At 34.8% G+C, this 72,089-nt stretch overlaps 1 protein-coding gene and 1 pseudogene across 1 annotated transcript; both read right to left on the bottom strand.

Moving 5' to 3' along the window:
• Window positions 1-8,339: 8,339 nt before the first annotated feature.
• On the bottom strand, window positions 8,340-10,076 carry LOC129877332 (WRKY DNA-binding transcription factor 70-like). Its single transcript, XM_055952828.1, has 3 exons — window positions 9,792-10,076; window positions 9,006-9,110; window positions 8,340-8,914 (listed from the first exon to the last, which is right to left on the bottom strand). Exons 1-3 carry the CDS (start codon window positions 10,055-10,057, stop codon window positions 8,410-8,412), a joined length of 876 nt encoding a protein of 291 aa, XP_055808803.1. The 5' UTR covers window positions 10,058-10,076; the 3' UTR covers window positions 8,340-8,409.
• Window positions 10,077-42,886: 32,810 nt separating this feature from the next.
• On the bottom strand, window positions 42,887-44,592 carry LOC129875609 (uncharacterized mitochondrial protein AtMg00810-like; annotated as a pseudogene).
• Window positions 44,593-72,089: the final 27,497 nt, after the last annotated feature.

A 72,089-nucleotide genomic window follows, 5' to 3' on the forward strand; every position in this document is an offset into this window, starting at 1 on the left:
ACTAATCTCAAGTTCAACTATATTTAGCAATATCACAACTCAATATCTTCCACATGCTATAATTTCATACAAGTATCCTCTTAAGGGACCTACAAACAATCAATTTTGTGTCGGAATGTGACACCCAATTCAAATATATTGTGTCGGAACATGACAACCGATCCAAATATCTATTGGAATGTGACACCTGATCTAAATATATAGTGTCAGTGTCACGCCCTGGGAGGGTACCCTAGACGTAACCAGCACCCGAAGGCCATTTCTGACCTCCGAGCGAACCACCTGGTCTAGTCACTCATTCATTCATTCACATTCTCTTAGCGAAACTCAATTAATGAAATACTTTTCATATTATAAGGGCCGAAGGCTAAACATTTACAACCCAATAAGAATAGTAAATTAAGACTCCTCAAGATAACAGTTTAATCCTCCCCACACTCCAGTCTATGAAGCCTCTATTCAAGTCTAAAAGGTGCCAATGACAATCCCATGGCTACCAACAATCTAAATAAAAGAAGAGACAACAAAACTGTACAAGAAGGCCCAATATCCTCCGGGAACTAAGAGGACTCACCGACTGGCTGGAAGTGTATGTGGATCTTCAACGGAGCGTCGGTTGATGATCTCTAGTACCTATCTCTGCATCATGAAATGATGCAGGCCCCATGGTGAGACACAATCTAAGGGACCTATCCTTCTTCAGCTTCTCCTTCAACTCCTTCAACTCAACCGGAGCCATTCTATATGGAGGAATTGAGATAGGCTGGGTATCAGGAAGAACATCAATCCCGAAGTCGATCTCCCTATCAGGAGGGACTCCAGGCAGATCTTCAGGAAAGATATCTGGAAACTCATTGACAATCGGAACCGACTCAAGGGACGGAGACTCAATGTTGTCATCTTTCACTCGGACAAGGTGATAAACACACCCTTTTGAGATTAGCTTCCTGGACCTAAGGTATGAAATAAACTTACCCTTAGGCGCAATAGGACTACCCTTCCACTCTATGACAGCCTCATTCGGGAATTTGAATATGACAATCTGTGTCCTACAATCAATAGAGGCATAATAGACATAAAGCCAGTCCATGCCAAGGATCACGTCGAAATCAACCATATCTAACTCAACCAAGTCAGCCAAGGTATCCTTGTGATGAATTGACATAGTGCAATCTCTATAGACTCTCTCAGTTAGGACAGAATCACCGACAGAAGTGGCCACACAAAAGGGCTCAAGAAGATGTTCGGGAGTTTTATTGAACTTACTAGCCACATAGGGAGTCACAAAAGATAAGGTAGCACCTGGATCCATCAACACATAACAATCAAAAGAAGAGACTCGAATCATACCCGTCACGACGTTTGGAGAGTTCTCCTGATCTTGGCGACTACCCATGGCATATAGGCGGTTGGTACCTCGGCTGGTGCCTGAAGTAGTGCCCCTATGATTACCTCTAGCCGGCGGTGCGGTGACAGAATGCTGAGCTCTATTTTCCCCTGTTGGACACTCCCTCTGAAAATGGCCCATTTGGCCACATTTATAACAACCAACCCTTCCCGCTCTGCATTCTCCAAAGTGGAGCCTACCACACTTACTGCATGATGGCTTCTCCCTCGCACCTTGACTTGCACTGACCTGGGATTGAGAACCCTGGGGTCTGAAATTCTGACGACTTTGTCCCTGCCTATCATACCTGTTCTGCGGCATCGGTGCACTGGCGGTAGATGAGGCATAGTTGGAAGGCCTCTTCTGGAAGAAGGACCTGCTGCCCTTGCTTTGCCTCTACTGATTCTCATGCCCAGATGACCTTGCCTTTTTGCTCAGGTGCTCTTCTTTGTCTTTTCTTTTCTCCTCCTCTACCTGTTGAGCATACACCATTAATCTGGAAAGATCCATATCCGAGATCAATAATGCTGCCTTGCACTCCTTCTTCACATGCCTTCCTAATCCGGAGACGAACTTCCTCATCTTTGTCCTCACATCAGGAATCATTTCTGGAGCATACCTGGACAGATGGATGAACTTTAGGCCATACTCCTTAACCGATATACCTTTCTATTTCAGATTAACAAATTCCTCCACCTTCGCTTCCCTCAATTCTCGGGGAAAGAAGTGGTCAAGGAAGGCTCCCTCAAACTCGTCCCATCTAGCAGGTTCAGCATCCTCACCCCTACTCTGTTCCCATTGGTTATACCAAATGTTTGCCACCTCTTTGAGTTGATAAGACACCAACTCGACCCCCTCGATTTCCGTAGCATGCATAGCTTTCAGAATCTTCCACATTTCATCAATAAAGTTCTAGGGGTCTTCATCAACCTTAGAACCCGTAAATGCCGGTGGATTCATCCTCAGAAAGTCTCTAATTCTAATGGCAACAGATGGCTCCTGGGAACTAGAGCTGAGAGTCGGCGAACTTTGGTTACCATTTCGGGCAGCCATTAGTTGCCTGAGCATTGCAATTGCCCCTCGAAATTCAGCCTCTGATGTGGGTGCAGGTGGGGTAGATGGCACTTAGGGTGCCTCCGCATATCTCACGGGTCGGCCTCTAGCCCTTGTTGGGCGGGCCTCTGACTGTGGCATCCCTGCATTATCAACATTCCTCTAACTAGCAGTACGTTTTAGAGGCATTATCTGTAATGTATAAACGCACGAATTAGAAGGGAAGTTTCATAGAGTTTAACTCCATCGCACGAATTCAGAGTATGAAAGAAGTGAAACAATTCCTAATGTCCTATAGCCTCCTGCTTATAAGTGTGGTGCACAACACACCCATAAGCAAGACTCTACTAGACACGGCTTCATAGACTCCCTAGGACACTTGAACTCTGTGCTCTGATACCATATTTGTCACGCTCCGGGAGGGTACCCTAGACGTAACCGACACCCGAAGGCCATTTCTGACCTCCGAGCGAACCACCTGATCCAGTCACTCATTCATTCATTCACATTCTCTTAGCGAAACTCAATTAATGAAATACTTTTCATACTATAAGGGCCGAAGGCTAAACATTTACAACCCAACAAGAATAGTAAATTAAGACTCCTCAAGATAACAGTTTAATCCTCCCCACACTCCAGTCTACGAATCCTCTATTTAAGTCTAAAAGGTGTCAATGACAAGCCCATGGCTACCAACAATCTAAATAAAAGAAGAGACAACAAAACTGTACAAGAAGGCCCAATATCCTCCGGGAACTAAGAGGACTCACCGACTGGCTGGAAGTGTATGTGGATCTTCAACGGAGCGTCGGTTGATGATCTCTAGTACCTATCTCTGCATCATGAAACGATGCAGGCCAAATGGCGTCAGTACATGGAATGTACGAGTATGTAAAATGGCCGGATGAAACCACATTAAGAAAACATCAATATCAACTCAGGACCTCAACTCATACATGTATACATCACAACTCACTCAATGTCCTAAGTCCAACAAGAATAGTTTAGACAGGACTAACTCATAAGCCACTTAACTCAACTGACTCAGAGCACTAACAAGGCCTAAATGGGAGTTTCTCTTAACCGACAACCATCACCTATGAGCAGGTGATAGTACAACAATCCAACGTTGTTGCCACGTCCGTCCATACCTTGCCAGGGTATGAACGCCTCTCTAATCATGAGTACCATCGATTAGTCAAGTCTTATCATTTCAGGACAATACAAATGGGAAACATCCGACTTTAACAGTTTGATCCCACGGAAAGCATCCAACTTTAACGGTTCCAATCCCTCGGGAAGCATCCGACTTTAACGATTCCATCCCTACCTACGTTGGCGGCGTAGTTTCTGGGGTTCGAGTATGGACTATACTCTCACCCGCTTCGGTGCTCGATACTCCTCCCATGACTCTATGCTCATAAGACTCCTCAAATCATCTCAAACAAGCCCTCACGGCTAGTTTCATGTGGTACAATACCACCTCATCAACTCGGTTCTCATTTGCAATTCAATTGAGGCACAATGACAAGTCTCATTTAGGACCTTGTCCACTTGCCAATTCCTTCCTCATATCAACTCAATCAAGCCTCCTCTATATGAACATTTATGACATCTCCTCAAGATTTAACACAACTCGATGACTTCAACTCTACCATTCAAATAGAATAGCGCATTTAAGGAAATTGACTTAAACAACATATTCACATGGCTAAAGAGGTCAACAAAACATAACAATAATTCATCTTCATCAATTCATACTAATCATGAAGGAATTTAAGGTCTTCTTGGCTCAACAACATCAACACATATAGCATTATATAAATACGAGACAAAGTTCATATAGACATACACCATACCAAGAACTCTATTTTTCATGAATATCTAACCTCAAGCAAGAATAGGGCACATGGGTGAACTTAGCCCATGTTTTGGATAGCCTTACATACCTTGTTTGAAGACTTTGAAGAAACCTTGATGTTGGGTCTTCAATGGGGGACTCAAATCTTGAAGCTCTTGGACTCTTTTTGTTGGAAATGGAGAAGATGAAGAAGAGAGAGAGAGAGAGAAGCTCCTAGGGCTTTTTAGAGAGAGAGTGGGGGCTGAAGAAAATGGTCCCAAAATGTACAAGGCTTGTGTATATATAATTTGGGACAATCCCCAAATTGCCCTTCCTCCAAATTCTGAAAATTAGGCCAAAACGCCCTTGGCGCGATAGTGGCGCGTCGCGCCCTTACAGCGCCAAGGCCAATTATGCCTAAAACCTGCACAACTTTTAGTGGCGCGTCGCGCCAGGGACCAAACTACTGAGGCATGTTTCTGGCGCGATAGTGGCGCGTCGCGCCCTTACAGCACCAAGCCCATTGTTCTGAATTCTGGGAATTTGGCCTGAAAAACCCTGCACAATATTTAGTGGCGCATCGCGCCAAGGACCAAACTACTGAGGCATGTTTCTGGCGCGATAGTGGCGCGTCGCTCCCTTACAGCGTCAAGGCCATTTCCCTAGTAGTTGCAACCCAGGCCAAAAATGAAATTCCTGTCGTGCTAGTTCATCTTCGGATCGTCATATCTTTTGACTCCGAACTCCAAAATTTACGTTCTTGGTGGCGTTGGAAAGAAGACTCGACGACCTTTAATTTGATAGGTCGTGGGCCACCCAGATTGACGTCTTTCAAAAGATAAGGTCGTTAAAATTCGACCCTTACATGAACTCGTCCTAAACTTAGCCACGACGGATCTTTTGGACTTAGCTCGGTCCTAGGGGTCCTCAATGACCCCATATCACCTCCAATGCTCTTAAATTCCTCAGGGACTCATCTTAACTCAAACACATACTTCGAAATAAATACGATGGGCCCCACACGTGCACAAAGAAGGCCCGAATCTTAGGGAAAATTTTAAGGGGTGTTACAGTCAGAATGTGACATCCGATCCAAATATCTGTCAGAATGTAACACCCGATCCAAGCATACCACAATCACAAATGCATTCAGTATTTACAGTATTTATATCACCAAGAACAAATTCATCATAAAATAGGCCAGCAAGTTATCATTTCACACATAATCTTGCATGTTTCCCTATTCATATACACACATACAAATCATGAAGCAATTTAACAAGTATATAGACACATACGGGAAACTTGACCATCACCTACCTCAAATTCACGTTTTAACAACCTGACAATGTAAGAGCCTTCCCTTTAGGGGTTCGTTCTTCTCATTCTTGGTCTAGAAGATAGTAAATACATATAAAGGATCAACACAATGGCCTAATTATCATGAAATATAGCACAATTCACACCCTAGGCCAAACCCCTGATCATAACCCCACCCTAGGGCTATTTTTCACCATTATATTTTTGTTCAAACCCTCCCCCAATGATTACCAACCATACCTTCTAGGTTCTAGGAATCAAAATATGAATTTAGGGAGTAAAATCCTTACCTTAAGCGTGGAAATCCGTGGGAAATTAATAGAATTTTCCCTAGGTCACCTGTTGAAGTTTTAGAAATTGATTTTGCAGAAAAAGACCATTCCTGGGTTTTTCACGACTGCCCCGCTCTGGCGGGATCCATCCCTCTCTGGCAGAACCGCTCTGGAGGGAGAAATCCTATTCTGGCGAATTGCACAGAAACAGAGAACTCGGAGTTTGAGCTTCATGCCCCCATTTCACAACACACCCCTTCCCAAGTTGTACTAAAATATACCCTTCACGCCAAATCTAATTCCGAGAGTTTTACTCACCCGAATGCGATTTCGCAAATCCGTAAATGCTACGTATCGTCTTGGCTATCAGTCTATCCAATTAAATTAGAGATTCTCTCTCCCACCATTCACGTGGTCACCCTAGACTTCGCCTGACTCAAAATTCGTCCAAGTCTGGCCTAGGTTAAGTTTTTCTGAAGTTACTATCCAAAGTTTTTTGGCCCGAAATCCTTCCCCATTGGCCTATTCCTAATGATGAAGTCAAGTCGTTACAGATTACTAATTAATTATCCAAATTTAATGAAAGGTGAGAAATTTTCTATATAATGGAGTAAATTCTTACTCAATTGGCACATCAAGTCTCCCAACATGAATCCCTTGTTAGTGAAGATCATTTTCTTTTTATGTATCATCCCTTATAAGATTACAATTGCGTGCTTTGAACAATATACATATCATTTGCACGTTTTTAATAATCTTCCTCCAGATTCACAACAACTAAAACGTCATTGTCAATCTGGTAACAAAGATCTAGGTATTCAATACCTTCCGGTGAGAAAGGACTTTAGCTGGAAATTTTGTTGGGATGTTGATACTTTATATTTTTTTCACTTTTGATGGACTCCATATGATAAAACAATTGATGTATGGAATGATTTAGATCATTGCGTCCATGATGGAGCAAAATTTGTTCCAGATGATACTTTAATGTGTGTATGGCAATTACAGAAAAAGGGTATCTACTTAGGTACTATTAATTCAACTGGACAACTTCATATTAGCAGATATACGCAATGTTAGTGAGAAATTAATATTAATGTTTGTGTTTAATTTCTCTAAGTAAAATTATGTATTTGGAATAAATGATGATTTTGTTTCAGTAAACTTAGTGGAGTACTATTATCTATTATCTATTATCAATTATCAATTATCAATTATCTTTCTCATCATGCTTGTATTTATTTTCTCTAATCTTAACAAATTAGAAAAACGTACTAATAAAATATAAAATATAAAAAGGAGGAGGAGATTATTAATTATAATATAATGATGGTGTAATTTCCATTTTAATTATGACGTGGCATAATAAATAAATAGAGCTTGGAATTAAATATTTATTAATTATTCATTAACCAAACAAAAAACCTTAATTTAATTAAATGGTTAACAAGACTTAAAAGTGACCATCACATATAACTTTTTATTACATAATCAGGGTAGATTTATTAATATTTTCATTTAATTTTTTTAAAAAAAATTATTTGCTGTGCAAAATATTCTCCTTTCTGAAACGAGCGTTAACAAAACGTTACCCACGGCAGATGATGTTTATCATATGTTGTCACCTTAATATTGTCATCATACATGTACTACCTGCCAAAAATAATGTCAACTTCTGTTTAGCAATAATTAAAATTGATTGCTTTTTAATTAGTCATAATTAGTGCAAGTTGTATACTATCCCCATCCATAAAATATAGATTTCAAAGGCCATCCATTTTACCAAATGTTGCTATATATACACATGAATGTAGATGTGTTCTAATAGAAAATAGTTTTTATACACGTGCGTTGAGCGCGTATTCAATGTTAATAAGTAAAATTTGTTTTTAAAACTGCATCAATATTATATTAAAAAAATGTTTAAGTTATAACATAAAAATTTAAATTCATGAATCTTACGTTACCAACAAATAGATAATAAATGTTAATTCTATATAGCTAACTTAACAAAGGAAAAAATGCATCTTCAATTATCAATCAATATATTCAACTTAAAAATTATTTTCAAATTTCTAACTTCATTACTTTAAAACAACAAATGATCATGCATTTTTTAAACAATAATATCCTTATCTTCTTATGGTGATGATGATGATGAAATTTTAATTCTATAAGATGATTGGATTAATTAAATGGAACTTGGAAGCAACATTGTTTAGCATATCCTACTTTCTTGTTCACACTATTCTTAAATCTCTAAATTCCACATGGAAGCAAGTTGACCTATAAAATAAAATAATTTTTGTTTATTTGTTTGGTTTAGTCTTTTTTTTTCCTTTAAATAATTTTGAGTTAGATTGAAATGCAATAAAAAGTGGGATTATCGTTGTTATTCAAAATATGGAAGGAGTATTGTTTTTCAATCGTTAAAGGTCAAGGAGGGTAAGTGAAAGTTACTCCGTCAAAGCATGTAACTTCAACATAATATAACACAAATTGTGTACATAACAACTTTTTGGAGAAAAATCAATTGTTCAAAAGTCAAAAGATATTAAATCCTCAAAATTAATAGAGCCCAACATCATATCCATCTCCATCTCCAAACTACAATTAGCAGTACAAGAAAAGTCTTTGGTCCCATGATCGGATGACCCTGATGACAATGCTGCTCTAATCGGACCATCATCAGACGGTTGACAATAACTGGACCACCTTAATGGTTGACTTTGATCGACATTAGAGCAGAAGCAATTTGAAGAGCTCTCCCCTTTATGAGTCTCTTGTTTATAAGTTGAATGAAATGAGTGAACATAAGGTTGGTGATAATTATTTGTGTTGGAATTGAAACTCAATAACACTGAAGAATCCCTATGATTTGTTGAAGAATCAAAGAGTATTTGGGAAATTGAAGGATAAATTTTGCATGTGTGATGACCTTGGTATGTGGTACGAAACCTTGGTGGATTTTCTTGGATTCTTTGCACTTGTTTAGTTGCTTCACATCCTTGATCAAATTTATAGGTACATCTATAATAGTTCCTGCATATATCAATCATACAATTATATATAGGTGTCAATCACAATATTAATGTAATTAATTGAATGGCTTTATTGGGAAAAAAAATTAAACCTTGGATGTGGGGAATTGAGGATTTCTTTCTGGCCATATTTTCTCCAAACATGGCCATCATCCACCAAACTTGAGGCTTCTTTTATGGTTGTTGCTGAAATTTTTCTGTACAAAATATTTGTCAAGGATTTATTAGTGACACATACATATTTATACCACCAAATATTGAACTCCATGAGACTTACCAATGTTCAAGAAAATCCAAAGGGAAGCTTTATTGGTCCAATCATTAGTAAATTAATACTAATAATTGGAATGGTTTTAATCAGCATGGATTTAAGGGGAAAAAATTGAAGATTTTTGAAATGTGTGGTCTAAGACATGTCATAGTATATGTGTGGTTGTAAAACTTTTGAAACTTGTAGCATTAAATCTGTCATAATATTTGTTTGATTATAGAAATTTCTTAATAATGGTAAAATCTGAAGTATAAAGTTGATTGTATACAAATTTAGGAGTGTGTCATCACTACTAGAAAAATCTGGTTATTTTGTCTGAACCAACTCACACGCTTCTTCGACTAATTCCACATAATATCTACCACTAGCTAGCAATAGGTATCAAATATCAGATAAATTTGTCCACAAAGCTAGTGAATGAAGTGGGTTGACCGAGAAAAAATCTAAATTTCTAGATGAAAACCTTGTCGAAAATCTCAAATTTTGGATAGATTTCCAAGGGAAACGCCCATCGACTGTTTTATTATAGTGCTTTCTTTTGCAATAGACTAACAATAAAGGGTGTGACGGTAATAATATTAGCTACAACACAAACATTGATTCTCACCTTCTCTTGTTGCATCTTTCTTGATTGACATCTTTTAGTGATGAAGTGTTGAAAGTACCAATTGAGTACTTCTGACAAGGAGAAACTTGATGTAATATTGAGAGTGTCTTGGAAAAAGAAGTCATAATTTTCCCCACCAAATCCTCAGCCAACATAACATTTTTATGTTTCTTGATCAACTCTCTTAGCTCATTTGTGAATTTCTTACCACAATTCAACTCTTCTATTAACCTTTTCATATCAACTACTGATGAATTTATTTCCATACCATATACTTGAAGTATTATAAATACATATGTGTATATATAGCAAGAAGTCAACAAGTGTGAGAGCCTTATATATAATGAGTGGGTTGTTCAGATATTGATTAGATGTTCAAAGATGACTTTTTGTTTTTAATTCATGTCCCCCCCGCCCCTTTCAATAGTTGTATTAACGAGGTGTTTGATCAAGCTTTTGAAAGAAAATAAGTGTTTCTGAATAGTAGCAAAAGCTATTTTTCAAAAGCTAAAAAAAAAAAAAAAAATTCTCTAAAAGCACATTTCAGAAAAATATACTTAAAAGCATTTTTACAAAATTCGATCAAACACTAACTGCTCAAAAGTGTTTTTAAAATTTATTGGTCAATCACAAATTATTGCACACCAAAATTACTTTTTTAAAAAAAAGAATTTTAAAAAATAAGCTAATTTTAGAAGATTTGCTAAACAATTTATAAGTTGAACGATTTCATTAATATTAAAATAAAATAAAATAAAAAGTTTACTATACAATTTTGCTACCTTGAATGAGAATTTCAAGAAAGTTACTCCATGATTAATGGCCAGATAAAAATAATTAACGTGGTCACATATATAGTTAGTGACGTTTGTAATATGTCGTCACCCTAATATCGTCATCCTCGTGCCTCCTGCAAGAATTAATTTTATTAAATGGTAATTATATTGTTGTAGATAAAATAATTTAATTACTTCTCAGTCAGTGTTCACACATGAAAATTAATGTTAATATGTTTGACTTATTTATGTTAAGCTTTTGGCGAAGTTGAGTGAGAAGTAATTAAGTTGATAATCAATAGACAATCGTCATGAGTGTTCACACATGCATATTAATGTCAAACACTGACTTCTTCGTGAGGAAGTTTTTGGATGGGGTATTATTGATGCGGAATTCAATTTTATGAGTTTTGAATTATAAAATAATATAATTTTAAGTGTTAATAATTGTGTTCAAATTTATCTATTTATTTATTTATATTATATCAAAAATATTAAGGTCTTTGATAATTTTGATTGAATTGTTTTTTCTTTATTAAAAGACTTTATTTTAGACAATATCGTATTTTCACTATTTTTCTCAAAAATAATTGTCATTTAATTATTATTTTAAGATATAAAAACTTCAAATATTTAATACTTTAAAATTGACTGATATTTAATATTTTACTTCTTAAGTTCATTTTTTGAACTATGTTAAACAATTATGACTTTAAATTCAATTACAATTGGTGAATGGAATATTCCATCCTAAGAAGATTATTATTATTATTACTATATATTAACGTGTAGTTATATTATTAATTATGGGAAACAATAAATGAACTTTGTTATTTATTCAAACAAGGAATGTATTAAATTTATAAATTCTTAATTGATTTTAAATCTTAAATATAAAAAAATTGTTATTTTAAATATCCTAGGATAATGAGGCATTAGTTTGTGGAGCCGCACTTTTGAGTTCCTTTTATGCTTGGGAGTTGGGAGGGGAGCCTCTTTTTTCTTTTAATTGTTATTATTACTTATTAAACGTTGGGGTTTAAAAGGCTTCTACTTTTTTTTGTTCTTATTTTGATTTAAGTCATCATCTTGCATTCGTTATTATTATTTTTTTATTTTTTTAAATTTCAGATAGATATATTTCAACCATTTCATCACAATTCAAATTAATTTGCAGTTTATGAATTTGTCAATATGATCCAGAGATTCAATGCCAAATTTGCCGAATATTTTGATATTCTACATATGATGAAGACTAAAATAAATAAATATTTTATTAGGTATATCCAACAACAACATATAGTAACAGAACAATACTATAATAAAATAATATAATAATCGACGTACAAAAAATAATAAAAAAATTTCAACAACCCTTCAAAATAAACTAAATCGTGAAGAATTAACGACAAATAAAAATTTGAAGTTATACGCTTCATTTACTTTTGAAACCATCAACTCTCAGATTTATCAATTGTCACAAAATTATTGAAAATTATCCAATCACGATTATTTAAAGAAGAAACAAACTCCTTTGTCATTGGATTAAGGTTGAGGTTATTCAAAATGTGATCAACAATTTTTACATTTGATATTCTAATTTTTCATTTGAGACTTAAGTACAGTTGAGACACATTGTTGAAATTTCTCAAAATTTGAATACTTTTTTATTCCAAAATTAAACTTCACCATGTCATATGTATTTTATATGTACAAATGTGTTCGAGTCTTTTAATCTAACTTTAGATAAACACCAATTTTAGAATTTATGTTACACAACTAACCTCCATCTTCATGTCTCTACGTAACACTTACATTCACTTGAAACCAATAAGTAAATCTCATCGTCTCTCTTTAGAAACAGACAAACAAAACCCTTTAATAGCATTTATGAACCCCTTTAGATTATATCTTTAGACCACACTCCTTTGATATTTATCCACCTAGCAACTTTTTGGTTAGGACATCTAGAATTAGTTAATCCTCAAATGATCAAGTAGTGATTGCTAACCAAATTCAAAATGTATTTTTGCTCCTCAATTATCAACGAAAATGACTGTTAAATTAGGGGGAAAAGTATTGGAATAAGAGTTTCTAAAGTTGGTAAAGGTTAAAACATATGCTCCAATACTCTACGTTGATTATTATTGTCAAAATCCTTTTGATATATCTTAAATATTTGATTAATTTAATGTAAACTTTTAAAATATTAGGTGAAGGTCTAATATTATAAACATGAAAATTGAAAATGAGAACATAACACTTAAGTACACACTTGTATTATTGAAACAACAACTTTAAGTTTCTCTGTCACGATCTAAAATCGAGTGTGAAGGCACTTATCTTATCCCATCAGGACAAGTCAATCTAAACTCAACATATGCGGAAAATAATGCGGAAGAAATCAAAAGATGATATAAACAAAAGCGAAAGTCTTTAGTAATCTCAAACAACCCCCGAAATCAGGTTGTCACGTGTCAAGCCTGTACTAAATACATAATGTCACAATAAATACAAGTCTCAAATGCGTTTGTGTCTCAAATAGAACAAAGCATAACATAAGGGATAAGGGAGATCGTCAAACGTCAATCGGCTACCTCTCAAAATCACCTTGAAGCCTCGGATGAAAAGGAAAGACTCAAACTCATGGTCCGGGATGGGAACCTACACAAGTGTAGAAGCAAAGAGTGAGTACCAAACAACATGGTACTCAACAAGTCAACTAGTGAAAATAGGCAAATCTAATAAAATTTGAGAACTACTTTCATTCCAACTGAGCCTCCATAAATACAACATGCACGGAACATCAGTCCAACCTATATTTCACAATACATAGTTTAAATATGTTCCACAATCACAAATAAGTCACCAGAAAACAAAAGTCACAAGTTTCACCCGAATCAAACACATAAGTCAAACACACACATAAATATGCAAGGATGCTTATACACAAATTATAATCGAGCATCAGTCACAATTTTCGCAAATGACCCTGGAATCACACTCTCGTCGAAAATGACTTTGGCATCACACTATCGCCTTAAAAGTCCTCGGCATCACACTCTCACCGGAAATGACCTCGGCATCACACTCTCGCCGGAAAATACCTCAACATCACACTCTCGCCAAAAATGACCTCGGTAACACACTCTCGTCGGAAAAGACCTCGATATCACACTCTCACTGGAAATAACCTCAGCAACACAATCTTGCCGAAAATGGCCTCGACAACACAATCTCACCGAAAATGACCTTAGCATCACAACATGTACATCTTATCACAGTGTTAAAGAACCAACTGCAATCGGCATGTTCACATAATAATGAAGAATGACAAGCTCAAGAAGTTCACAATCACAATAAAACTATCAAAGCCTTTCATCAAATACACATCCATATCGAAATCAAGGCATTTACACTTTCACATCACAAGATTAGCACACATTGCCTTTTTGTTAACCCTATCTTTTAACTTAGGTTAATTCATGTAAGAAAACAACCCACAACCTCTTTCCCATTACTCCCCAACACACACAAGAAAGGAAATTCGGGAATTCTACAAGATTTAACGGAGTTTTAAAAGTCCACTTGCCTCAATTAATCTAATAATCACTTCGAAAGTTGACCTATTGTAATGCTTGTGAATAATCAAATCTGTTCAAATACATAATCTTCATAAGAATACCAATCTAAGGACACCTCTATTGCTATATGTCTAGCCTAGACTAAAAAAACTCACCTTAATTTATAATCAATTCCTAAATATCAAGTTTTAGGATTAAGTATTAATTCCTCCTAATATCATAACTCTAATGGTCTTCATATAATACAACACACCAAATTTTAAATTACACATATCAATATATATTAAAACTTGAATCGTAATATGATAACCATAAGAAAAATTTCAACGCAAAACCATATTAGTCCATCAGTAACCTACGACTATGAATCAAATTATCAATACGGGGAACACATACCCGCCCCTTAGTCCTTAGGACACCTTCCTCATTAATCACAACCTCTTTGGCCTCTCATTGCAAGATCATATCACGAATTCGTCTTAGCTTCTCATCATCAAACTTCTTTCCTTTAATCTCGTAAAGAAAAGAAGATCTTGCCTCCACACAGGCCAAGAATCATCCTTACTCAGTTACTTCCAGCTTCATAAAGTCATCTATCATAGTTCAAACAATCAAAAATAACATAAAAACCCAACATCTTCCACATATCACTGCTTATCACTCAAATTAAAATCCAAACTTCGTAAAAGTCACTAATAAACCCTTAGTAAATTTGTCCAGAAACAATTTGGATTGCATTATCATATTTGAACTTGTAACACCCCGGATTTTTTTCCACCAAAACTCGAGTCATTCTTCATGTGCGTGTAGGATTGAACTCGGTGACTCTTAGTTGTATATATGAGTTAGTATCAATTCTTAAGTATTTTAAGTGTATTAGATGTGATTTAGGGTCATAAGGTATCCATAAAACCAAGCCAAGTTCAAAGAATTCCTCTCGGCTAAGTTTCCGAATGAGTCTGTATAAGAGTCAACTTCAAATGACCATATCTCCTACAATATAATGAATTGGGTGTTCCATCACCTATAATATTAAAGGTCTTTGAGTCTTCTTTCCAACGCCACCAAAATTGTATTTTTCTCAGTTTGGAGTCAAAAGCTATGCTTGGTTGAACAGAGGGGTCCACGACAGGTCCACGTCGCGGACCTGAAGTGAACTTTGACGAATTTTTCCAGATTTCATTTTTGTGGACCAGAAAGGTGCGCGACACGTCCTCTTCACGGACCTGTCGCGGACTTTTCTCGATTTCCAGATTTTGGAGGGGTATTTTGGAAAAATTACTTAATACCTATATATACAACTTGGACGCGTTTTGGATCATATTTTTCAGTCTTTTACCTCTCCAAAGAACCCTAATCTTCATCCCCTTATCTCTCAAATTATCTCTAATAAAATTCTCTCAAACTCAAGGATTCAAGCTTCCCATTGAAAATCTAACATCAAGATTTCTTCAAAATCTACTTTAAGGTATGTAAGGATAACCTAAATAATGGATTGAGTTCTTCCATATGCCCCATAGATATGTTGGATGAAGATTGTGAAAGGATTGAACCTTCTATGAAGGTTTTCTTGAATTTTTCCTAAACTATAGAATATTTTTATATACTATTAATTGATTGATGATTTTCATGACTTGAATTATTAAATAATTATATTTCATATTTATTTCATAAACCGTAGCTACATATTGACTACAAATGAATTTTTGTCTATAAATTCATATATATTGATGGTGTTCTTGAGTTGAGTTTTGTTGAGAGTATGAATTCATGTATTCATTCACATGAACGCAAGATAAGATTTCCTTTTTGTCATAATTGTCTTGACGTTGAGATTGATGGTTTTGTGTGTATATGTATTGATTGGAATGAAAAAAACGAATTGGGATAGTTATGAATGTGAATGGCATAAAAATGAAACTTTGGTAGAGCTAGAATGTTCTTTTATCTCTATAAATTGAACATAGAATTAAATAAGAATTTTGGAGCAAGATGTTTGATGTTGATGTGAATGATGATGTTTAATGATGAGGTGAATGATGTTTTATTAACTAAGGAAAAATGATTGATGAAGAGGTTATGTTGATGATGATGTTTTAAGATGAAATGGATTGGAGTCTAATGTGACTACATATTATGTGATTTGCATAATTTGATTTGATTGGAGTCATATGAGTATAAATGATTGTTTGAGAAGGAGTTTTAAATAAATGATTTGTGAACATTTTTGCATAAATTATTTATACATTATTTTGAGTTTAAAGAATGATTATTTTCATCTTTGATTTAAAAAGAGTTTAAGCATGAGTTGAGTTTGAGAAGTCTTTTAATTATTTTTGAACATGAGTATTTTGAGTAGAAACGAGTTGAGTATTTTTACATAAAAATATTTATTTTGAGTTTGAGTTGAGGAGTTGAAAATTTATTTTAAATGCATCTAATATTTTCTGCATTCATTGAGTTGAGATGATATCAAATTCAAAAAGAAGAGTTTGATGATTGAGATAAGTTGATTGTGAATGAAGGTCCAATGAGACCAGATTGAATGAGTTTTGAAAAGAGTCTAATGAGACTAAATGAGTTGATTTGAAAATAAGTCCAAAGAGACTAAATGAGTATTTTGAGTATCTTACTCACCTGATAGATGTGAGTATATTGAGTCTTGGAAGGAGTACTGAGCACCGAATTGGGTAAGAGTATAGTCCATACTCGAATCTCATTAACTACGTAGCCAACGTAAGAAGAGATTAGATCGTTAAAGTCGGATGGTTCCCTATTTCATTGTCCTGAAATGATAGGACTTTATTGATTGATAGATCCATGTTTGGTTGATTCATTCATACCCTGGCAAAGTATTGACCAGACGTGGAAACAACGTCGGCTTATTGTACATCACTAGATCATAGGTGATGTTTGTCAGTTAGAGAAACTCCTAAACTGAATGGATTGTGCATGATATGACTGGTTTGATTGAGATTGTAGATGATTGAAACAAATTATAAAACATTGCTAAATTCTAATTTGCATATCTATTAAGTTGAGTCCTTTGACTTTATTGTTGAGTTGATTGTATATGATTGGATTGGATTGGATGGTATGTAATTGGATTGTATACGATTGGATTGGATTGGATTGTACATGATTGGATTGGATGGTATGTGATCGAATTGTAAATGATTGGATTGAATTGGATTGTAAATGATTGGATCGAATTGTATGTGACTGGATTGGATCGGATCGTATATGATTGGATTGGATTAGATTGTATATGATTAGATTGAATCGGATTGTATATGATTGGATTGGATTGGATTAGATCATATATGATTGGATTGGATCGGATTGTATATGATTGGATTGGATGGTATATGATTGGTCTCTTTCTAAACTGTGTTCTTACTTTAGACTTATGACACTTTGATTGAGTATCTCTTATCTTTATGACTTCAAATATTTGAGTTGGTATTGTGTTATCTTGACACATATTTCATTCTACCATATTGCATACTCGTACATTCCACGTACTGACGTCCATTTGGACTTGCATCACTTCATGATGCAGAGACAGGTTTAAGAGATCATCAATATATGCACCATTGAGGATCTATTCACACTTAGCTTATTGGTGAGTCCTCCCCTACATTAGGAAGACACCACTTATGTTATTCTTTCATTGAGTTTAGTTCTTTTCATTTTGATTTTAGGTAGCCATGAACATGTCATTGGCACCAATTAGATAGTAGTGATAGAGGCTTCATAGACTAGATAGTGATGGGTCGATTGAATATTTTATTTTCTTAAATTGTTCTTGTTAAACTATTTAATGACATAAATTAGAGTTCGAATTGTTGGCCTATGTCCTTTCTTCCTTGAGCTAAATTAATGATTTGAGTTGCCTACTAAATTATTTCTTTATTTTAATCCTTTCGCTAATTGATTGAATAAACGGATATGTGATTGGTCTAGGTGGTTCTCTTGGGGACCAGCAATGGTCTTCGAGTGTCGTCCACGTCTAGGGTACCCTCTTGGGGCGTGATAGAACTCAAAGGCAAAAATTCAAACAACCTTCAACTCTGAACCAAGGGTCTATACGAGATGTCTTAAACCTTTACGTTCTTAGATTCTTCCTATGACACAAATTTCAAATACCTTAAACTCTTTAATATACCAGACTCTTGTTTCTTTCGTTAACTAATTTACCAACCTTATCCTTTGACCAATAACCCATTATATTTTACCTCATCCTCTAAACCAAAACTTTTAAATGAAACCCTCTCTAAGGTCATTTAACATTCAAAAGTAACCAAATTTACGATCTAAGCCACGCACAATTCCTTTTAAATGCTCAATACCTCATGCGATCGATCATTTCTTACCTTATCAATCGATACCTTGACAAAATATACTACCACAAACGTAGACTCACAATGAAAAACTTTAGTTCTGATACCAACCGTGTCACCAAATTCCCTGATCTATCAACATTAGATCATACCTTGAATATCTTTATGAATTCACGTATCTTAGCTAATCATTGATTGCCTCTCCATCGACCTTACTATATCATTTGTTAAAAAATCAATTGTACCAGTTGTCAAACTCGAAACCACAAAAGAATTTATCACCAACTACAGTCGAATGCATGTAGACTTCTTTCTCAAATCTTATCCAATAATTTTTAACCCATATAAATAAACCATAACACTATCGTCATTACCAGAAGATGGAATCATGTGTCTCTGAATCCAATTCTCGACTCTCTCTGAAGATACATCTTTAGCCTTGCAATCAGAGTAACTATCCTTGTTCTTGCCTCCTTTCGAAGGTTAAACTACATCACACTAATTCTTTCCATTTATGAATCTAGCTCTTTTCAATTCTATTCGAGCAGTGTTTCAACATATCTTATAACTTTCCATATGACCACACTACTCACCAAATAGTAGTAAACCACAGCCTTAGATACTCGCAAGTCGTTATTACCATACCAAAACTCTATTTAACCAAAAATTTATCATATATTTGTATCACAATTACAATCTATCACAAACTCTTGTTACTATCATGCTCAGTAGCCCATGCCATCTCCACAAGTCAACCTTGTCATTGATGTGACACCTCAAACCCAGCTATACCAACCAAATCCAAAGGACTAACCTAATTTTATACACACATTCTTACTAAAATCTTTAATTGACTTTACCCAAGTTTACTCATTGGGACTTTCTTTACCCATAATACTGTCGTTTCTATATCGATCTATTCCCTTGAAGCTTACGATGAAATCATCGGCCCTCATTTAGAATCCTCGGGATACACTTAACAACCTACACATTAATTGTATCAAAGATCCACCACTAAAATCTTCCTTATAAACAATGCTTAACCCAAGCATCCGTAGTAACGAACTAATTAGTTTCTCAATTGTGAATGCAGCATCAAATCTCTTTATATGAGCGCATGATATAACTAATAACTCCTTAAGTAGTTAGTATTCGCACATGACAATCAACAAATCCATTTACATATACCACTAGTACCACACCGTGAAAGTCTGTTAGATCCACCACTAGAATACAACATTCCTATTGAGAAGATCGTACCCAAATAGGCCACACATTTCTACCCATTAAATAGCTACAAAACATTACCAAGTTTGTTCCCTCTCTAGCCTAAGCGATATGCATTCTTTCGTAGATCAGGTCGCAAGAAAAAGTAACATAATCCATAACTCTAACCAAGTAAGCATTGATACCATTGTAATAGTCGTATCATGACCCTCTTTGATATACACTAAATCTATGAAACCGCAGTCGAGAGTCTGACCTTAATCCTTTCACAAAGTGGCAAAATCCACTCTTCCGAACTGAAGCAAAGCGGAGTAGCATATTTGGATAAGGCACGAAACCTGGCCTCATAGGCTGCAAAAGACATCTTCCCTTGCTCTATATTCAGGAACACATCTCCCCTCCTGTCCCTCAAGGTCTGGGGGATATACTTCTCCGCAAAGAAGTCAGAAGACGTTGCTCAATTGCCTGGCCTCTTCCCCTAGTAAGCTTTCTTCCATGACCTCTCGTCACTACTTCCCCTCTGGCTACATCCCCAATGGTTAGCTCAAGCGTAACTGTTACTCTAATTCTGACCATTTGCAAAAATAGAGTGAAAAAGGTAAGATACCAATTTGTATCACCTAGATACCAATTGAATTAAAGTAATAGTACGAAAGAAAGAAGCAATGGAGTTTTTCTAAGGTTTTGTAGTCTCTCAAAGAAAAGTAAAGGCATTCCCATACCGTTCTGCAAGACTTTACTAGACCTGTCATTGTGTGATGAGATCACTGAACATAAGGCTCTGATACCAAGTTTGTCACGATCCAAAACAGTTTATTAGTGGCTCCCACACTTAACCTCCTAGGTGGGAGAACCAACGATACAAACCCCAACTTATGAAATACGATAATAATGTGGAAGTTCAAACTTATGAAAGCAAGAAATAACAACCACTAAGGTTTAATACATAACGTTCCCCAAAATCTGAAAGTCATCACATCAAAGACATCTAATTCTAAAATACTAAGTCTGGAAAAATGAAATGCCAAAATGAATAAATAACATAATTTGTGTCCAAAAACTAAGAACATCGTGATATGATTAAAGGAATCTAACACGAGCCAGGAGGATAGCTCACCCTAGAATCTGTGACACTAGAGACTGTCTAGAGTTGAGGGTGAGTCAAAGTCGATAGTACATTCGATGCACTCCACAAAATAAAATAAAATAAAATAAAAGTTGGGGTCAGTACAAGGCAACATGTATTGAGTAGGTATCATCGGCCGACTCAAAATAGAAATTAATATGCATAAAGTAATAGCAGGAAATCAACTATAACACTTAACAGGTGGCAAACAACAAGATCAAGATCAAATGATAACACAATGAAATAATTACGTCATCGGTCAACAATATTAAGAGTATACATGAGGACTCAAGCCTCCACAGCACAGTCTTTTAGGAAATGAGTTATTTGAGATTGAGTAGTATTAAGTCATTTAATTTGTTTTCCTTTAATATTAGCGAGTCGGAACGTGACACCCGGTCCAATAATATCGTGTTGGTTCGTGACACCCGATCCAAATATATTTTGTCGGCTTGTAACACCCAATTCAAATATATCGTGTTTGCTCATCACACCCGATCTAAATATATCGTATCGGCTCGTGACACCCGATCCCATAATATAATTAATTTATCATTCTTTATTATCACATTCCACTTCATTAACAATATCTCATCAAGCTTTCTTTATTCAAGTCATCACTTTTGATAGGGAAAGTTCAAGATTATGGATTTTACAGTCTTGGAATTGCAGACCAATCACAATAACATATCAACCATCCAAACCACAACAATTAAATGCAATTACTCAACGACTATCAATCACTATTAAGAATCTCTCTATGATGTAGAATAAACCATAACCTACCTCAACCAAAGAACCGAAATCAAGTAGGCTAATTCACGAATGATTTTCCTTTCTTCAATGTCTCAGAACGTTTCTAATCTATCAAGTATATAATATACGTAAGCAAATGAATCCGTAGACACTCATCTTATATATGTTTAATCTAGACCCAACCACTCACCCAACCCTATAACCAATTTCCTAAAACTCAAATTTAGGATTAAGTCTCAATTCCTCCAATATTAAAAATCTAATGAAATTCATATAATACAATACACCTAATATTTTGTTCACATGCGTCGTCGTTGTTGTCCTCTCGAGAGACGAATTGGTGTATTATAATTAAAAGAAATATAACCTCCTCATTTTAACTTAAATCGGTTTTACACATGGGTCAAATGGTATAGGATCTTAAATAAATTAATAATTTAATTCATCAATTAAATTAATTATCTAAAATTATCCGTCAACTAATTAACCGTAGTTACCGAATAGTCCAAAATACCCATTAAAAATTTACAAGACAAATATTTTATGAAATAAGAAGTTTTAATACTCAAAACAACTTATGGGTCGTTACAGTACTAATTAAAAGTGACAAACTCTACTAACTTATTTCAACAAATAAAGTAGTATAGGGTATTAAATAATTTAACAATTTAGCCCATCAAATAAATTAATTATTTAAAATCATTCGTCAACTAATTAACTGTAGTTACCGAATAGTTCAAAATTCCCATTTAAAATTTACGAAATGGATCTTTTACGAAAAAGAGAGAATTAATTTTCAAAATGACCTAACGGGTCATTACATTCTCATTAATGTCCACATTAAAATGCAGTAACTTTATTACATATGTTGTTAATTATAAATGATGTATACAATTGGCTTTATGGTTAGGATCGTAATTTAATATTTTGATGATTGTTTCACAATTCGAATTTAGGAAAAATTTTGCGATTGAGATTGTTCGGACATTCGAATTTATATCCAATTTGTTTTAATCCATATGAAATAAGAGTAAATTGAAATTAATTATAATAAATTCTTTAACACAAATATATTATTTAAACAAAAAATACTAAAATCAATATCGATTTCTAGCTCTGTTATTGGACATTAATGTATTTATCAATGTCCAGTAAAAAAGTGTGACAGGTTGATATGATTGATCTAAGTAGAAGTAGAGCGAGGGAGACTTAGAAAGGGGTGATCATCAGACATGGTATGACACTCTTTTAAGTCACCGCAGACATGATTCTAAATATGAAAAAATGAAGGTCGAGAATTAGGATAGAGGATTAGTAGATGGTAATCGAGCGACTAGGCATAGTTCTAGCTTAGAGCACCTTGTCTGCTCAGTATCAGAATTATTATTCTGCTACTATTTTGTTCTTCAAATGTATTACTACTAGATTTTTTTACTTGAATTATCTTTACTATTTTATTATCAATTTTTTTCCCACTTATAAAACCACATTGATATGTTGTTTTTATAGTACCAAATTACATGGGGTGGTTTATTGGGAGTAGCTATAGGGGGACAATTTGTCAAAGTACACGCCTTAAGTGACGACGCCCAATTAATATGGGAGTTGTTTAGTTCATTAAATTATGGGTTTATATACTAATCATAGTTGGGTTTGTCAAGTTTGATCCTCAGACTTCCACAGGAAAACACGTTCCCCACGTATTGTTTGTCTCTAATTTTCAATATTTTTAAACAATACAGGTTTTTCCTTCAAAATAATCCTTAAAAGTTTATAAAACAGTAAATAAAACAATTATTTATATGGGCACTTTCTATTTCGTACGGTGATTAAAAAATGATTAATAAATTGACCAACTTTATGATTTTGTCCTTTTTTTATACCAATGCACATAAAAATAAGCTAGAAAAAATATAGAGAGAGTATAGGAATAGCTAGTATTATGAATTGTACACATTCCAAAGGTCATATTAATTATAAGGGTAAAATAGAAAAATTTAATTAATTTTATCCCAATTTAGTGAGTAAACAAGTAATATGGAATAACTATTTTTGGTAAGATGTTCATCTAATATGGGCGGAGGAAGTAATATTTAATAAAAAATCAAATGGATTGGATTATGACCAGCATTTTTAGCATCATTTTCGTTCAACTTATTTTAATCCACATACCTTTTAGACAGATCAACATTTCATTCATTTATTCACTCAATTTATTTTAATCCAATTAAATTCAACCCAATCAATTCATTTAACATGTCTAATCCTTCACTTGACTCCTAGTGAAAGGCTTTAAAAGCTTAAATATGGTGATCAATTAACAAAAGAACTTCAGAAGCCATTATTTAATGGAAAAACTATGGGAAAAGGCATAAATTTCTCCTGAAATTGTATCGAAAAGTCAGTTACACATTTAAACTATCATGGCAACCTATTACACACCTAAACTATCTAAAAGTGAAACTATTACCCCCCTAAAAAAAATTTTAAAAAAATCACCACACCCCACGCCCTTTCTTCTTCACACCCACCTACCCTCTTTTTCTTCACACTCACCTCCATTTACTCCCATTTTGAATCTTGATTTTTTTTCTTTCAAAACTCATTAAAGTAAAAAAAAAAATTAAAAAAATCACCCTACCTCCACATCCTTTCTTTTTCACACCCACCTCTATTTACTCCCCATTTTGAATCTTGATTTTTTTTCTTTCAAAATTCATTAAGAAGAAGAAGAATTCTTCTCCTCGTTTTGGTGGAGAAAACGATTGGGGTTTGGGGGGGGGAGGGAGGATGGGTGGTTAATAATTAATTAGGAGTTAATTAGTATAAAATATAGTTAATAAAAGAAAAGTTAATTAATAAAAAAAGAATATAAAAAATTGGATGGGTGGTTAATAATTAATTAGGAGTTAATTAGTATAAAATATAGTTAATAAAAGAAAAGTTAATTAATCAAAAAAGAAATATAAAAAATTGGATGGGTGGTCAATAATTGATGGGTAGTTAATAATTAATTAGGATTTAATTAGTATAAAATATAGTTAATAAAAAAAAGTTAATTAATAAAGAAAAGAAATATAAAAAAATTGGATGGGTGGTTAATAATTAATTAAGAGCTAATTAGTATAAAATATAGTTAATAAAAGAAAAGTTAATTAATAAAGAAAATAAAAAAAATCGGATGGGTGGTTAATAATTAATTAAGAGTTAATTAGTATAAAATATAGTTAATAAAAGAAAATTTAATTAATAAAGAAAAAAAAATATAAAAAATCGGATGGATAGTTAATAATTAATTAGGAGTTAATTAGTATAAAATATAGTTAATAAAAGAAAAGTTAATTAATAAGGAAAAAAAAGAAAAAGAAATAAAAAAATATAATTTCTTACAAGGCAATGACGTGGCGCCACGTGGCAGCGAGTGTAATACACCACATACTATGAGAGTGGTGTTATGTATTCAGGTGTATAATAGTTTCACTTTTAGGTAGTTTAGGTGTGTAATAGGTCGTCATGATAATTTAAGTATGTAACTGACTTTTCGGAACAACTTCAGGGGGCAATTTATGTCTTTTTTCCAAAAAACTATCAAACTACACATATTTTATTACCATATTTGCTAAAAGTCTCAACCATTTAAAAATTTCACCAAAATTTCTTATTTTCAGTTTGTCCATTCACTTTCTGGATACATAACACAAAAACACTCTCTCCTCTAAAACCCTTTTCTCTCGTTCTCTCTCCATTTTCAGATTCAAAAATTTAAGGAAGTTACTGAGCATATCCCTAATTTCTCGCCTAAAATCACTCACACGAGTTAGAGGTTACAATCTATCATCACCTTTTGATTCTCAACTACATTCTTTCTCTATGTTTCATAGTTTTTAGTTATCAAAGGATTCAAGTCTTATTTTTCAACAATTATTTTCAATTTTAATTTTTTAATGTTCAAATTTTTTGCTTCAAAATCATCTTAAGTTTACTGATACCTATGAAAACTGGTCTATCATTTAGTATTGGACTTACCCAACTAATTTCTCAAAATAATCTAGTTATAATATCCTTTGTTTCTGATGTCGATGTTCATGGATTTCAAGAAAATAAGTCCAATCAGAGGAACGATTCATTAGGGACAACGAATCTGCAAATGGTGAAGAGAAAGAATGATCAATCTTTGAATTCTGGGTCGGACGCTGAAGAAGCTTCTGAAAAAGTTTTAAAAAAGAGAAAAAACGATATTTGTAACTACACGCTCAAAGCTTCAAAAGGTTCAATTTTGTAACTACACACCCAAAACTTCAAAAGGTTCATTTTTTGTTATTTATCTATTTATTTTTGAAAAAAATACAATGTATCATGAATAATAGATTTATTTTGTTTTTATGAGTCTTAATCAAATGTATCAACATCAAACCAATGTATCAGTACCTGTTTTTATCATGAATCTTCTTAACTTTATTTTAAATATAATGTATCAAGACTTATTCAGATGTATCAAAATCAAACCAATGTTACACTCTTAACAAAAAAACTAATGTATCAGTCTTAAACTTGTGTATCGTATCAATACATAATCAGTGTATCAGTCATATTTTTTTTTACCAAAATATATATAATGTATCAATTGTAATCAAATGTATCATTCTCATATAAATGTATCATTCATACCATGACTGATTAATTTGTAGTTTCATCCAGTTATATTTATGTATCAGTATATTATTATGTATCAATTATAGTTAAGATGAATATTAGTCTTCAATTCCATGTCCTGATACATAATGTATCATATTCATTGTTTTTTATTTGATAGACAAATTTACAAAACTTGATCTTTTATCATGTTCACAAGTATATATTGAATACATAATTATGTCAAATTTTTTAGTTTACGATGTATCATGTGGGTGAATGCCTTCTAATAATGTATCACATGTCATGATACATAAGATTATTATGTATCATGTCAGTTGTTTTGTTTTTGATACATAATTTTACAAAACCTTTCTCTATCATTTTCATAGGAATATATTTGATACTTAATTATGTCAAATTGTCTAGTTTACTATGTATCATGTAAATTGTCAATTTGGTTGGATCACAATATTCTTTTCAGGTTAAATACGTTTAAGGCATTGCTCAACAAGGAAGTGAAAATTTGTAAGTATTTACCAGTATGTATCAAGAATTCATTATATTTTATTTTTCATGTAATGTAATATAATTTTTTATGCATAAATTGCGTAATTTTTATGGCTGATTTTGTCGAATATCATAAAGATGAAATTTTGGTCCCATCTACTGGACTCCAAGCTGATTATTACCTTCATGCAAGATACATATCTCTCTTATATAAATATGACAGTGAAAAGGCAAAGGAAGGATATATTAGTGAAAATGATGATCCCTACTAGTGAACTTTAGAGTAGTTATGTATCTATTAGCTAATATTTTAGAGAAATACTCTTGAAAATTTGTATGAATCTTTACTGTTTTTTAAATTTGATTATGTTCTGTTAATTATTTCTTGTTGTTGAATTTAAGTTGTACTTTCAATGTGTCCCTTTTTATTATTTCACATGAATTTTTGTGCATGTGATATAGAACACCATGTCTTGTATTAGACACATTTCAGTGATACACATTGTTATGTAACAATTCCAAATTACACTTAAATATAAATTTTGTGCTAAATTTTCTCATTTTACAATTAAGTATATGATACATCATCAAACAAAATGCATTTATGTTATGTATCATATACAAAAAAATAGTTATTATGTATCTGTCAATTAATTTTAGACACACAATCCAATATATCTGATATATAACCTGGCAGCTATGTATCAAATGTAATTTGTTCTAATACAAGCGGGATTAGGCATATAAATCTATTACACAATACATGTACTTAAATCAAGTAATACTCAAATTAAATATATCAAAAATTCACAAAGAAAAGTGTTATTATATGAAAAAATCGCAAAAACGTATAGTCTTGATATAGAGATACGTAAAAATAAATAATGAAAATTTATTCAACTGGAAGTTGTATGTATCTTCAAAATGCATGTATCACTTCTCTTTGGGAAAGAAATTATAAGATATTCTATTATGACATTCATGTCCACAACGTCCACAATAATTTGTGCTCGTAGTTAGCATCTCATTACAGTTTTTTTCTTCCTTTTCTTGATCTTCCAGGCATCTTTTTGTATCTTGAAACATCATTGTTTGACAACTAAACTAAGAGTGAGGGTGGATTTTTTTGAATTAGTATTGACATAGCACAAGTATCAATAACTATAAGATTTGTTCGTGATACATTACAGAACTTATTTATCATGAACATGACCAAGCATATTTACTAAAAAATATACAAAAAATAGTTATATATCCTGATATGAGATATATTGATTGAACTCCACATACCACACATAAGAGCATATGTATCATGAACAACACAAATCATGAACATTATACATATAATACTTATGTATCATAATATTATATGCACTCATTCAGCACCACATATTATATAAAACACCTTATGTATCATGAACAGAACCAACAAATAACATTATAAACAGAAAATATATGTATCATGATATGATACATTCAGTAAGAAGATAAATAAGAAAGTGAGTTATGTATCAACAGTACAAATATGAACATGATACATGCTCAATTTTGTATCAATGAATTAGAGTTATATATCAAGAAAGATTTATAAACATGATACATAATGTAATGATTATCCATTAAATTTAAAATTAAAAATCATAAGATACATTAGAAAATGCATACCTTGGACAAAGAAGAGTGTGTTATAACATGCTCAATTTTTTTTCAAATCGAAGGCTAAATACTTTTCACGCAATTTCTCCATAACTAAAGAATCATTGCGGTATTTGAATCTAATTTCATCATAATCATCACCGCTTGAATCAGATCCCAGAGAAACAAAGTTTTGTTGTTGAGAATTAAATTGGGTAAGATCAAATAATAAAAGACGGAACAGAATCCATATGTATCAGGAATTAGAGATGAAGAACACAAAATTTCAGAAGAAAATCAATCGAAAACTGAAGAAGAAGAAGATGTTCAACGGAAACACAGAAGGAGAAATTCTATTACCTTTTTAAGAAATTGAAGAAGAAGACTAGACTATCACGATTGAAATCGAAATTTTGATTCAAAATTAAAAACAATTCGATGCTCTGCTAGAAAGAATTTGATATTTGAAATTGATGAAGCTATTAGGAGAAGGTTGGGGGTTGATTACCCGTTTGAATTACGTGATTGCGTGAATGATGGGATCTTAATTAGATTTACATTTCTTTTCCTTAAATAACTCAACTGTATTAATTGGTTTGTATTAAATAGCGATGTATCATGAAAAGGACTTATGTATCCGAAAATAGGCCAAAAAAAGGGATTTCGGGTAATTATTAAAAGAGTAGGGATAGGATGTAATTGGAAACAATCACTATGGATTTAGGTAAAATTTACTTATTTAATTTTACAACCCATATGCATACATCTCTCGATTTAACTTGAGTTATGAATGATGAATGTTGGTGACAGACTTGAATCATAACTCAACCTCAAAATATAATTCATGAAATGAGAATTGTTCATAATTATATAAAATATATTTTTCTCTATCTGTCGAATTAAATTTGTCCTTCATTTTCACCTATTGGAGAAAAAATGTCATTAACGTATTAGAAATGGCTTTAAAACATCCCCCTTCCACTTATTGGATCAAATTTACCCCTAACATTATTTTTAGCCTTAAATTATGCATCAATTAACGACAGACTTATAAGATATTCAATTAAATTTTAATTAAACATGTGAACTTTATTTATTGTTCCACATAAAATTTTGACCCACTCCAAAAAGACTCTGGCGAGCGCCGGTGAAGAACGCAAGCAAAGCTGGAGCTCGACCCATCCATGACAACACAAAAATCATTTTAAATTAACAAGAAGAACCTCTCCCCTTAACCATTTTTTAGAGGCTAAGTATTGTACTAAAACTCAACCAGATGCAAATACATAGAGATCTGGATAATCGCATATCTTGAAAAGGATGACGGAGGTTAAAAAATACTATGATCATCACATACTTTGGATAATTGCTAAGGAAAATTGTTTTTTCTAGTGGGATAACTAGACTAAAAAAGGACAATTCAGTAACCTCCTTAATCACCAACGGAGTATCAAAGTCTCGAACTACATTGAAAATGAAATATGGAATATGCCAAAACTGATGCATACATGTTCTTCTCACATTGACGAGCACATTATAGGAATCAAAATCCAAGATGCTCACAACGACTTCCCAATCTTGACCCTTGAAGACAGGACATATTTGTTGGGAAAATGCGGACTAATATGAAAATATATATGGTCAAAATAATAGAAATAAAATAGAAAAATAATGACACCAAAATTTTTACGTGAATACCCTTTTAAATAAGAAAAAAATCATAGGCCAAAAGAAGCAACTGATATCACTATAGTAAGAAATTTTACACCGCTTAGTCACTAGTACAATACTCAAAATGACTACTACACATTCAAAAGTAATAATAGTCTTTTGATTTACCACCTTACTAAAATATCGCTCATACTATATTTTTCTTCACAGACTATTTTCTTAGTCTATGGAATACCTCACTTTGATCTCTAGTATTTTTTTCTCTCTATCTTAGTGTGTTTAACAAATAAGCAAGAGTGCCATATTTATAGGGAAAAATATATTCCTTTTGATGTCATTGATGACATCAATTAGAAACCAAAATTCAAAGTTAGGTTTCTTGGTAGGAAAAAATGGTGAGATTTGGTTGTTGAGATTTTCCAACTATCAATCCATATTTTTGACTCACCAATTTTTTAACCTAACAAAGAAAGAAATTTGTGGCATGGGATGGATACCAACAAATCTCCTCTTCCATTTTCATGCACCAGAAGGAAGTATCTTCATCTTCTCAGAGAGAGCGCATGCCAACAAGTTCTTTGCACATTTCAAACTTGTCCCTTGTTACCACTTTGATCAGCATATCTACAAGATTCTCATTTGTTGAGATGTTTTCAACCTGCATAGATTCGTCTTCTATCTTTTCTCAAATCCAGTGATATCTCACGTCTATGTGTTTCTTCCTTGCATGGTACATGGAGTTCTCGCTTAAGTCTATTGCACTTTGAGTATCACAATAAACGACATACTCCTTTTGATGCAAGCCAAGCTCTTGAAGAAATTGTTTGAGCCATAGAATCTCCTTACCAGCTTTAGTGGCCACAATATACTCACCTTCAGTTGTAGACAGTGTAACACACATCTGCAACTTTGACTGCCATGATATAGCCCTCCCCGAAAAAGTAAATAAATAAACAGTAGTGGATTTTCTATTACCAAGGTAAACTGCTATATCAACATTTGTATAGCCCTTCAAGATTGGATTTGATCCTCCAAAACACAAGTATTTATCTGACTTTCTCTCAGATACTTGAGTATCCACTTTATAACTTCTCAATGTTGTTTTAATAGATTATTGAGAAATCTGCTGACAACACCAACTGCATGAGCAATATCAGATCTAGTGCATACCATTGCATACATTAGACTTTAGACGACGGAGGAATATGGAATTTTGGCCATGCTCTTTTTTCTCCCTAACTGTAGGACACATTTTCTTGCTCAACTTCATATGACCAGCAAGAGGTGTACTATTTTGGCCATGCTCTTTTTTTCCTCCCTAGCTATAGGATACATTTTCTTGCTCAACTTCATATGACCAGCAAGAAGTGTGCTAACATACTTAGCATTTTTCATGTTGAAGGGATCCAGTACACATTCAATATACTCTTTTGTGACAAATAAATCTTTCTTTCATCTCTGAAACAAGTAATCCTCATGCCTAAAATTTTCTTGGCATAATCCAAGTCTTTCATAGAAAAAGACTTACACAACTCTTTCTTCAACTCGTCAATCTTGGAAATATTATTTCCCACAATCAACATATCATCCACATATAGCAAGAAGATAATAAAATCATTGTCAGAAAATTTTTGCACAAACACAGAGTGATATGAGAAAATCTTCTTGTATCCATACTCCCCCATAATAAGTTCAAACTTCTTGTACCACTATCTAAGAGATTGCTTTAACCCTTAGCATACAAAATTTTCTTTACCATTTACTTTAAAGCCCTTAGGTTGCTCCATATAAATCTCTTCCTCTAAGTCATCGTGAAGAAAAGTCATCTTCACATCCATCTGCTCAATCTCTAAATTAAGACTAGCAGCTAAATCATGAACTGTACGAAGGTAGGACATTTTCACGACATGAGAAAATATTTCATCAAAGTTGATACCCTTTCTTTGACTAAACACCTTAAAACCAATCTAGCTTTGTACTTGGGCTTTAGGCTGTGTTCTTCAACTTTAACTTTGAACACCCACTTTTCTTCAAAGATCTCATGCCCTTAGGCAATTTCACCAACTCATAAGTATGGTTGTCATGCAAAGACTTTATCTCATCTTGCATGGCTTTAATCCATCGATCCTTATACTCATCTTCTATGGACTCCTTATAACACTCAGGTTCACCCCCGTTAGTGAGTAGCACATACTCATTAGATAAATAACGAGAGAAAGGAATATGTTATTTGTGGACCTCCTAAGAGGAATATTTGATTCTTCCACAACTTCATGAGCAGGACCATCATCAATAACAACATCATTGTTATCATCACATAAACATGTTGATCTGGACTTGATTCTGAACATCATCATGATCATCAATCCTACCAACATTGTATACGCTTGTATGAGAAATGTGATCAAGATCAACTATGCCAACAGACCTTGAAGATTCTAGTTTTTGCGTTTTGTCAATATCTTCAATGGTTTGATTTTCCATAAAGACGATGTGGATTGTCATAAGATTCTTCTCAATTGGATCATATAGCCTGTAACCAAATTCATCAAGGTCATATCCAATGAAGATGCACTGCCTTATCTTGGCATCTAACTTTGATCTCTCATTTTTTGACACATGTACAAAAGCTTTGCAACCAAATACTCTCAAATGGTCATAGAAAACATCCTCTCCATACCAAGCTCTATATGGAACATCACTTTGCAAAGCAATAGCATGACATAAGTTGATAACATGTGCAACGGTCAATAAGGCCTCACTCTAAAAAGAGTTCGGTAATTTTGCTTTAGAAAGCAAACATCTAACTCTTTTTAACAAGGTCCTGTTCATCCTCTCAGCCAACCCATTAAGCTTAAGAGTCTTAGGAGGAGTCATCTGGTATCTAATACCTTGATGGTTGCAGTATTGGTCAAATATTCCATAATATTCACCACCATTATCAGTACGAACACATTTTAATTTTTTTTTTCCAGTTTCTCTTTCAGCTGAAGCCTGAAACTGCTTAAAAACACCTAACATTTGGTCTTTAATGTTCAATACATAGAACCAAAGCTTTCTTGAGCAATCATCAATAAAGGTGACAAAGTAGAGTGCACCACCCAATGTCCTTGTCTTCATTAGACAACATAAATCAGAGTACACCAACTCAAGTAACTCTGTCTTTCTTGAAGGAGGGTTAGACTTAAAGAAAACTCTTTTTTTTTCCAGCCAAACAGTGCTCACACTTTTCTAATTTAGCACTTTAAAAATTTGACAATAATTTCTTCTTTGCCAAAATATTAAGTCCTTTCTTACTGATGTGGCTAAGCCTCTTGTGCCATAACATTTAATAGTTATCTCTCTCAACTGCATTCACCATATTGGCACAAGTAGAAGTTGTAGTCCAATATAGAACACGACATTTGTTACCATGAGCCACAACCAAGGAACCCTTAATGAGTTTCCATTTTCCTCCACCATTGGTACTAACATATCCTTCATTATCTATAACACCAACAGAAATAAGGTGTAATCGAACATCAGGTGCATGTTTTATATTGTTCAAAATTAGTTTAGTTCCAACACTAGTTTCCAAAAAATATATATCAACACCAACCACCCTAGATACAGTCGCATTACCCATACTCAAGGTTCAAAAGTCACCAAAAGTATAGGAAGAGATAAAATCATTCTTTGATGTCAGATGAGATGCGGTACTAGTGTCCACAACCCAACTTAACTCATCATAAGAAATATTTAGCATATCTGCATCAAGGACGGTAACAAAATCTTCGGTTATTATGGTGGCTAGGCAATTTTCATTGTCATATTTTTTATTTTCCTCTTTTTCTTTGTTCTCCCTCTTCAACATTCGGCAAAAGAATTTTGTGTGTCATTTCATGCCACAATGATAGCACTCAATATCCTTAAGTCTACCTCTGGATTGTCTCCTGTTATGTTCTCTATTTTGATAGCCGAGGCTTTTGTTTTCCCCTAGGGCAAGTCACGTGGACATCCGACGAAGAAGAACCGTGATATTTTCTTCTCATCTCTTCATTCAATAGCTTCTCATGGAGAAATTCATAGAGATCACACCATCTGGAGAAGAATTTGATAATGAAGTTCTAAATATTTTCCAAGAGTCTGGTAGAAAATCAAGTAGAAGCAAGCCTTGAATTTTTTCGTCAAATTTAATGTCTATAGTAGATAGCTGGTTCATGATTTCCTGAAAATTATTTAGTTGATCTGTCATCAGAGAGCCATCATGATATTTTAAACTTAACATCTGCTTTATTAAGAATATTTTGTTGCTCCAGTCTTCCGAGCATATAAGCTTTCAAGATCTGCTCACATAAGGTACGAGCATGTGTCTCCCTGGAAATATGGTTCAATACATTATCATCAATCCATTACCTAATAAATCCACAAACCTATCTGTGCAACATATTTCACTCTTTATTTATTTTATTATCAGGCTTTACAGTGATAAAGACTGATTGATAAATATTCTTGACATAAAGCAGATCATCCATTTTCCCCTTCCAAATGACATAATTAACACCATTCAAAGTAATCATTCTACTAATGTTGACTTCTATCGTTTTCCCCCAAAAATATAAAATGATTGCAAATCAAAGTAAATCTTATCTGATATGGAAGTTCAGATTCTGCTACAACCACATAGTATACTTAGATAAAACATTACTCTTATATCACTTTGTTGGAAAAATGCGGACTAACACGAAAATATATATGGTAAAATATTAGAAATAAAACGAAAACTATTGACACCAAGAATTGTACGTGGAAACTCTTTTAAATAAGGAAAAAAACCACAGGCCAAGAGGAGCAACTGATATCACTATAGTAAATAATTTTACACCATGTAGTCATGAGTACAATACTCAAAATTACTACTACACAAAGGACAACCCGGTGCATTAAAGCTCCCGCTATGCACATGATCCGGGGAAAGGTCCGACCACAAGGGTCTATTGTACATAGCCTAACCTTGCATTTCTGGCAGAGGCTGTTTTCAAGGCTTGAACCCGTGACCTCCTAGTTACATGGCAACAAATTTACCAATTACTCCAAGGCTCTCCTTCAAAATTACTACTACACACTCTTTTTGATTTATCACCTTACTAAAATATCGCTCACACTCTATTTTTTTCACAGACTATTTTCTTATAGTGTATGAAATACCTCACTGTAACACCCCAGAAAATTTTCGCTAAAACTCGAACACTTCTCCACGTGTGGGTAGACTCGAACTAAAGGACTTGTAATTTTGTATATGAGTTAGGATTAATTCCTATGTATTGGAAGTGTGTTAGATGTGTTTAGGGGTCATAAGGGACCTCTAACACCAAGTTGAGTCTAAATAATTAGTCCCGACTAAGTTTCCGAATGAGTTCGTATAAGGATCAACTTCCAATGACCATATCTCTTTGAATATAATGTACTAGGTGGCCCACGGCCTACCAATTAAAGATCTTTGAGTCTTCTTTCCAACGCCACCAAGATTGTAATTTTTGGAGTTCAAAGTCAAAAGTTATGACTATCCTAAGGCGAACTAGCACGACAGGAATTTTAGGCTTGGGTTGCAATTGTTGGAAATCTGGGCTTGGCGCCGCAGTGGCGCAACGCGCCACTATCGCGCCAGGAATAAGCCTCAGTAGTTTGGTCCCTGGCGCGGTGCGCCACTATGAGATGTGCAGGGTTTTTAAGCCTATTTTCCAGAACCCAGAAAACTTATGCTAGGCGCTGTAAGGGCGCGATGCGCCACTATCGCGCCATAAAATAGCCTCAGTAGTTTGGTCCTTGGTGCGATTCGCCACAAGCAGATGTGCAGGTTTTAAGACTATTCGACTTGGCACCGCAGTGGCGCGACACGCCACTATCGCGCTAGTAGCATTTTAGCCTGTTTTCCAGAAATTGTTTTGGAGAAAGGGCAATTTGGGTATTTCCCAAAATTATATATACACCATTCTTGAACGTTTTTGGGACCATTTTTCAGTCTTTCTCTCTCTAAAAGCCCTAATATTTCTCTCTCTCTTCTTCTTCTTCTTCTTCTCCAAATCCTTCTCCAACAAAGGGTGCCTTCAAGAGTTTCAAGAATTCAAGCTTCCCATTGAAGACCCAACAACAAGGTTTCTTCAAAATCTACTCTAAGGTATGTAAGGCTAACCTAAAATATGGATTGAGTTCTTCCATATGTCCATAGATGTGTTGGATAGGAATTGTGAAAGATTTAAACCTTCTAGGAAGGTTTTTTTGAAATTTTTCCTAAATCCTAGAATATTTTTATATACTAGAAATTGATGGATGATTTCATGACTTGAGTTACTAAATAGTTATCTTTCATATTATAGACTACAAATGAATTGTTGTATATAAATTAATATGTATTGATGATGTTCTTGATGTGACTTTGTTGAGAGTATGGATTCATGTATTCGTTCACATGAACCCAAGATGAGATTTCTTTTTGGTCATAATTTATCTTGAGGATGAGATTGATGATTTTTATGTATAATAAAAATAATATTATTTTTATAGTGAAATGAGGCATTCTTTTACTTGAGTTGATGAAATTAATTTTGAGTTATATGAGAATTGAAATAGTTATGAATGTGAATGGCATAAAAAGAAATGAAATATTGGTAGAGCTAGAATGTCACTTTTATTTCTATAAATAGAATATAGAATTGTATAAGGATTTTAGAGTAGATGTTTGATGATGACGTGATGATGAGGTTTGATGATGATGTGATGATGATGTTTGATGATGATGTGAATGGTAATATTTGATGATGATGTGATGATGATGTTTGATGATGACGTTAATGATGATATTTGACGATGATGTGAATGAAGAGGATTATGTTGATAAGGATGTTGTGTGATGAAGTGGATTGGAGTCTAATGTGATTATGTGACGTGTGATTTGCATAATTTGATTTGATAGAAGTCTTATGAACATTTTGAAAATAAAGGATCCTTGGAGAAGGAGTTTTAAATAAAGGATTTGTGAACATTTTTGCATAAACTATTTATACACTATTTTCGAGTTTAAAGAATGATTATTTTCATCTATGATTTAAAAAGAGTTTAAGCATGAGTTGAGCTTGAGAAGTCTTTTAATTATTTTGAACGCGAGTATTTTGAGTATGAATGACTTGAGCATTTTTACTTTAAAATGTCAATTTTGAGATTTGAGTTGAGATTGTATAAATTTTAAAGGGAAGAGTTTGATGATTTGAGATGAGTCGATTTGAAAGAAGGTCCAAGAGGCTAGATTTCATTTGAGTTTTGAAAAGAGTCCAATGAGGCTAAATGAGTATTTTGAGTATTTTACTCACTTGATAGATATGAGCATATTAAGTCTTGGTAGGAGTATCGAGCACCGAATTGGGTAAGAGTATAGTCCATACTCGAACCAATAAACTACGTCGCTAAACGTAGGAGGGGATTGAACCGTTAAAGTCGGATGTTTCCCATGGGATCGAACCGTTAAAGTCGGATGTTTCCCATTTTATTGTCCTGACATGATAGGACTTGATTGGTTATGGATCCATGATTGGTTGATCGTTCATACTCTGGCAAAGTATGGACGGATGTGGCAACAATGTCGGATTGTTGTACTATCACTCGCTTATATGGTGATAGTTGTCGGTTAGAGAAACTCCCAATTGAATGGATTGTGCTTGATATGATTGGCTTGATTGTGATTGTAGATGTTTGAGTTAAATTGTAAAGCATTACATAGTTTAATTTGCATATTTATTGAGTTGAGTCCTTTGAGTTGATTGTTGAGTTGATGGTATATGATCGGATTGGGTTAGACAGATTGTGATTGGATTGTACATTATTTGGTTGGATATGTGATTGGATTGGATTAGATGATATGTGATTGACTTCGAGTTAACGGTATATGATTGAATTGGATTGAATAATTTAATTGAATTGTATCGTACATGATAAGACTGGATTGGATGGTTTATGATTGGTCTCTGCCTAACTGTGTTCTTACTTTAGACTTATGACACTTTGATTGAGTCTCCCTTATCTTTCTGATTTAAGATATTTGAACCAACGTTATTCTTCCTTGAGGTATGTTTCATTCTGCCATATTACATACTCGTACATTCCATGTACTGACGTCCATTTGGACTTGCATCATTTCATGATGCAGAGACAGGTTTAAGAGATCATCAATAGGAACACCATTAAGGATCTATACACACTCAGCATATTGGTGAGTCCTTCCCTACATTCGAAGGACACCGCTTATGTTATTCTTGCATCGAGTTAGCCCTTTTCATTTTGATTTGAGGTAGCCATGAACATGTCATTGGCACCAATTAGATGGTAGTGATAGAGGCTTCATAGACTAGATAGTGATGAGTCGATTGAGTATTTTCTTTCCTTGAATTATTCATGTCAAATTATTTTAATAACAAAGATCGGAGTTTGATTTGTTGGCTCATGGCCTTTCTTTCTTGAGTTAGATCGTTGATTTGGATTGCCCGCCAAATTATTTCTTTATTTTAAACTTTCCGCTGGTTGATTGATATTGAATGGATGTGTGAATGGACCAAATGGTTTGCTTGGGGACCAGTAATGGTCCTCGAGTGCCGGTCATGTCTAGGGTACCCTCTCGGGGTATGACACTCACTTTGCTATCTAATATTTTTCTGTTATACCCTGAAAATTTCCAAAATACCCCTAAAGGAGCGCGCTCGTATAACATATCAATCCTAATGTTTTTTCCCAATCTGAGGCTGAAATATTGATTAGGGGAAAAATCATGTGGGAAAGTGATCTCGATTGAATTTTAGGTCAACCGGATCAAAAGATAATTTTTGGGGGTAAAATTTCAATTCCAGAGAATTGTACGACCAATCCGCATCGCGTACTTGCTCTCCCATAATGCAATTTTTTCCAAAGTTTGGATAAGAATTCTTTTCACTAAAATAAGCCATAAAACGCATGCGCCGAATGCGATTTATGCTTTGTATATAAATCGCATTCCACATTAATGTGTAAAAATATACATATTCATTTTTTTTGTAAGAGGCATTCTGGTATTTTTCCCATGCATCCTATACTTAATCCACGTCATTTTTGACTCCATATCAATTTCTAAGCATGATTCTCCTATCAATTACGCTCTTAAAATTTCAATTCCAGAGAATTGCACGACCAATCCACATCGCGTACTTGCTCTCCCATAATGCAATTTTTCCCAAAGTTTGGATAAGAATTCTTTTTCACTAAAATAAGCCATAAAACGCATGCGTCGAATGCGATTTATGTTTTGTACATAAATCGCATTCCATATTAATGTGTAAAAATATACATATTCATTTTTTTTGTAAGAGTCATTCTGGTATTTTCCCCACGCATCCTATACTTAATCCACGTCATTTTTGACTCCATATCAATTTCTAAGCATGATTCTCCTATCAATTACGCTCTTAAACTTTGAGAACTGGGCTAAGGAGAAAAGAGAAGGCTAGGGTTCAGAGAAATCAAGTCGAATCTTTAATGTTTGATTGTCCAATCTTCATCCAAGGTATGTAAAATAAACTAAAGCATGGACCTTATTGTTCCATTTACCTCATGATTGTGATAGGTTGATTTGTGAGTGAATTAAGTCCCCGTGATTTTGTTTCTTGAGAATTTCTTTAAATTTAACATATTTTACATAATTTTGCATAATTGATGTTTTTCATGAACTTGTTTCTTCAACAAATGATTTAAACTACTTATTTCATAAATTTTAATAGTATTTTGACTAATATTATATGTATTTACCTAAGGATTGAGTCTAGAGCCTTGAACTTGTGAGTGCATGGTTATGACTGGGATGTGAACATGATGATAGTCATAATGAAATTTGATAGTCCTTTGAATTTTCATTATTGAACCCAATTGAATGGTTTCAACTGAATGTTATCATAAATGATTGTCTCAACTACTCTTTAATGATTGGAAGTGATTAGATAATTGATTGGTTGAATTTTGAAAGAATTAATTAGATAGAATTGATGAACTGATAAAAGTCCATATAAGACTTGTTGATTGGTTTGATTGGGTTCGATTGTCTTATGAGCATTGAGTCTTGGGAGGAGTATCGAGCACCAAATTGGGTAAGAGTAAGTAATAACTCAAACTCAATAACTACGTCACCAAATATAGGAGAGGATTGAACCGTTAAGGCAAATATTTCCCTATTTTATTGTCCTGAAAAGATAGGACTTGATAGATTATCGGATCCATGATTGGTTGATTAGTCCTTTATCCTGGCAATGATCTTGTTATACGATCACTGGCTCATAAGTTATTGTTGTCGGATAAGAGGAAATCTTATATAGGTCTTGATAGTCCTCTGATTGGATTGGATTGAATTGAATTGTATATGATTGGTCTCTGTCTAAACCTTACTCTTGCTTTAGACTTATGACATCCTTATTGAGTTTCTCATCTTTCTGATTTGAGATGTTTGATATTATTCTTCCTTGATGCATATATCATTCGGCCATATTACATACTCGTATATTCTATGTACTGACGTCCATTTAGATCTGCATCAATTTATAATGTAGAGACAGGTTCTAGAGATCATTAACAGGCACACCGTTGAGAATCTGTTCACATTCAGCTGATTGGTGAGTCCCTCCATGCATTCGGAGGATACCACTTATGTTATCCTTTTTTGAGTTTAGTCTTTTCATTTTTATTTGAGGTAGCAATGAACCTATCATTGGCACCATTAGACAGTTGATAAAGGCTTCATAGAATAGATTTTTGATGTGTTGATTGGATATTATATTTTGGCTAGTTTCATTCATACTATTCTTGTTGATTGGATTAGATGGATTGTTGGACTTTGGCCTTATTCTATAAGTTATCTATTTGAATATCATCCTGAGTCATTTTCTTGATGAGTTAAATCTTCCGCTGATAGAGTATTGATTGAATGAATGTGTGAACAGGACAAGGGGTTCGCTTGGGGACTAGCAATAGTCTCTGAGCGTCGACCACACCTAGGGTACCCTCCCAGGGCATGGCATTTTCTCTCTATCTTGGTGTGTTTAACAAATGAATAAGAGTGCCCTATTTATAGAGAAAAATATATCCCCTTTGGTGTCATTGATGACATCAATAAGAAACCAAAATTCAAATTTAGGTTTCTTGGTAGGAAAAAATGGTGAGATTTGGTTGTTGAGATTTTTCAACTACCAATCCACATTTTTGACTCACCAAATTTTTAACCTAACAAAGAAAGAAATTTGTGGCATGGGATGGAAAATTGCTCTTTATGGTGGGATAACTAGACTGAAAAAAGACAATTCAATAACCTCCTTAATCACCGATGGAGCTCTAAGGGTATGACAAGTGAGGCTTGCTCAGTTGGTTAAGCACCTCCACCCACGACCGGTAGGTCCTGGGTTCGAGTCACACTGGAGGGAAAGTGTGGAAACACTATAAATCCTCCAAAATGGGGGATAAAAAATAAAAAAATAAAAAATAAAAAAAAAGCTCTAAGGGTATCAAAATTTCGAACTACATTGAAAACGAAATATGATATATGCACAAACTGATGCATACATGTTCTTCTCACATTGACGAGCACATTATAGGAATCAAAATCCATGATGCACACAAGTAACTTCCCAATATGGAGCCCAAAAGACAAGACATATTTACATGTAAAACATCTTGGAAAAGCCTAAGGAAATTTAAAATAATTTCCTTAACTTCTATGAAAAGCTGGCATCCTAAACTCCTTTTTGAAGATTCTTTAGAGAAGGATAAATGGCAAAGGAAGTCTGACATTTTTTTGCAGTAAGTTGTGGTATCATCAACAACAACACACACGTTAGATCCACTTTGATTAACAAGTGGGTGCACAAATCAAAAACAAAGTACATGACATGATTTTACAATGTTTACCTAGTATTATATGTTGGGAGCTATGAAAATCGAGATGTACCAGCAGATTCGAAGGGGTCAATATTTCAGTTAGGCAAGTAATTGATCAAATTACATGCTTGATGAAGATGCTCGTCGACATTCAATTCCCAATACTTCATATTCAAGTAAACTGGATTCAACACTTTTCTATTGTTGAGAGTTTGAAGCCTAATTAGCTGGAATTTAAAAGAGTAATTTGTTCAACACATGCCTCAAAGTTGCATTTTATTCTTTTCTCCTCAAGTCAATTTTACTTTTACCTTTTCTTTTTAGGTGGACCAAGTTGATATTCCACATAAAAAATTAAATATCATTTACTTATGTATTTTGCCTAATTATTCTTTGTTCACTAATATATTTTTCTAAAATTACAGCGACATGCTTCCTCAGATTTTATATGCAACTATTTTTATCTTATCTCATGTTATACATAATGCATGTTCAGATAAATAAAAAAATTTAGTCTCAACTTAAATATCATGTTATTTAAAAACCTTTTCTTTGGGTCTTCTTCGACTTAGCACTTTCTACTTCACCCATCAACATGTCATATTATCCATAAAAACAGACAAATTGATAGAATGAAATGAAAAGGTATTGGAAAAAGAAAGAGAGTTGAAGAAGACTGAATTTGGGAACTTTTTGATCTCACTCATTGAGCTTAGCTAAGAATGAGAAATATCTCATCTATATATACAACTGATCCAGATTGCAAGCTGGCATTTCCCGCTGGCATTTCCCACTGTCACTATCACTAACAAACTTGTAACAAACTGCCTTAACTAACTTTTGGAACTAATCAACCAACTAATTAATCGAACTAACTAACCTTTAACAAATCAACAAATACTTATACATAATTACACAGCTAGGAACCACTATCTCCAATACTCCCCCTCAAACTGGATGTACTGAAGACATTCAGAACTCCAAGCTTGGCTAGAAAAAAATCATGTTGAGATCGACCAAGAGCCTTAGTTAGCAGGTAAGCCTGTTGGTCTTTTGTGTTGATGTAATTAGTCTTGATAAGGCTTTTTTTAATCTTTTCTCGAATAAGATGGCAATCAATCTCGATATGATTAGTCCTCTCATGGAAAAAAAGGTTTGCAGCAATCTGGATAGTTGTTTTGCTGTCACAATGTAGAACAGTAGATGTGTGTAAGGCCATCCATAACTCCTTGAAAAAACTAGTAACCTAGACTACATCTGCAGTTAAAGTAGTCAAACTTTTATACTCTGCTTCAGCAGAACTTCTTGACATTGTATTTTATTTCTTAGCTTTCCAAGAGATCAATGAATCCCTAAACTTGAGTATTTACCAAGTAACTGACCTCCCTGTGCTGGGACAAGCATCCCAATCTGCATCACAACAACCAGTCAAAGTGAGATCCTTTGTTGAGCTCATAAGTAATCCCAATCCTGGATTACCTTTGATATACTTAATCACTCTCAAAGTTGCATGCCAATGTGAAAACTTAGGTTGTTGCATGTACTGACTCAATGTCTGAACAACAAAGGCAATATCAGGCCTTGTGTTAGTCAGATATAGCATTTTACCACCATTCTTTGATACTTACTGACATCAGGAAATAACATATCACTATTTCTACTGTCATAAGCTGCTGAGGTGAGTTTCATATTGCATTCCAAAGGGGTGGAAACTAGTTGTTCCCCTGCAAGCCCAGCTTCTGAAACAAGCTCCAAAGCATACTTCCTCTGGTTCATGACTATAACAGTGTTGCATTTGCAGAATTCAATCCCCAGAAAATATCTTAGTTCACCCAGGCCTTTGATTTTGAAGTGATTATGTAACACTTGTTTGGTAGCCTGAACTAATGTAAGATCACTCCCTGTGATTAGTAAATCATCAACATAGACTAGCACATTGACCAAATCAGTGGTGCTTCTCTTAGTAAATAGGGAATAGTCCAAATGACTTTAGACATAGCCTGAATGGCAAAGTTCCTCAGTGAGTTTGGCATTCCACTATCTAGATGCTTGTTTGAGACCATACAAGGACTTAACAAGTTTGCATACATGATGTTTTTCTGCACTGACAAATCCCTTAGGGAGCTGTATATATACTTCTTCATATAAGTCACCTTGTAAGAATGCATTGAACACATCTATTTGAATTATCTTCCTATTTTCAACAGATGCCATGGCAATGATAAATCTTATAGTGGCCATCTTGACTACTGGGGCAAAGGTTTCTTGGTAATCAATTCCTATTGTCTGGCTATAACCCTTGGCTACAAGCCTAGCCTTGAACCTGTCAATCTGTCCATCAACCTTGTACTTTATTTTGAATACCCATTAGCAACCTATGGCAAACTTCTTCTCAGGTAACTTCACTATCTGCCAAGTCCCATTTTCCTCCAGTGCTTTGATCTCCTGTTGCATGACCACTACCCATCTATTTTTAACAGCATTTTCATAGCACTTAGGTTCAATCTCCTCAGAGAAACTACTAAGAAAAGCTTGATAATTTAGAGATAAGTGATAATAAGAAATATAGTTTTCCATAGAATAAGGATGGTCAGGATCAGTGAGCTGAGTGGCAAAATCTTTCATCTATACTGGTGGATTGGATCTTCTGGTGGACTGCCTAGTACTTTGGCCAGTTAAGATTGTAGAAGAATCTGATGTATCTTCCGATACAATAGCTTTTTATTCATGCAGCACTTGTTCAGGAATAACCTCATGTTCATGCATTGGTTGAACAAGTTCTGGTAATGCTTCTCTGTTCTCTTCAACCACAGAAGATGCGTCCCCACAATCACTTGCATCCAGTAGTGGAGTGTGGGAAAATAATGGTTCAGGTTGTCTCACCTTTTGTGCAGCAAATGGATAGATCTCTTCCTTGAAGATAACATCCCTGCTCACTAATATTTTTCTCTGACTCAAGTTATAAACAATGTACCCCTTTTGAGTAAGGGAGTATCCCAACAATACACATGCATCAGCTCGTGGTGATAACTTGTCATCTTTGACTACTTTGGTGGCATAACATAATCAACCAATTGTCCTTAAGTGAGTCAGGTTAGGTTGATGTCCATGAAAAATGGCATAAGGTGATTGTCCTTGCAAGACTGTAGTAGGCATCCTATTGATCAGATAAACAGCAACTAGAACATATTATCCCCAAAATCTGATTGGGATAGAACCTGGAAATCTAAGAGCCCTGGCCATTTCAAGAATATGTCTGTGTTTTCTCTCAGTCACTCCATTTTGTTGAGGAGTGTCTGCACAACTACTCTCATGAACAATTCCTAAAGACTCAAATAATAATTTACAATCTTTATTAAAAAATTCAGTCCCATTGTCAAATCTAACCTTCTTAACAGACTTATTGAATTGATTCTGAACCAAAGTAAAGAAACACTTTAGAATAGTAAACACGTCACTTTTGAATTTCATCAGAAATAGCTAAGTCATTCTTGAATGATCATCAACAATTGTCAAGAAGAATCTGTACCCAGCATGGGTAGGAACTCTATATGGTGCCCATACATCTAAATGTACCAAGTCGAAAACATCACTAGCTCTGGATATGCTTAAAGGAAAAGAAAGTCTAGTTTTCTTAAACTGGACATTTATATTACACATATCCGCATCTACATGCTTCCTAATTAATGACAGTTGTCTTAATCCCTTCACTGAGGGATGACCAAGTCTATTGTGCCATGTTATTCCCTTTGTCTCCATGGTATGCACCAGAAAACTTTGTTCTACATGTGTGACCTTTTCTGGAAGATAACTAGGAAAATAGTCAAGTTCTTCATTCTCCTTACCAATCCCCTTCACCCTTCCATTGAAGAAGTCCTAAAACACAAAGAACTTAGGGAAGAAATTCACAGAACACTTCAGTTGTCTAGTCAATTGATACATTGATAGTAAATCAAATTTAAAATCAGGAACCACCAGCACATTATTCAGGATATCACCAGCTGGTAACCTACAAGTACCAGTGTGAGTTACTGATGTAGTTTGACCATTAGGAAGATACACTTTTCTTCCTACATTTTTATTAGAACTTGATACTTCATCTAAGATACTAAGCTTAGAAGTCATATGACATGTTGTTCCTGAATCAACTACCCATTCCTTTTTCTCTTTTAAATTGATGCAATCTTGTGTGTCACTATCATTTACTGATAAAGCAGTGATAGGAGTACCTGTTGTGCTTGCCACATTCTCCACAATGTCTTCATTGTTAATCATTTGCAGGATCTTGTTATACTATTTTGGGTTAAATGTTGGTTGTGTTGTTAATATTTGATATGCATATCCTCCTTGCTTTATCTGCATAAGACCATCAGAGTTACCGGATCCACCAGTTGATCCTTGACCTACATTCATAGATCCAAATTCATCACTGGTGTCCCTTTCAGCACAAGCATGGTGTGTCATCTCCCTTCCTGCATTCATCACACCTAGACCTGGTCCAACCTTCTTCTTTAACTTCCAATTAGCTGGATAAACAATAAGCATGTAGCAGATATCTTTAGTGTGACCATGCAGCTTGCAATATTCATAAACTAAATGCCAATATTTCTTCTGTTTGGAGTTGTTGTAGTTACTATTTCCTGTATTTATATATCCACCTCTTCCAGTGTATAATGCCATTGAATCATGAGAGTTACTCCCTATATTTTCATAAGTACCTTTTCCTCTGCCAAGATACATCATTGAATTAGGTCCCTTCTCCATGTAGTGAGTCTCTTTTCCAGTTGATTTAGGTCCCTTCTCCACATATTAATTGCTTCTTCCAGCATGCAAAGCCATTGATTCATGAACATCTCCACTAATTCTAGATCCAGCGGTCACACGTTGACTTACATCTGAGGTTATCATGGCATAAGCCTTATTTACACTAGGTAGAGGATTCATCATAAGAATCTGACTGCGTGCATGACTATATACTTCATTCAGCTCTATCAGAAAAGCAAATAAACGCAGGAATTGTCAGTGATCAACATAAATTCTAGACTTATCACAATTACAAGTAGGTGGTGGTACTAATGCATAAAATTCATCCCATTGAAGATGCAGCTTAGTGAAATACCCTGACACTGTCAAATTACCTTGATGAAGTGTACAGATCTCACGATGAAGTTGATAACTCCTAGATCCATCAACTTTATTGAATCGCTCATTCAGATCTCCCCAGACAATTGCTCCATCTAAAGCATATACAATGCACTTAGTAGATCCTTGGATACAGTATTCATGATCCAAGCAAGGACAAACGCATTGCATTTTTCCCATTGCTCTTCAAATTCAGGCTTATAATCAGACTTGCGACATGTCCCAAGGACAAAACCTAGCTTTCTCTTTGCAATCAGGTTGATCATCATGGATCTGCTCCATAGCGAGTAGTTCTCAGTTTTTGTGAGCTGAACTAAGGTCAATACACTACCTGGAGTGTCTTGGATGAAGATACAAGGGATGATTGCGATTTTTGTCTATCACATCAATAGTAACAGTTGAAACTTCAACTTCACGACCCAAAATCGGTCATGAATGACATCATACTTAACGCGAAAGCTCAATTTATGAGAGTAAGAAATAATTAAACTACTAAAGTCTATTAGATACGTTTTTCCAAAACCTAAAAGTATCATTTCAAGGACATCTAATTCTAAAATGTTAAGTTTGAAATTATCAACCACCAGAATAAATAAATAACTTAATGTGTCCAAAGACTAAGAACATCATGCTATGCCCGAGAGAATCCAACACGAGCTAGAAGGAATAGCTCACCCTGGAACCTGATGTGCTGGACACTGGCTAGAGCTAAGGTCGAGTCAAAGTCGATAGAATACTCGCTGCACTCCACAAAATAAAACAAAGAAAAAAAAATACAAGTAGGGGTCAATACAGGACAACATGTACTGAGTATCATCGGCCGACTCAAAATAGAAATCAATATGCATAGAGTAATAGGGGGAAATCAACCATAACACTTAATAGGTGGCAACCAACAAGATCAAGATCAAGTGACAACAATTACATAACCAGTCAACAATATCAACACATGAAGACTCAGGCCTCTATATCACGCTATTTTGGGAAATGAGTTATTGGAGATTGGGTAGTATTAAGTCATTTTAATTTATTTTCCTTTAATATTACCATGCCGGAACGTGACACCCAATCCAATAATATCGTGTTGAAATGTGACAACCGATCCAAATATATCCGATCCTAATATACCATGTCGGAACGTGATACCCGATCCAAATATAATTAATTTATCATTCTTTATTATTGGGCATGTGGATGAAATCAATCCAACGTTGTACAATCCAATCATATACTAAAAGTGACAAAATCTACTAGCTTATTCTAATAAATATTGAACAAGTGGTATAATATATTAACTAAATTGTCACTTTAGCCCATCAATTAAATTAGTTATCTAAAGTTACCCCTCAACTAAATAATCATAGTTATCGAATAGTCCAAAATACCCATTAAAATTTATGGTACGAGTCTTTTATGAAATAAAAAGTTTTAGTTCTCAAAACGACCTCTTGGGTCGTTACATCAACTATGTCACTTATTTCTGATGTTGGCCCTATCCTTTCTCAAGCTCTATTAATAGTGTAAGCTTAGAAAGACTCAGGATCAAAAGAACTACAAATCTGAATTACATAGATTCAATGCTCTGATACCATATTGAAAAACAAAGAGAGTTGATAATAGATTGTTTAAATGGCATATACATTCTTAAAAATAAAAAAATTATTGTAGGTTGTAGGGAATGAGTTTGTGGGAATTGAACACGTAGGAATTGAGGTGTAAGTTGGTTGTAAATGTTGTTGTGTTATGGTAATGTAAGTATTGTATATTATGTTTGTTCTAGTGGGTAATTGGTGGGGAAATTGGTGGTGGGTTGCGTGTTGTAATCTAATTGAGTAGGTTAGTTTGAAAAATAATAATGTATAGCTGTTGAAAAATTGGTAGTATATAGGTGTGAAAAAGTAATAGTGTATAGATGTTGGAAAAGTGGTAGGTTAGTTGTTGGAAATAATAATGTATTGGTTATATATGTGTTGAAAAATAATAATGTATAGGTGTTGAAAAATTAGTAGACTAGTTGTCATGTGTTGTTGTCTGTAATGTTCTTGTTGTTATTGGGTAGTGGATGTATAGGTTGTAGGAAATGGGAAAGATGGGGTCGGTTGGGTTGGGAATTGTTAAGGGTAGAAAATTATAGAATTAGGTAGAAAAATCGGTTAGGATTGCAATTTCACAAATGGTCATATGATTTTAATTATAGTCAATTGAATTATGAATTTAGCTAAAATGAATTTAAATAGCAAATTCGGCTAAAAAATTAAATAAGATGAATTAGCACTAATTAATTAACGAGTTGCTTATCTCTTACAAAAAAATTAATTAACTTAATTAAAGTAATTAATTCAAAAATATTAACTACTACTGTACAAAATAATTAATTAAAAATAAAATCTTTTTGACATCATTTTCGAATATTTATAAAAGTTAATAATTATATACATTAAATCATATTAATATATATATATATATATATATATATATATATATATATATATATATATATATATATATATATATATATATATATATATTATTCAGAAATTATAAAAATGAGAAAACTACTTTGAAACAACTTGAAAAATATTTTTTGATTTTGTTTAAAACAAATCACTTCAAATTGTTTAAAATTAAAGAATCTCGATAACCAATTTACATTACAGAGGGACAAAATCCAGAGCTCTGATTCCAAAATAAAAATTGAAGTACTCCCCATCCGAATGATAATAGATTGCTTAAATGGCATATACATCTTTCAAATTAACACATACATCATGATTGTCTTTTATTGGCTTTGGGCCAAATAGACACAGGGTGACTTCTAGTGGGCTCAATACGTCTTGATTATTAGGTCATCTTAGGCTAATACACCTAAAAGGAATTTGGATTTAGCTCTACATTAGTTTATTAAGAATGATTTTTTGAGAAATCGTGCCCAAGCGGACAACTTGGGTTGCAATTTGTGACAATCATTGGTTACATGATGAACCCATAAATTATTACGCATTTCAAAAGGGATATGTATAAGAAAGACTGGTTGTGATTTCACAAAATCGTTCTTAAAAATATAGAAAATTAGAGTCGATTGACGGAAAATGTCATTAATGCAAATGACAGTTCAATATATAAATAAAATACATAATTGCATAATTGAGGAAAGTAAAGTTACTAATTATTACAATCCAAATAGTTATCAGATAAGTCAAGTAAATATAATGTTTAGAACATAATTAAATTTCCAGCAGAATCGTCATTTCTGTTATTTTAGAAAAAGAAGGTTTAAGATTAATTTTAACTTTTTGAGAAAAAATCAATTTTAGAAAAGAGTTGTCACTTAATTTTTTTTTGAAAAAATTAAGAAAACTTAATTTAAAAGACTTTAACATAATAAGCCTTAAAAATTTAGAGAAAAGGGTAAAGGTTCAAATTTTCACTTTGAGAAGATGTTACCACTGTGGCTGCTAACGCGCGGTTGTCCGTCGATTTTAAAAAATATTTGACTAACTTTGGGAAAATAATAAAGACAATTAAAATCATTTGTATAAGAAATCAACTTAAGACATTTGAAATAATTTATACAAAAGGTATGATTTACTTAAATGACCAAGTAAAAAGAAAAAGAAACTTATTTAAAGAAAAAATAAATAAACAACACATTTTAAGTAAATTAAGAATGATTAATACTTGACTAATATATGATTAAGGGAGAACACTTTCATATTTTCTTTAAAAAATAATAAGTTGGTCCATGTATCACCAATGTATATATACTGTATATTAGTGTATCTCATCCATTTTTCCCCTGTATTTTTGCCTTCCAAGACCTTTATATCGTCTTTCTAGCGATTCGAACAAGATGGGGTACTCGAAGATATGCAAGGAGTCCCAAATGAACTCGTTTAGAATTTTTCATGCATAAAATAATAGAAAATGAATTAGAAAAATTTCAACAAAACTAAATACTTGACGACTAAATATTTTTAAAATTATACAACACACAAGGAAAGGAATAGAAAACATAAATGTCAAAGTGAATTTGCAGTAACTTAATTCTTTATCAAAACTCGTTCCTCAAGTAGTCATATACACAGTGAGCACAAAAGAGATTTTAACACTCAAATTCTTACCGATATCACATTAAGGATTAATGGACCAAAATCTATATATATATATATATATATATATATATATATATATTTTTTTTTTTTTTTTTTTTTAGCAATGACACATTTTTTTAAGATTTCACATTAAAATTAGCCTAGTTGGTACAAAGTAGCATTGAAAAATAAAAAAAATTAAAAAAAAAAGAAAATGACAACCATCCATTCAATTGAAGCAAAAGAAGCTGCAAGGATAAATAATAAATTCATACATGATCAAAATTTGTTTAACCCAACACATATCATTCAAATTGTAAGAAGAAGAAAAAAAAAAGAACTAATCAATAAACAGTTAATCTAAATAACACACAAAACTTAAGATATGAAATAGATGACTAAAACAGACAAAAGTTTAAAATGGAAAAGAATTACCTTATTCGGAGCAACAATTGAGACAACAAGAGAAGAGTAGAGATTTCTAGCACCACAAGTAGAGTTTCGAGGAAACAATTCAAGAGCAAAATAAAAAATAAAAACTTTGAGCCCTTTTTTTATATAGTAAAATTTCTTTTTCCTGTAAGAATTTTTTTTTTAATAATTTTTTCCAGTGGGAAGACCCCCCCCCCCCTCTTCAATGAAAGTGCCGATATTTTTAGCCAAAAATAGTTGATTTGAATTACAAAAGGAGTCGTCTGAGAGAGGGGAAAGGATCAGATTTTACAAAAGTCATAAGAATGAAAATATATCCCTAAAAAACCTGAAATTGGTTTAGATGGTTTATGATTCGAATTCGTTTTAAGCAAGAAAATATGAACCAAAGTCAACAATAATGGCTCAGGATTTCATAGATTGAGAGAGGGGAAAATATTACCGTTGTTATCAAAAAATTGAGGGAGACACCGAGGAGAATGCATGAAGAGGTGTATGTATGTGGGTATAGATGGGCATGATGTTGAAGTTGTGGGAATTAAGGACGGTGAATTGAAATAGAAATGATGATTGGAATTGGGTTTTGTTGCATAAGGAAATTAATATTATTATGTATTGTAGGGAATGGTTAGTGGGAATTGGACATGTAGGAATTAAGATGTAGGTTAGTGGTAAATGTTGTTGTGTTCTAGTAATGTAAGTATTATATATTATGCTTGCTGTAGTGGGTAATTATTGGTGGGGATATTAGTGGTGGGTTGTGTGTTGTAATTTAATTGAGTAGGTTAGTTTGGAAAATAATAAAGTATAGCTGTTAAAAAATTGATAGTATATAGGTGTGGAAAAGTAATAATGCATAGGTGTTGAAAAATTGGTAGGCTAGTTGTTGAAAAATAATAATGTATAGGTATATAGATGTTGAAAAAATAATAATGTAGCTAGTTGTTGGAAAATAATAATGTATAGGTATATAGATGTTGAAAAAATAATAATGTAGCTAGTTGTTGGAAAATAATAATGTATAGGTATATAGGTGTTGAAAAAAAAAATAATGTAGCTAGTTGTTGGAAAATAATAATGTATAGGCATATAGGTGTTGAAAAAATAATAATGTAGCTAGTTTTTGAAAAATAATAATGTATAATTATATATGTGTTGAAAAATAATAATGTATAGGTATTGAAAAATTGGTATGCTAGTTGTCATTTGTTGTTGTCTACAATGGTTGTTTTTGTTATTAGGTAGTTAATGTATAGGTTGTAGGAAATGGGAAAGGTGGGGTCGGTGGGGTTTGAGGATTGTTAAGGATAGGAAATTGTGGAAGTGAATAGAAAAAGGGAAACTTACATAAATATACAATATTAAGAAAATATTTACTATTTATAGCAATAAAAAAATCACTGAACACTTATAATACATTTATAATACAGTTTTAATACATATTGCAGAGAACTATTTATAAAACATATATAATACAAGTTTTATAGATGGATAATACATTTATCACATATTTTAATAGACTTGTAATACATTATGTCAGTTTTTTACTATATAAACATAATATATATTTTAAAACACTTATAATACATTTATATTGTATGCATAATTCACTTTTAATACAAGTGTAGATTTATTATAATATTGCTATGTATTGCTATAAATGGTAATACATAAAAATATCGCTAAAATCAGTAATTAATTTTTAAAAAGCACTCAATCAAGTAATTTTTCCATAGAAAAATTGGTCAGGATTACAATTTAATAAATGGTCATATTATTTCAATTATAGCCAATTGAATTATGAATTTAGCCAAAATTAATTTAATTAGCGTATTCGGCTAAAAAAATTAAATAACATGAATTAACACTAATTAATTCACAAGCTTCTTAATGCTAACAAAACTAATTAATTAACTTAATTAAACTAATCAATTCAAAATTATAAACTACTACTTTAAGAAATAATTAACAAAAGTTTTTTGAGATTATTTTCGAATATTTATAAAGGCTAATAATTATATACATGAAATCATATTAAAAATATATATATCATTCAAAATTTATAAAAATGACAAAATTACTTTAAAACAACTTGAAAAATACTATTTTGAATTTTTTAAAACTAATCAATTCAAATTGTTTAAAATTGAAGAAGCTCGATAACCAATTTACGTTGTAGAGGATCAAAATTGAGTGTCAACAGTTATCACTAAGAGAAACACACTTTTCTATTTTACTAGATGGTGTGTATATTATACTCTATTTTATTTAAATTAATCTTGCCACATGGATAAAATATCTCACTTTGACAAATATATAAAAATTATTAATACTAATTAAAAGTTAAAGATTAAAATACCATTATCCCTAAAAAAATGAATTTTTTAAAAATTATAACTAAAAACATTTTTCTTACCTCACTCCACCACTACTCCCAACAAAAAAAAAGATAAGTGTCAAAAACATACTTAAACTATTCCCTTTTTTTAGTTTCATATCTAAATTATTGGAAACGTGAGTTTCATACTTAAACTGACACTTATTAGTCTGAGAAACACAATTCGTTATTGTGTATGTAATACACTCTCTCTACTCTTTCTATTTTTTACAAAAACATTGTCACATGACATTTCACATCGATAAAATAGTTCACCCCGACAAAAAATAAATAAACTATTAATATTAATTAAAAGACAAAGACTAAAGTATTTTTATCCCCCCCAAAAAATTATTTTTTAAAAAAGCAATTATTTTTGAAAAATAGAAAATTCTTTTTTTAAAAATAAATTTAAATTTTTTTTCTCACCCACTCCACCACCTCCCCCCCCCCCATCCCACAATCCCCGTTCTTTTATTTTTTAAAATTTCTTATATTAAATTTTTATAAAAAAAAACATACTTCACCCCCTCCACTCTCCTTCCTAAAAAATGTTATTATTTTTATTTTAAAAAAATATACACACCCCATCTAACTCTCCGCTCTTAATTTATTTGGAAAAAAAATTGTGGCAAGTAAAAATTACTTTTCTAAAATCATATGTATATATTTAACACAAAATGAGAAAAAAATTGGAAGCAGAGGGTTGGCTGGGGCGGGGTAGAATTCTTTTTAAAAAAATTAAAATAATATATAAATTATTATTTGAAGAGAGGGGGGAGGGGGATGAAGTAAGAATTATTTTTATAAAACTTTATAAAAGAAATTTAAAAATTAAAAATAAAATTAAAAAATTGGGGGGGGGGGGGGGGTATACTTAGTGATGGAGTGAGATAAGAAAAATATTTTATATTTTAGTTTATAATTATCATTTTTTTGGAGGGAGATAGTAATACTTTGATTTTTAATTTTAACTTCTAATAGTTTATTTAATTTTTGTCAAGATGGAATGTTTTGTCCATATGGAGTATGATATGACAATATTTTTAAAATAAAAGAGAGTGTACTACACACACCATGATAAGAGTGGAACAAAAGAGAGAGGTGTGTTTTTTTCTCAAACTAATAAGTCATACTTTACATATAAAACTCACTCTCACAAAAAATATTATTTTGAGTCAGGTACAACCAACAAAACTTGTATGACAATCCATTAAGTTTTTGACATATGGATAGTGGGTTCAATTTAGATGTAAAAGAGACCAAAAGGAGAGAGAATGTAAAGTGTGAAGGGAAATTAAAAGAAAATAGTGTGGCCCGTGTTAAATTTTATTAAATAAACCAAAATATAGTATTGAAAGTAAATTGTGGAGCCCTCCCTTCTGAACTTTTCTTCTTCATGATATTCTTTCCTTCTAAATCAAACAAAAAAAATCCATTAATTTTCATCAAATTAATTCCAGTAAAAAATCAAAGATGCATGTTCAACTATTGAAATTAAACATGCAATTTTTTTGATATTGTTTTTTACTGCAATTTTAAGACAACTTGTTAATTTTTAAGACAACAATTAAAAAATAAAAAAGAAAAGAGTTTAAATGGTCAGCACATATTATAAAATTAATAATTTAAATTTGATATGCAGGTAAAAAAAAAAGTACTTTCCTAAAAACATATGCTTATATCTAACACAAAACTAGAAAATATAAATAAATAAAAAATGAAAGTTGAGGGTCAAATGTGGTGGGTAGAAGTTTTTCTAAAAAATAAAAATAATATCTAATTTTTTGGGGGAAAGCATGGGTGGTTGGAGGGGATAAGGGGGTTAAAATTGTTTGAACTTTTGCATATTCATTATAATATAAAATTGTATACAAAAATGAGACAAATTGTCAAAAACACATCTAAACTATCTCTTTTTTTTTGTTTCACACCTAAACTATTGAGAGTGTAAGTTTCATACCTAAGTTTCATACTTAAACTATCACTTATTAGTTTAAGAAACACATCTCTCTCTTTTATTCTACTCTCTGGTGTGTACTACACTCTCTCTTTCATTTACGAAAAAATTAGGGTATTTTACTTTAATCTCATAGTGAAAACGCTCAATTAAATTTATCCTGACTTTTTTGGTAATTACCTGAATTCTCTTTTTTTAGATTTTTGATATATACGAATGACGTTGATACATCGTGATTTGATACATAAGTCCTTTTCATTATACATCGCTAGTTGATACAAACCAAACATTGTAATATCAATAAAACTTATGAATCAGCTTATAACACCTAATATATCATGAACACAACAAAAATAGCAGTAAAACTTATGTTTTACTGATAAATTTTGTGTTTGATTTGTATCAACTAGCGATGTATTATTAAAAAATCGTATGTATCAAATCGCGATTTATCAGCACCATTCTTATGTATCAGAAGAAAGATTTTTGAAATTTTTACAAATAGTAGGGAATAATTGAAAATATAAAAATATAAGGTGTATAATTTGATAATTTTTCCAAAAACTTATCACATCTCACTTCACATGGATAAAATATTTTACCTTAAAAAAATTAAATAAATTATTAGAATAAGTCAAAAATTAAAGTATTATTATTTCACTGCCCAAAAATATTATAAAATAAAATATAAAATATTTTTCGTACTTGACTCCACCACATTCTCTCACCATAGCTCCCCACACCAATTTTTTAGTTTTATTTTTATTTATTAAATTTCTTTTTTAAAAAAATTCATACTTCATCTCACCCCTCCCCCTCCTCTCAAATAATAATTTAGATATTTTTATTTTTAAAAAAAATCTACCCCACCACACCTAACCCTCCGCTTTCAAGTTTTTTTCTTGTTTTATGTTAGATATATATGTATGATTTTAGGAAAATATTTTTACTTACCACAAAACTTTTCTTAAAATGAAAATTTTAATTCGGTTATATTTGGTACGCAAGTAGACAAAATAAATTCCTAAAAATATATGTACATATATAACACAAAAAAAGAAACACACACACACACACACACACACACACACACACATATATATATATATATATATATATATATATATATATATATATATATATATATATATATATATATATATAAATTAAGAGCGGAGGGTGAGATGGGGTGGGTATAATTTATTTTTTAAAAAAAATAAAAAAAGTTTTTAGGATGGAGTGAGGGATGGGGTGATATAAATTTTTTAAAATATTTTATAAAAGAAATTTAAAAAAATTTATAAAATAAAAGGATGGGGATTGTGGGGGGAGAGGTGGTGGAGTGCGTGTGAAATTTTTTTTAAAATTTTATTTTTTAAAATAAATAATTTCTTTTTAAAAAAGTAATTTCTATTATAAAAAAAAATATTTTTTTGGGGGGATAGATAGAAATACTTTAGTCTTTAGCTTTTAACTAATATTAATAATTTATTTAATTTTTATTAAGGTGAAATATTTTATCCATGTGGCAAGGTTTTTTCAAAAACTAGTGAGAGTGGAGATAGTGTATTACACACACCACTAATGTGTTTTTCTCAAACTAATAAATGATAGTTTTGGTATGAAACTCGCACTTTCAATAGTTTAGGTATGAAACTCAATAAAAAAGATAGTTTATGTGTGTTTTTAACACTTATCTCTAAAAAGTAATAGTAAAGCTCTTTTTATGGTAATGGAACCTCACTTTTGTATATTAAAAAATTGATCTTCCAGTCTCATTATTTTACATTAAAACTGATCTAACTTTAGTATATTCGCCTAAAATCTTATGAAAACAATAGTAAGAAACCTAGAACAGAAGAATGTCTCTTTAGGATGGCTCTGCCCTAGCTAGACCGAGTAGTAATCGTTTACGGTGGGTGGATAAGCAGGAGGGGATCCCTGTGGTTAGACTAACTGGCCTCGCTTTGCGTAAAAACACTTTTCTTCATCAAATAAAATAGAGTTCACTTATGTGTAAAAGAAAAACAAGTAGTCGTTAGTAATAATTTTAGGAATTTCATAGTGTAATGAGCAAATTACATCTTATTTCTATCATTTTACAATTTACAAAAATTCCTTCAAATTTTTGTTATCCTGATACATCCAGTCTTCCGGATACATATCATTACCTTTTCCCGTATGATAAAGAATAATAATATCATAGTCCTTTAGCAATTCCATCCACCTCCTCTGCCTCAAATTCAAGTCTCTCTGCATGAACACATGTTGTAAATGCAATGATCGGTATACCCTTCACACTTGAACCCCTAAGTCATCTACCATAATTCAAACAATTGAAACTAACATAAAAACGCCGTATCTTCCACACATCACTGCTTGTCACTCAAATCAAAATTCAAACTTCGTAAAAGTCATTGATAAACCCCTAGTAAATCTGTGCCGAACTATTCCTATTGCATGGTCATATCTGAACTCAAAGGCAAAAAATACATACAACCTTCCACTCCGAACCAAGGGTCTATACGACATATCTTATTCCTTCACTTTCTTAGATTCTTCCCATGATGCAAATTTCAAATACCTTGAACTCTTTAATATATCAGACTCTTGTTCCTTTCGCTAACTCGTTAATCAATCTTATCCTTTGACCAACAACCCATGATATTTTACCTCATCCTCTCAACCAAAACTTTAAGTGAAACCAACCGTTAGGTCCTTTAACAAACCAAAGTAACCAAATTTACGATCAAAGTCATGCACAAGTCCTTCTAAATGCTCAATTCCCAAAGTGATCGATCATTTCTTACCTTATCAATCCATACCTTAACAAAACATACTATCAAGAACGTAGACTCACAATGAAAAACTTGAATTCTGATTCCAACTGTGTCACATAATTGCCTTATCTATCAACATTAGCTTATACCTTGAAGAAATTTATGAATTCACGTATCTTAACTTATCATTGATCATCTTTCCATCGACCTTAACATATCCTTTATTAAAAATCCAACGGTACCAGTTACCAAACTCAAAATCACAAAATAACTTATCACCATACTCAAGTCGAATGCCTATAAACTTCTTTCTCAAATCTTATCCAACAGCTTTTAACCCATATAAATGACATGTAACCGTATCATCATTGTAACACCCCTCAAAAATATTCCCTAGAATTCAAACTCTTCTTGTATATGGGTAGGGTCGAACTCGAGTATTGAGGAGCGTATGCATGAGTTGAGATGAGTCTTTGAGAATTTAAGCAGCATTAGAGGTGAGGTGGGGTCATGAAGGACCCATAGGATCAAATTAAATCCAAAAGATTCGTCGTGGCTAAGTTTGGGTAGGAGTTCGCATAAAGGGTCGACTTCTAATGACCCTATCTTTTGAAAGACGATAATCTCGGTAGCCCACTACCCATCAAATTAAAGGTTGTTGATTCTTCTTTCCAACGCCACCAAGAATGTAACTTTTGGAGTTCGAAGTCGAAAGGTATGTCGATCCTAAGATGAGCGAGCACAACAGAGATTTTCAGGCCTGGAGTTCAACTACTGGAAATCTGGGCAGGAATATACCTCAGTAGTTTGTCCCCTGGCGCGATGTGCCACTAAAAGTTGTGCAGGGTTTTTCAGGCCAAATTCCCAGAACTCAGAACAATGGCCTTGGCGCTGTAAGGGCGCGGCGCGCCACTATCGCGCCAGAAATATGCCTCAATAGTTTGGTCTCTGGCGCGGCGCGCCACTACGAGGTGTGCAGGTTTTAGGCGTATTCAGACTGGCGCTGCAATGGCGCGACGTGCCACTATCGCGCCAGGTGCATTTTTAGCCTATTTTCAGAACTTTTGAGGAGGGGCAATTTGGGAACTTATCCAAATTATATATGTATTGCCTTTGGTCTTTTGGGAACATATTTTCTCAGCCTCACTCTCTCTCTAAAAAGCCCTAGGAGCTTCTCTCTCTCTCTTCTTCTTCTTCTCCATTTCCAACAAGAAGAGTTCCAAGAGCTTCAAGATTTGAGTTCTCCATTGAAGACCCAACATCAAGGTTTTCTTCAATTCTTCACTAACGTATGTAAGGCTATCCAAAACATGGGTTGAGTCCACCCATGTGCCCTACTCTTGCCTTGAGGTTAGATGTTTATGAAAATAGAGTTTCTTGGTATGGTTTATGTTTGTATGAACTTTGTCTCCTATTTATTTGATGCTATATGTGTTGATGTTGTTGAGCTAAGAAGTCCCTAAAATCCTTCATGTTAGTACGAGTTGATGGAGATGACTTGTTGTTACGTCTTGTTGATCTCTTTAGCCATGTGATTATGTTGTTTAAGTCAATTTCCTTAAATATGCTATTCTACTTGAATTGTTGAGTTGAAGTCATAGAGTTGTGTTGAATCTTGAGGAGATATCATAAATGTTTATATAAATAAGGCTTGATTGAGTTGATGTGAGGATGGAATTGATGAGTGGACAAGGTCGTAAATGATACTTGCCATTATGACTTAATTGAATTGAAATGAGAACCGAGTTGATGAGGTGGCAATGTACCACATGAAACTAGCCGTGAGGGCTTGTTTGAGATGATTAAAGGAGTTTTATGAGCATGGAGTCATGGGAGGAGTATCGAGCACTGAAGTGGGTGAGAGTACAGTCCATACTCGAACCCCAAAAACTACGCCGCCAACGTAAGTAGGGATGGAACCGTTAAAGTCGGATGCTTCCCTTGGGATTGAACCGTTAAAGTCGGATGTTTCCTATTTTATTGTCCTAAAATGATAGGACTTGACTAATCGATAGTATCTATGATTAGGGAGGCGTTCATGCCCTGGCAAGGTATGGATGGACATGGAAACAACGTCTGATTGTTGTACTATCACCGGCCCATAGGTGATGGTTGTCGGTTAAGAGAAACTCCCATTTAGGTCTTGATAGTGCTCTGAGTCAGTTGAGTTGAGTGGTTTATGAGTTAGTCCCGTCTAAACTATTCTTGTTAGACTTAGGACATTTGAGTGAGTTGTCCTATATTTATATATATATATATGAGTTGAGGTGCTGAGTTAATGTTGATGTCTTCTTGATGTTTGTTTCATCCGGCCATTTTACATACTCGTACATTCCATGTACTGACGCCATTTGGCCTGCATCGTTTTATGATGTAGAGACAGGTACTAGAGATCATCAACTGGTGCTCCGTTGAAGATCCATATACACTTCCAGCTAGTTGGTGAGTCCTTCTAGTTCTCGGAGGATATTGAGCCTTCTTGTACAGTTTTGTTGTTATTTCTTTTATTTTGAGTGTTGGTAGCCATGGACTTGTTATCGGCACCTTTTAGACTTGGATAGAGGCTTCATAGACTAGATTGTGGGGAGGTTGAGCGGTTAATTCGAGGAGTCTTATTATTTTTGTTGTTGAATTGATGAATGCTTGGTCTTCGGCCCTTATACTGCGAATAGTATTTCGTTAACTGAGTTTCCGCTAAGAGAATGTGATTGAATGAATGTGTGACTGGACCAGGTAGTTCGCTCGGAGGTCAGGAATGGCCTTTAGGTGCCGGCCACACCTAGGGTACCCTCCCGGGGTGTGATAAACATGGTATCAGAACACAGAGTTCAAGTGTCCTAGGGAGTCTATGAAGCCATGTCTAGTAGAGTCTTGCTTATGGGTGTGTTGTGCACCACACTTATAAGCAGGAGGCTATAGGACATTAGGAATTATTTCACCTCTTTCATACTCTGACTTCGTGCGATAGAGTTAAACTCTATAAAACTCCTTTCTAATTCGTGCGTTTGTACGTTACAGATAATGCCTCCTAAACGTACGGCTAGCCAAAGAAACATTGACAATGCCGAGATGCCCCAATCGGAGGTACGCCCAGCACGGGCTAGAGGCCGACCCGCAAGGTATGAAAAGGCACCCTAAATGCCTGCTACTCTGCCTACACCCACGTCAGAGGAAGAATTCCGAGGGGCGATTGCCATGCTCACACAATTAATGGCTGCCCGGAATGGTTACCAGAGTTCGCCGGCTCTCAGCTCTAGCTCCCAGGAGCCATCTACTGCCACTAGAATTAGAGACTTTCTGAGGATGAATCCACCGGCATTCATGGGTTCTAAGGTCGATGAAGATCCCCAAAACTTTATTGATGAGATGTGGAAGATTCTGAAAGCTATGCATGCTATGGAAATCGAGGGGGTCGAGTTGGTGTCTTATCAACTCAAAGATGTGGCAAAAATTTGGTATAACCAATGGGAACAGGGTAGGGGTGAGGATGTTGAACCTGCTAGATGGGATGAATTTGAGGGAGCCTTCCTTGACCACTTCTTTCCCCGAGAATTATGGGAAGCGAAAGTGGAGGAATTTGTGAATCTGAAACAAGAAGGCATGACCGTTAAGGAGTATAGCCTGAAGTTCATCCAGTTGTCCAGGTATGCTCCAGAAATGATTTCTGATGTGAGGTCAAAGATGAGGAAGTTCATCTCCGAATTAGGGAGGCATGTGAAGAAGGAGTACAAAGCAGCATTGTTGATCTCGGACATGGATATTTTGAGACTAATGGTGTATGCTCAATAGGTGGAGGATGAGAAAAGAAAATACAGAGAGGAGCATCTGAGCAAGAAGGCAAAATCAGTGGGCCCTGAGGGTGAACTGAGGCAAAGCAAGGGCAACAGGTCCTTCTTCCAGAAGAGGCCTCCGAATCATGCCTCATCTACCGCCAGCGCACCTATGCCGCTGAACAGGTATGATCGGCAGAGACAGAGTCATCGGAATTTCAGACCCCAAGGTTCTCAATCCCAGGCCAGTGTAATCCAAGGTGCGAGAGGGAGCCCACCATGAAGTAAGTGTGGTAGGCTCCACTTGGGAGAATGCAGAGCGGGAAGGGTTGGTTGTTATAAATGCGGCCAAATGGGTCATTTTCAGAGGTGGTGTCCAACAGGGGGAAATAGAGTCCAGCATTCTGCCACCGCACCGCCGGCTAGAAGTAATCAGAGGGGCACTACTTTAGGCACCAGCGGAGGTACAAACCGTTTATATGCCATGGGTAGTCGCCAAGATCAAGAGGACTCTCCAAATGTCGTGACGGGTATGATTCGAGTCTCTTCTCTTGATTGCTAGGTTTTGATAGATCCGGGTGCCACCCTATCTTTTGTGACTCCATATGTGGCTAGTAAGTTTAATAAAATTCCTGAATGTCTTCTTGAGCCTTTCAGTGTAGCTACTCCTATTAGTGATTCTGTCTTAGATGAGAGAGTCTATGGTGACTATACTGTGTCAATTCATCATAGGGATACCTTGGCCGACTTAGTTGAGTTGGACATGGTTGATTTTGATGTGATCCTTGGCATGGACTGGCTTTATGTTTGATATGCCTCTATTGATTGTAGAACTCAGGTTGTCAAGTTCAAATTCCCGAATGAAATTGTCATAGAGTGGAGGGGCAGTCCTGTTATGCCTAAGGGTAAGTTTATTTCTTACCTTAGGGCCACGAAACTAATCTCAAGAGGGTGCATTTATCACCTTGTCCGAGTGAAGGATGACAATATCGAGTCTCCATCCCTGGAGTCGGTTCCGATTGTCAATGAGTTTCCGGATGCCTTTCCTGAAGATCTGCCTGGAGTCCCTCCTGATAGGAAAATCGATTTCGGGATTGATATTCTTCCTGATACCCAACTTATCTCGATCCCTCCCTATAGAATGGCTCCGGCTGAGTTGAAGGAGTTGAAGGAGCAACTGAAAGGCTTGTTAGATAAGGGATTCATTAGGCCTAGTGTCTCACCATGGGGTGCTCTGGTCCTATTTGTGCGGAAGAAGGATGGGTCCCTTAGAATGTGTATCGACTACAGACAGCTGAATAAGGTCGCCGTAAAGAACAAATACCCTCTCCCCAGAATAGATGACTTATTCGATCAACTTTAGACTTGAGATCCGACTACCACCAGTTGAAGGTGAGAGAATGTGATATTACGAAGACTGCTTTCCGGACTCATTATGGCCACTTCAAATTTTTGGCCATGTCCTTTGGGTTGACTAATGCCCCCGCCGCTTTTATGGATCTCATGAACCGAGTATTCAAACCATATCTTGATTTGTTTGTGATTATATTCATAGATGATATTCTGGTTTACTCCAAGAATGAGGAGGAGCATGCCCATCATCTTCGAGTCGTCTTGCAAACCTTGAGAGACCAGGTATTGTATGTAAAGTTCTTCAAATGTGAATTTTGGCTTGCATCAGTGGCCTTCCTAGGCCACATTATATCTGGAGATGGTATTCAGGTTGATGCTCAGAAGATTGAGGCAGTGAAGAGTTGGCCCAGACCCACATCCCCAACGGAGATAAGAAGCTTCTTAGGTTTGGCCGGCTATTATCGAAGTTTTGTAGAGAGATTCTCATCCATATCATCACCATTAACTAAGTTGACTCAAAAGAAGGCTAAGTTCTAATGGTCCGATGCTTGTGAGGATAGTTTTCAGGAATTAAAGACCAAGCTAACTACTGCTCCGATTCTAACCTTGCTCGATGGTACAGAGGGTTTTGTGATCTATTGTGATGCATCCAGAATTGGTTTGGGTTGTGTGTTGATGCAAAGGGTGAAGGTGATAGCCTATGCTTCGAGACAACTTAAGGTTCATGAGAGGAATTACCCAACTCATGACTTTGAGCTGGCAGCTGTGGTGTTTGTGCTAAAAATTTGGCGCCACTACTTGTATGGAGTGCATGTTGATGTATTCACCGATCATAAGAGCTTGCAATATGTCTTCAACTAGAAGGAACTCAACCTGAGGCAAAGAAGATGGCTTGAGCTACTCAAGGACTACGACATGAGCATCCTCTACCATCCAGGTAAAGCTAATATTATTGCTGATGCTCTTAGCAGGTTGTCCATGGGTAGCACTGCCCATGTGGAAAAGGGAAGGAGGGAATTGGCGAAGGAGGTACATTGATTAGCCCGGTTGGGAGTTCGACTCGAAGAGAACAATGAAGGTGGAGTAAACATTCGAAATGGGGCTACGTCCTCCCTCATAGCAGAGGTAAAGGAGAAACAAGATCAGGACCCCATCCTCCTTTGGCTGAAGGAAGTTGTTCACAAATAAGGGGTGATGGTTTTCACCAAAGGGGGAGATGGTGTATTGAGGTACCAAAGTAGATTGTGTGTACCTGATATCAATGATGTTTGAGAGAGGATTATGGCCGAAGCGCATAGTTCCAGATACTCTATTCATCCAGGCTCCACAAAAATGTATCATGATTTGAGAGAAATCTATTGGTGGAGTGGAATGAAGAGGGATATTGCGAAATTTGTTTCCAAGTGCCCGAATTGTCAACAGGTGAAGGTTGAGCACCAAAGGCTATGTGGTTTAGCTCAAAACATAGAAATTCCGGAATGGAAGTGGGAAACAATCAACATGGACTTTATTATAGGTCTACCGAGGTCTCAAAAGCAACACGATTCCATTTGGATAATTGTGGATAGAATGATGAAATCAGTTCACTTCTTGGCGGTTAAGACTACTGACACCGCAGAAGATTATGCAAAATTATACATCCAGGAGATCGTCAGATTGCATGGGGTTCCCTTGTTTATTAACTCAGACAGAGAAGCTCAATTCACTTCCCAATTTTGGAGATCTTTTCAGAAGGGGTTAGGTTCGAAGGTGTACTTGAGTACAACCTTCCATCCTCAAATAGATGGCCAGGCAGAGCGCACCATCCAGACATTGGAAGATATGTTGAGGGCATGTGTACTTGACTTCAAGGGAAGTTGGGATGACCACTTACCTCTCATAGAGTTTGCATATAATAATAGTTATCATGCAAGCATTCAAATGGCTCCTTATGAAGCTTTGTATGAGAGGAGGTATAGATCTCCCATTAGGTAGTTTGAAGTCGGTGAAGCTGAGTTGATTGGGCCTGACCTTGTTCACCAAGCCATGGAGAAGGTGAGAGTTATCCAAGATAGGCTAAACACAGCCCAAAGCTGCCAAAAATCTTACACCGATGTGAGGAAGAGAGACTTGGAGTTTGAGATGGGAGATTGGGTGTACTTGAAAGTATCACCCATGAAGGGTGTCATGAGGTTTGGAAGGAAAGGAAAGCTCAGTCTTCGATATATTGGTCCTTACCATCTTCGAGTCGTCTTACAAACCTTGAGAGACCAGGTATTGTATGTAAAGTTCTCCAAATGTGAATTTTGGCTTGCATCAGTGGCCTTCCTAGGCCACATTATATCTGGAGATGGTATTCAGGTTGATGCTCAGAAAATTGAGGCAGTGAAGAGTTGGCCCAGACCCACATCCCCAACGGAGATAAGAAGCTTCTAAGGTTTGGCCGGCTATTATCGAAGTTTTGTAGAGGGATTCTCATCTATATCATCACCATTAACTAAGTTGACACAAAAGAAGGCTAAGTTCCAATGGTCCGATGCTTGTGAGGATAGTTTTCAGGAATTAAAGACCAAGCTAACTACTGCTCCGATTCTAACCTTGCTCGATGGTACAGAGGGTTTTGTGATCTATTGTGATGCATCCAGAATTGGTTTGGGTTGTGTGTTGATGCAAAGGGTGAAGGTGATAGCCTATGCTTCAAGACAACTTAAGGTGCATGAGAGGAATTACCCAACTCATGACCTTGAGCTGGCAGCTGTGGTGTTTGCGCTAAAACTTTGGCGCCACTACTTGTATGGAGTACATGTTGATGTATTCACCGATCATAAGAGCCTGCAATATGTCTTCAGCTAGAAGGAACTCAACCTGAGGCAAAGAAGATGGCTTGAGCTACTCAAGGACTACGACATGAGCATCCTCTACCATCCAGGTAAAGCTAATATTATTGTTGATGCTCTTAGCAGGTTGTCCATGGGTAGCACTGCCCATATGGAATAGGGAAGGAGGGAATTAGCGAAGGAGGTACATCGATTAGCCCGGTTGGGAGTTCGACTCGAAGAGAACAATGAAGGTGTCGTAAACGTTCGAAATGGGGCTACGTCCTCCCTCGTAGAAGAGGTAAAGGAGAAACAAGATCAGGACCCCGTCCTCCTTCGGCTGAAGGAAGTTGTTCACAAACAAGGGGTGATGGTTTTAACCAAAGGGGGAGATGGTGTGTTGAGGTACCAAAGTAGATTGTGTGTACCTGATATCAATGATGTTCGAGAGAGGATTATGGCCGAAGCGCATAGTTCCAGATACTCTATTCATCCAGGCTCCACAAAAATGTATCATGATTTGAGGGAAATCTATTGGTGCAGTGGAATGAAGAGAGATATTGCGGAATTTATTTTCAAGTGCCCGAATTGTCAACAGGTGAAGGTTGAGAACCAAAGGCTACGTGGTATAGCTCAAAACATAGAAATTCCAGAATGGAAGTGGGAAACGATCAACATGGACTTTATTACAGGTCTACCGAGGTCTCGAAAGCAACACGATTCCATTTGGGTGATTGTGGATAGAATGAAGAAATCAGTTCACTTCTTGGCGGTTAAGACTACTGACACCGCAGAAGATTATGCAAAATTATACATCTAGGAGATCGTCAGATTGCATGGGGTTCCCTTGTTTATTAACTCAGACAAAGAAGCTCAATTCACTTCCCAATTTTAGAGATCTTTTTAGAATGGGTTAGGTTCGAAGGTGAACTTGAGTACAACCTTCCATCCTCAAATAGATGGCCAGGCAGAGCGCACCATCCAGACATTGGAAGATATGTTGAGGGCCTGTGTACTTGACTTCAAGGGAAGTTGGGATGACCACTTACCTCTCATAGAGTTTGCATATAATAATAGTTATCATGCAAGCATTCAAATGGCTCCTTATGAAACTTTGTATGGGAGAAGATGTAGATCTCCCATTAGGTAGTTTGAAGTCGGTGAAGCCGAGTTGATTGGGCCTGACCTTGTTCACCAAGCCATGGAGAAGGTGAGAGTTATCCAAGATAGGCTAAACACAGCCCAAAGCTGCCAAAAATCTTACACCGATGTGAGGAGGAGAGACTTGGAGTTTGAGGTGGGAGATTGGGTGTACTTGAAAGTATCACCCATGAAGGGTGTCATGAGGTTTGGAAGGAAAGGAAAGCTCAGTCCTCGATATATTGGTCCTTACCTTATTTTGAAGCGGATTGGGAGTGTTGCTTATGAGTTGGAGTTACCCTCAGAGTTAGCTTCTATTCATCCGGTGTTCCACGTTTCGATGTTGAAAAAGTGCTTGGGTGATCCATCGTTGGTAGTTCCTATTGATAGCATTGGAATTAAGGATAACTTATCCTATGAAGAAATTCCGGTCCAAATTCTTAATTGCCAAATTCGCAAATTGAGGAACAAAGAGGTCGCCTCAGTCAAGGTCCTGTGGAGGAATAAATTTGTTGAGGAAGCCACATGGGAAGCGGAGGAAGCCATGAGATCTAAATATCCCCATCTATTTGTGCCTACCGAGGAGAATGTTGAAGGTAACGTCATTTCCTTGACTTGAATTCATTAGTGCATTTTGAGTTTTGATTGATAATTGTTTGAAAATTTAATTGATTGAATGACTGAATGTTGATTGTGATATGTACCCTGAGTCCATTCCTGGCCACTCGTCATTCGAGGACGAATGATTCCAAGGGGGAGATAATGTGACACCCCTCAAAAAATTTCCCTAGAATTCAAACCCTTCTTGTATACGGGTAGGGTCGAACTCGAGTATTGAGGAACGTATGCATGAGTTGAGATAAGTCTTTGATAATTTGAGCAGCGTTAGAGGTGAGGTGGGGTCATGAAGTACCCCTAGGATCAAATTAAATCCAAAAGATTTGTCGTGGCTAAGTTTGGGTAGGAGTTCGCATAAAGAGTCGACTTCTAACGACCCTATCTTTTGAAAGACGATAATCTTGATGGCCCACGACCCATCAAATTAAAGGTCATTGAGTCTTCTTTCCAACGCCACCAAGAATGTAACTTTTGGAGTTCGGAGTCGAAAGGTATGGCGATCCTAAGATGAGCGAGCACAACAGAGATTTTCAGGCCTGAGGTTCAACTACTAGAAATCTGGGCTTGGCGCCATAGTGGCGCGACGCGCCACTATCGCGGCAGGAACATGCCTCAGTAGTTTGTCCCCTGGCGCGACGCGCCACTAAAAGTTGTGCAGGGTTTTTCAGGCCAAATTCCCAGAACTCAGAATAATGGCCTTGGCGCTGTAAGGGCGCGATGCGCCACTATCGCGCCAGAAACATGCCTCAGTAGTTTGGTCTCTGGCGCGGCGCGCCACTACGAGGTGTGCAAGTTTTAGGCATATTCAGACTGGCACTACAGTGGCGCGACGCGCCACTATCACGCCAGGTGCATTTTTAGCCTATTTTTAGAACTTTTGAGAAGGGGCAATTTGGGAACTTACCCAAATTATATATGTATTGCCTTTGGTCTTTTGGGAACACATTTTCTCAGCCTCACTCTCTCTCTAAAAAGCCCTAGGAGCTTCTCTCTCTCTCTCTCTTCTTGTTCTTCCCCATTTCCAACAAGAAGAGTTCCAAGAGCTTCAAGATTTGAGTTCTCCATTGAAGACCCAACATCAAGGTTTTCTTCAATTCTTCACTAACGTATGTAAGGCTATCCAAAATATGGGTTGAGTCCACCCATGTGCCCTACTCTTGCCTTGAGGTTAGATGTTCATGAAAATAGAGTTTCTTGGTATGGTTTATGTTTGTATGAACTTTGTCTCCTATTTATTTGATGCTATATGTGTTGATGTTGTTGAGCTAAGAAGTCCCTAAAATCCTTCATGTTAGTACGAGTTGATGGAGATGACTTGTTGTTACGTCTTGTTGATCTCTTTAGCCATGTGATTAGTTTGTTTAAGTCAATTTCCTTAAATGTGCTATTCTACTTGAATTATTGAGTTGAAGTCATAGAGTTGTGTTGAATCTTGAGGAGCTGTCATAAATGTTTATATAAATGAGGCTTGATTGAGTTGATGTGAGGATGGAATTGACGAGTGGACAAGGTCCTAAATGAGACTTGCCATTATGACTTAATTGAGTTGAAATGAGAACCGAGTTGATGAGGTGGCAATGTACCACATGAAACTAGCCGTGAGGGCTTGTTTGAGATGATTAAAGGAATTTTATGAGCATGGAGTCATGGGAGGAGTATCGACCACTGAGGCGGGTGAGAGTACAGTCCATACTCGAACCCCAGAAACTACGCCGCCAACGTAGGTAGGGATAGAACCGTTAAAGTCGGATGCTTCCCTTGGGATCGAACTGTTAAAGTCGGATGTTTCCTATTTTATTGTCCTAAAATGATAGGACTTGACTAATCGATGGTATCCATGATTAGGGAGACGTTCATGCCCTGGCAAGGTATGGACGGACGTGGCAACAACGTCTGACTGTTGTACTATCACCGGCTCATAGGTGATGGTTGTCGGTTAAGAGAAACTCCCATTTAGGTCTTTATAGTGCTCGGAGTCAGTTGAGTTGAGTGGTTTATGAGTTAGTCCCGTCTAAACTATTCTTGTTAGACTTAGGACATTTGAGTGAGTTGTCCTATATTTATATATATATATATATGTATGAGTTGAGGTGCTGAGTTGATGTTGATGTCTTCTTAATATTTGTTTCATCTGGCCATTTTACATACTCGTACATTCTATGTACTGACGCCATTTGGCCTGCATCATTTCATGATGCAGAGACAGGTACTAGAGATCATCAACCGACGCTCCGTTGAAGATCCACATATACTTCCAGCTAGTTGGTGAGTCCTCCTAGTTCCCGGAGGATATTGAGCCTTCTTGTACAGTTTTGTTGTCATTTCTTTTATTTTGAGTGTTGGTAGCCATGGACTTGTCATCGGCACCTTTTAGACTTGGATAGAGGCTTCATAGACTGGATTGTGGGGAGGTTGAGCGGTTAATTCGAGGAGTCTTATTATTTTTGTTGTTGAATTGATGAATGCTTGGCCTTCGGCCCTCATATTGCGAATAGTATTTCGTTAACTGAGTTTCCGCTAAGAGAATGTGATTGAATGAATGTGTGACTGGACCAAGTGGTTCGCTCGGAGGTCAAGAATGGCCTTCGGGTGTTGGCCACACCTAGGGTATCCTCTTGGGGCGTGACAATCATAACCAGAGCAAAATATATAGAAGAATAACTCCAATCCAATTCTCCACTCTCTTTAAAGATACATCTTTGGCCTTGCAATTAGAGTAACTATCCTTGTTCTCGCCTCCTTCCGAAGGTTAAACTAAATCCCATTTATGACTCTAGATCCTTTCAATTCTATTCGATCAATTTTTCAACACATCCTATAACTTCCATACAACCACGCTACTCATCAAATAGTAGAAAATGACAACCTTAGATACTCGCAAGTTATTATTACCATACCAAATCTATTTAACCAAAAATTCTTATCATATAGTTGCATCACAATCACAATATATTACGAACTCTTGTTACCATCATGCTCAGTAGCCCTTGCCATCACCCCAAGTCAACATTGTCATTGATATGAAACCTCAAACCCAGCTATTCCAACCAAATTCAAAGGACTAACCCAATTTTATACGCACGTTTTTACTAAAATCTTCAATTGACTTTAACCTAAGTTTACTCATTGGGACTTTCTTTACCTATAATCTTGTTGTTCCTAAATCGATCCACTCCCATGGAGCTTACGATGAAATCAATGATCCTTATTTAGAATCTTTTGAATACACTCGACAACCTAAACTCATTAATCTCATTCATAGTAGAATCTTCCATATAAACAATGCTTAACCCAAGCATCCATAGTAACAAGCTAGTTGATTTCTCAACTGTGAATCCAACATCGAATCTCATTATACGAGCATGATACAACTGATAACTCCTTAAGTAGTTAGTATTTTAACTTGACAATTGGCGTATCCATTTCCATATACCACTAGTACCACACTGTGAATGTCACGACCCAACCCACCAGGCCATACGAACACCCACGCTATGACCTAAGTAGGAGAACCCTTAACCCCCTATATGAAAACATTACGAAATTTATAAGAGTCTTGAACCAATTGAAGCTAAAACATTTTAAATTAGTCTATAGAAATCCAGTTTATACAAAATAACACTTAAACCCCCAAGTATGCTAGGTATAACCAAAATAATCGATA

The sequence above is a fragment of the Solanum dulcamara genome, chromosome 12 (genome assembly GCF_947179165.1).
Source record: "Solanum dulcamara chromosome 12, daSolDulc1.2, whole genome shotgun sequence".
In the NCBI taxonomy this organism is placed as follows: Eukaryota; Viridiplantae; Streptophyta; class Magnoliopsida; order Solanales; family Solanaceae; genus Solanum; species Solanum dulcamara.

What these genes read in the sequence shown, in the direction of transcription:
- LOC129877332 (XM_055952828.1), bottom strand. Translation starts at nt 10,057, where the DNA reads ATGGAAATAAATTCATCAGTAGTTGATATGAAAAGGTTAATAGAAGAG. An exon ending in GAAAGATGCAACAAGAGAAG is followed by an intron (nt 9,111 to 9,791) that starts GTGAGAATCAAT and finishes TATTTTGTACAG; the next exon opens with AAAAATTTCAGCAACAACCA. An exon ending in CTCAATTCCCCACATCCAAG is followed by an intron (nt 8,915 to 9,005) that starts GTTTAATTTTTT and finishes TGATATATGCAG; the next exon opens with GAACTATTATAGATGTACCT.